Below are 68,085 nucleotides of genomic sequence, written 5' to 3'. Positions count from 1 at the left end.
CTGCTTCTTCCTCTCCCACTCCCCTGCTGTGTTCCCTCTCTCACTGGCTGTCTCTCTCTGTCAATAAATAAATAAAATCTTTAAAAAAATAAAATAAAATATGAAAAATATTTTTCTCATGAATGTATGTTTTGGAGCATTATTCATAATAGAAGAAAGTGGAAATAACCTGAATATATAACTGTGGGGAATTGGATAAGAGAATTGTAATATACCTAATCAGTGGAATATTCTGAAGCTACTAATGTTACCAGTGTAACAACGTAACTGGGGGGACACGATAGTACTTATGTAGTATTTCTGCCAAAAATACACACTCCAACAATGTTGTATCAACATAACAAGATCACAATAACCCTATTAGCACCGAATGTCAAACAGTGGTAAGGAAACAATTGGGTAAACCAAAAGTAAGGGATATTCTTCAAAACAACTGTTCTTTATTCCTCAGAGTGTCAATATTTCAAAAAAACAAAGAAAAACTGGAAATTGTTCCATATTAAAGGAAACTGAAGGGACCTGACAACCAATGCAATGCATGATCCCGGACTGGAAAAAAAAAATTCTACGAAAGTAATTATTGGAATTGGCAAAATTCAAATGTTGATTATATGTTTTCGATAAAAGTATTGAATTAACATAACATTTCCTGATTTCATTAATTGTACGGCTCTATAGGAAAATGTCTATATTTAGGAATATGCTGAACTATTTAGAGGTCATTATGTCTGCAACTTGCTCTTGAATGACTTAGAAATAATGAGAAAGAGATTGAGAGACGAGGCAACATTTTAATGATTGGTGAATTTAGAAACATTTTTGAGAGTTTACTGTTAAAACGATTCTGTAAGTTTGATTATTTTTTAAAATATGTTTAAAAATATTATCCAGTTTGTAACCGATGTTCAATATGCAATATTTGCAATAAAATACCATGAAAAAAATGCCAACTTCGAAATTGCATGTGCCCTACAATTGTAAAAGCATAAAATGTTGGCATGTTGGATATACTGGGGCGCCTGGGTGACTCAGTCGGTTGAGCATCCAACTCTAGGTTTTGGCTCAGGTTGTGATCTCAGGGTCGTGGATCCCAGGGATCCTTTTCAGCTTAAAAAACAAACAAACAAACAAACAAACAAACAAACAAACAGCTTTATTGTGGTATAGTTGACATAGAATGTAACATTGCTTTTTAGGACAAAAAATAAACAAAAGTAAGAAGCCTAAATACTTAAAATACTCAAAAGACTAGAAATACTCAAATATTTTCAGTCAAGTACCGTTGATTGCTCTGCCTTTCAAATATTACATTTATCCAATTTTTTGTAATTAACAAAACATAATATTGTCCCCTTCGCTTTTCAATTTTAACAACAGCTGCTGATATTTTCCTATAGATTGCCAAAAGTCTCTTTCAGAATGTAAAAATTAAGCTCTAATAAAATGATAAGATTGTGTTTACTCCCCTCGCCATCTTACTTTATTGTAAGATGAAATAGTTACCACATTTAACTTTCATCTGAATTAATTCTCTCAACTTAGCAGGGGTGGTTGGGAGGAAGCATATAGGAATATAAGGAAGAACTTTTAAACAAAGTGGGATTATTTTTTTGAGGTGCCATTTCCATAAATTGCCTGGCAATTAAACTAACAGTTTCAGAAGTCTGCTGAAAATGCTCTTTTGTCATTTCCCAGAAGTCAGGTTTTACAAGTGAAATATATCCAGTCTGCTAATACCCATATCTGGATCAAACCCTTCCCCCATCTTAAAACCTGATAACCTCAGGTACTGATATGATAAAGTATAGACCCTTGTTTCCTGATTTCCATTTCAGAGCTCTGATGCTCTTGGTTAACTCGTACTAAATGCATCTGCAGAGCTGGCAAAAGTTCTCCCCAGATAGCGTGAATTTAATAGTGATTTCTCATTTTTTTCAAGATACAAGTGGCTCTCTTTGAGTATAAACAACATTTTATGATTTATATTAATAAAACGATAATCATGGTTTTCCACTAGCTACTTGAAACACATAGGATCATATTGGAATGTACTAAAAAGTACATCTCATGTTTGTAAGCAACTTCCTGAATGAGGGTTGGTATCTCTCAAACTCTGAAATTAAAGAGTTTAGACACAGGTAAGTCAAAAGTTCCTAATTCACAGGTCTCTAAAGATGCAGTTGGAATAGAAAGGCATGTGGCAAGTCCTAAAGAAGGCTGATTAGCCATCCAGACAATTCCTACAGATTGACATTTCTTCAGAGAATCATTACAATCTGAGGACACAGAGAAAATCCAATCTGCAGGGGTAGCTGTTTTCCAAGCTCAGAGACCATAATTATGAAAAACTAAATAACTTAGTACTTTAAAAAAAAGGGGGGGGGAGACTCTGGGGTGCCTGACTGGCTCAGTTGCTAGAATATGTTATTCTTGCTCTCAGGGTCATGAGTTCAAGCCCCATGTTGGATATAGAGCTTACTTAAAAAAAAACTTTTTTGAAAATGGACTCAGCAATGTAACTATTATGGATCTGTATATTACTGTTTCCATATCAGCCCGACATTTGTACAAATCAATATGGGAAGATACGTTTACCATATGATTGTGAACCTGGAATCAAAGCAAGGTAAATCAGCTGTATGGTTGGTGTCCTCAAGAAACCATCTCCAATGAGGAACAGTGCTAGTGACGGATCACCAAATATTGTCATTCTAGATTTCTCTTTTATAGATAGCAAGCAGGCCATCTGCCACCCATTAATACATTTCTGTCTTTAGACAAATTCAATGCAGGCATACTCACATATGTGGCAATGAAAATTCAGTCATGCCTCCCTGGGAGTTCACTTAAATCTCTGAATTTTGGGTGTTTACAATTTTGCAGATTATTTCTAAATACTATTGACCTCCTCGCATATGTTTACGTTTTTCTTAATTTCAGTTTTAAAAGGTAAATTAAGATAAATCACTTTGGGAGCTATCTTATTGTTGCCCAACATACTACGTATATGAATTTTTCACGTACTCTTTACAGATTATTTCTTTCTCATTATTTCAGACAATGATCTCACATACTAGGTGGTCCAGTCACAATCCAGTCAATATTATGTAGTGTTAAGAGCCCTGAAAACCAGACTGTGTTTTAGGGAAAGTTATTTAACTTCAGTTTCCTTATCTATCTCAGAATGTTATTTTAAAGATTAAATGAGGTTATTACCATGGCAAGTAAACTGCATAACATCGTGCTTGACATATAATAATTTTTCTATTACTTACATTATTGGTTTTCAGTCTAGAAATTTTACGTGGTTTTTAAAATTATATTTGAATTTTCCCAAATATTTGTTTACAAATCATCAAGAAGCTAATATTTTAATAGTGGAGACAACCTACAATTAATTAAACAATGTTTAATATACTCTTGGGTGTAGAGCTAGGGTAATGAAGTGGTCTGAAGAAAAATAAAGTAAGGAGATAAAGAGTAATGAGCATGCTAACGTAGGTAGGGTGGTCAAGGAAGTCTTCCCTGAGGAGGTGGCATTAGAACAGAGACCTGGGTGAAACAAGGGAAGGAACTATGTGACTCTCTCATTCATTAGATGAATGAGTGCTTGTTAGGGTGTTTGTTAGCTGCATCCTTTTGGTTCTTAGTCACACTTCTTTATATGGGTACTGAACTATTTATATTTCTATGACTTAGGATGCCAAGCAGATTTTACAGTCCAGGAAGGAAGTGCCTGGGCTTTCCATGTGCTTTAAATATCTGCCAGTGATCACACATTTCCCATTACTGACTTAGTACTTCTTGAATGGTTTGTCAGTTCTGTAAATGTACTCAGTATTAGAAGTCCTTTGAAAAGGAACAGGCATTTGGAAGAACCTATCAGAGGAAAGTCGCTGTGGTATGGAGGAAAGAATCTTGAGTCAAGAGAACTGAGTTTGAATTCCAGCTCACCATTGGCTGTGTGGATTTGCTTATGTCCCCTAACTTTAACACATTTGTTCTTTATCTGTAAAATGGGGATGCTAATGCTTAATTCACATAATTGTTGTACAGGTCAAACAAAGTAACTGATATGAAAAATATTTGGTATGTTATAGGAAATTGATTGATAAATGTTACTTGAGTTTGAAAGCCTAGAGTATCCTTAAAGATAATGGGCTGGGGTTGATTCTCTGCATAAAAGAATACTTAAGCATATTAGACTAAACTAAAAAGTAGAAATAAGAAATTTATGTTACTACGATATCACATCATGATAATGATAGTTAACATTGAGTGCTCACTATGTTCTAAGAACTATTCTAAGAACCTTAAATGGATTAAATCATTTATTTCTCACACTAACCATACAAGTACTATTATTCTCTCTAACTCATGACAAAAATGAGGCACAAAGATGGGGTTCCTGGCTGGCTCAGTCAGCAGAGCATGCAACTCTTAATCTCAGGGTTGTGAGTTCAAGCCCCATGTTGGGTGTGGAGTCTACTTAAAAAAAAAAATTAAAAACGAGGCACAAAGAGATGAAAAATCTGCATGCAGTCAAATAGTAAGTGGTAGGATTGGGATTACAAACTGATAATTTGACACCACAGCTTGTTCTTAAACTATGCAATTGTAATTTAAAAGATTACTTACCCTGTCTGAAGCCACCACCTTAGATCTTTCTTTAAGGAACATCACTGTAGAAAGTGACAGTAACAAAAAAATAGAGCTTAAAGTATGACCAAGTTTAGAAAGAGAGTGAATAAGGTTTTGAAAAAACCCAACCTCAATCTTAGAGGTTGCTTTAGATTACATCTAAAGTTAATAGCCAACACGGTAATATTAAGGATCATTTACTTTTTTTTTTAAAGATTTTATTTATTTATTTATTTATTTATTTATTTATTTATTTAAGAGAGAGAGAGCAAGAGCAGGGGAGGGGCAGAGGGAGAAGCAGACATCCCGCTGAGCAGTGAGCCTAATGTGGGACTTGATCCCAGGACCCTGACATCATGACTTGAGCCTAAGGCAGACACTTAACCGACTGAGCCACCCAGGCATCCCAAGGATCATTTACTTTATTATGCAATTTCATATCTTCCATCTGAAGATCTACTCATTTTAAGAAAAATGGTTGCTTAATACTGGTCAGAGACTAAAAAGACTAAGAAAGGCATTTAATAAGAACAGATTGTCTAAAATTCCAAGGCCTTAAAAAAAAAATCCCAGAGGTTGTAGCAATAATATTTTTGAGCGACTGATTGTAACAGATGTGATCAGTTTGAACCATAGTTAAACAATGCCCAGCAAAACAATGACTTTGATTATCTAGAAAACCTAAATAAAATTCCAATGACAAAGAGGTAAATAAATGATAAGAACTGATGTATTCTATCAAATTATTTAAAATCTTTTACCATGAGTTAAATCTATAAAGGCTAGGAATATAACAGCTTGAGGAATATTTAGTAGGGAAAAGATCATGACTATTTATACATGCTAAATGATAACCAGTCATCCCAGGCTTACAAGTAACGGTTACCATGATACTACGCTGGGCCATTAGTTATGTATTAACTAACTTGATGAAGTAGGATAGTTTTCAATACCATATCCCATTTCATCGATCTCTTTATTGCCCTTCCTTTCCTTAAGTATAAGCATGAATATGTTAGTAACAAATGTAATTGTATATTAATAGAAAAATAAAGTGAAACATTTCTACTCTGCATAATTCAGACTGACAAAAACAATACAACCACATAAACACATAGATAAAATCTAATCACTAAATCTTTGACATGGTAGAATCTAATGGTGATATTAGGCAAAGACACATGAATGTGCCATAAAACACATGCAACAAAGTGTATACAAAATGGAGATAAATTAAGCTACAAAGAATAGGAGCAGATGTAAATATTACAGAAGTACTGGAATGACTAACAAAAGTGGGGAGTTTTTTTTTTTTTTTTTAAGATTTTATTTATGTGACAGACAGCCAGCCCGAGAGGGAACACAGCAGGGGAGTGGGAGAAGAAGAAGCAGGCTCTCAGCAGAGGAGCCCAATGTGGGACTCGATCCTGGAACTCCGAGATCACGCCCTGAGCCGAAGGCAGACGCTTAACGACTGCGCTACCCAGGCGCCCCCAAAGGGAGGAGTTTTTTAATCGAGAAAAGTTAATAAAATGGAAGCTATAATTAAAAAAAGGTATTAAGGCCATCACTGGCTTTCAGTCTCATATGGGGGCTGAATTTCCTCAATTCTTTGCTACTATATAGCAGCACTGTGAAAGCTATCTCCTCAAAGAAGATAACCAGATACTACAGAAGATATCCCTGAGATCGACTGTAATTACTTTGGATAGTTTAAGTAACAGTAGATAGTCTCTGTAAGTAGAAATCCATTTCTTTATTTATTCAGAATTCCATCAACTTTAAGCCTACTAGAGCTAACTGGAAAAAGCTTTCATTATTCACCTCTGACGTCCAGGGAAACCAAGACATATGAAAAGGCAATGGTTTTGTATATACAGCCTCAATTATGTGTTAGTCAACTCAAGCAACCATTATGTACTCAATAATAGGTATGACACAGCTCTGGACATCAGCAACACCATAGGCAGGGCAGGCACAGGCAGCCTGCTTATACTGATGTTTCTAGGGTTAACATTCTTAAGTATGGAAAATAGTAAAGATATGTCTTTCTCATTAGAACTTCATAGTAGTGGTCTGTTAGATTTACCTCCATTTGTTTTATTAGCAACCAGAGTGTGCAGAACACCACGGTCTTAAGAAATGACAAAAGAGTATCTTAGAGGAAAAGGAAATGGTAGGATGCCAGTGTGGGGATAAATTTCTGCCACTGATTGTTGTGAATATAACAATATATTCCTGAACATAAAGCCTCTATTGAAGGTAACTACTGTAATAAAGAAAAAAGTCGTCTTGACTTTAAATTTTAAATTCCTTTGTGTACATGATTAAAACACTTTAAAAAAACATTAGAGGAAGCAGTCTATCCTTAGGGAGGCACGAGGTTGCCTTATTATTAAGCACTTACAGAGTCCGATGCATTTTCAAAGCTGGTTACAATCATTACCACAGCACACCCTTGTGAGGTAAGTGTATTATCATCTGTGGTTCATAAATGAAAAAGCTGCGGCACTGAATGATTAAGTCACTCGCCCAAGGAGAATGAGTCAACGTCAAGAGTCATCGTTGACCGACCTAACTTCTGACGATCAGTCCAGGGCTTAGTCAGCGGGGCCCGGAGTGGCTTCCCTGGCTGGCACCTGGACTTAGCCTATTTCCGTTCTCGTTAAGTACAGTAGTGGAACCGAGAGGACAGAACTCTCAATAATTTTTACTTCTACTCAAGATTTAGCCCTCAGGTCTTAATCTCAGGATTCGGGACAGGAAAAGCTGTCGGGTGTACTCCCCCTCCCCCAACCTGTGGCAAGTGGGTACTGCGGGCGGTTCCGCCACCCCCTTTCGCAGTGATGGCAATGAGTGACCACCAGCGTTAGCAGAGCAGAGCCGCGGGACGAGGGAGGGTTGATTGCTTTAAACGACGACTCTCCATCGCCGCCTCTTTCTGAAAGCAAGAGAAAATGGTGGGAAGTCAAACAAAATTTAAATAAACAGACAACTTGTCCTAGGACCTCAACTAAGCAAATGAAGCCTCATTGTGCGTGCTGAGCCTACAGTTCCCAACTTTCCCGGGAAGATGGGAGGACAGGGCAACAAAGGGCGCAGCAGGCATGCCTGGCAGTAAACGCGACAGCAGCTATCCAGGCGGAAGAGCACAGGACTGAAAACCACCCTCCGCCACGCTAGGGTCCGCCGCCGAGAACCGCGCACCCTATCCACCAACCACGCGACCAGTCCTTTTTTTTTTTTTTTTAAACTTCTTTGCCCTTAAAAAAAGAGGGAGAGAGAGAGAGAAAGAGAGAGAGTGTGAGCGAGAGAGACTCCACTTCCCAGAAGCCTCTTGTCATCCACGCAGCCGCAGTCTTGCGCAGGCGCCGCCGGGCCAAACGGACACGTCCGTCACGTGGACAGTAGCCGGCCAATCCGGTTTGAATCTCATTTTTTTCCTCTCACCCCCCCTTCAGGAGCGGTTGTGCGATCAGATCGATCTAAGATGGCGACTGTGGAACCGGTGAGTATTGCCTTTGGCCCCCACCCCCACCGGTCCCCGCGCTCCGTCTCCCTTCGGACTGGGGGACCCCGCGGGACGGCGTTCCCGGCGCGCACGCTACCCCCTGCCGCCCCCTCCCCCTCTTCTTGGGCCTGACCTCTCCGTGGGCAACTGGGGGCGCCCCGGAGACTGGCCGCGGCGGCGTGTAGCGCACACGTTCTGGTGGGGGCCTGAGAGCTGGGGGAGAGGGGTGGGGGAGGGGCAGCACGGCGCCTCCTGCCTATTCCCGAGGTGGTCTGCTAGGGTGGAGGGTGATCGGAGCTCTGGGCTAGGTGTGTGGGGTTTGTGTCTTCGGGATAGAAGGGCGCAGGACTGGCTCCGAACGGGCGCCGGGATCCGCAGGGAGGGTGGGCGGCGAGCCGGCCTGGAATGAGATGGAGGAGGGAGCCCCAGGGTAGCCTTTCCGTCCCTCCTTCTCTCCCGAGCTCCAGCCTGGGGGGTTCGTGTGCGAGGCACGCGCGGGTCTTCTTTAGACCGGTGGGCCAGGGAACCGGTGGGCGCGCGTTGCCGGAGGGTGGGTTGGGCGGGAGTGGTGCCGCGGCACGCGCGGAGAAGCTTCGACCTCGCCGAGGGGAGCCGAGAGGGGCAAGCGCATGTTACTCCAGCGCGCCCGAGAGTTGCTGGGGTTGGCGGCAGGGGAGGCGAGAAAGGTTTGGGGTGGGGAGGAGAACCTCGTGTTGCGCGGTAGAGCTCTCAGAGTAGGATGAAGGGTGGTGGTGGTGAGAAAGGGGGATCACATTGTCCTCTCCCCTCCATGCTTGATACTGGGCTGTCATGGAGGAGGGAAGGGGGAGGAGCGAGGCCTACTGATCGCTGCTGCTGGTCTGGTTGCCGGCCGGACCTGCTGCATTTCACACGCGCCTGTCTTCCATTCATTCATCCTTTTCCGCGCAGTGCGCACGTCTCGAGAGAATGCGGATGGGTCTTGATCCATCTGTTCTTCCGAGCCTTTATCGTCTGAAAGATTTCTAAGACATTGTTTATTGGAAGTAGGGACTTAACTTTTAAAATTAGTTTTTATTTATTTTTTCTTTACCCGTTCTGCCGTTTTCCTTTCAGTTTAGGCACCATCTTAAACTTGGTTGAAGCAAGCCGATCCCAGAACAGTAATTTGGTAGTTACCGCCCAAAGGAGAGGATATCTTTGTCATAGTTTGGGTTTGCCGGCACTGGCTCACTGAAACTTACAGGCCTGTGTTGCTGTTTTAGGAATGTCACATCTAAGTGAAATTGTTTTAGAGGCATAATGGAGTATTTTAACAACTAGAGGACCTTTGACACTCGAACCAGTTCTAGACCTTGGTTGCCGGATATTTCTGTGTATTTTTAATGATAGTTTGTGCTTTTCATAATGACTTAACCAATTTGTTTTGACTTCTTAGAGACTCTGTTTTGACTTTTTAGAGACTTTTTGCTAGCTCAAAAATTAGTCATGGAAGGCTTATAGAATACAGAAAGATGTATTTTTCATTATATTGGTGTGAACTATCCTTACCTTGTTACCAGAATTTAAGGCACCTCTTCTCTTTGGTTACTTTTTATTGGTACCAGTTTTCATTTATGTTCTGCAAAACTGTCTCTTAATTTGCTGATACAGTTAACTGACTTTTGAACATTAATGTTACATAAATAAAAAGGTAAAGGATGACTATGAAAATACTCCCTTTTAACAAGTTCCCATGTCCACTTTTTACTGGGTCTGCTCTCCTACCTGCTTGTACCAGTATCATCAAAAAGCATTACAGCGGGTAATAGGGGCAAGGCTAAAACCTCTAAGCTGTGAAATAATTATGTATTTTGTGAAGTTTCAGTAACATTTAGGTCCTTTGGATTTTGCAAAGCTGTGCGGTTTTCTTTCAGCAGCACAGAACAGAACTACAAAGTGTTGAAGGACTGTTTTGAGTCCGTAAATATTTATAGCCTCTTGTTTAGGAGGTTATACCAAATGTTCTTTAGGATACAAAGTTATACAAAATGTGATTCTATACTTTGTTCAGTGTAAACTCTTAAGGAGCTTAATTCCCAGTGATGTGGTGGGTGATACGGTGTAGTATTCATTCTAGTGCTGACCCAGGGAAACTTGGATACTGGATTTAAATCTGGAGAGTAGGGAACCTAAAAACCTAAAGTGTGTGAAAGTGGAAGGCCAGTAGTAGTTTGAGGATGTATGTAAAATACATTGACGTGTTCATTTTTAGTGAGAATGGCAATTTTTTTGCATTTTTAATGCACCCTTTTCATAGGTTAGTCTTTTAGAATTCTTTGACGATTTTAAATACTGGGAGTTTTGTGTTAACAGCAGCTGATGAGTATTGATTGTGGTTGAGGTATTCCTGCTGAAGCCTATAGAAACCATATTTATATTTGTTCATTGCTATTTCAGCTACCTTGTGAGTTTCCTTATTGCTTTTCTGTTGGGCATAATCATAAGCACTTAAAGAGTCATGGGTTTTTCCTGCTTGTCCCACCTTTCATAGGTATTTGGGGAATTTTTATCTATGGAAATTATGTAAAACAGCAGTCATTTTCAGTTTGATATTTTATTTTTTTCAAGTATGTGTAAGCCATCAGTTACATTAAAATGTAGCTTACAGATACTAAATTTGTTGAGAAACTTGATAGGGCAAATTAAAGGGAGCATTTTACCTCTTTATAGGTAATATGGCAAAATTTTGAACATCGGGATAAACAGTGCTTTCCTGTTTTTCTCTTGGCATTTGAACTGTGTGGCTAGGTCAAAATTAGACTTTGTGGCTAGATCAAAATTAGACTTAATATTTATTAGTAGTGAAGATGGCAAGTCAGTTTCCCCAGGCCATCTTGCTTCCAGTGGCTTACGTTTCTTTGTAGCTTTATCTTCATTGTGCATTCTTCATTATTGGGCTGTTTTTTTACTTGTAGTTCTTTTTAAGGTAAGAGGTGTTTTGTTTGTTTGTTTTGTTTTTGTTTGGTTAAACTGAAGGTATACAGTTTACTTGTTTTTACATCGTATCTCTTGGATTTTTAAAACTACGTAATTGTGTAACTGGAATTGACTTGTCTAATCTAAAGTTTCCATTTTTACCCTTTAGAAACATGTTTTGTACTGCAAAGAGCTTATTAAAATAAGGCTTACGTATATATTGACAGACATGTTGTATATAATTCAATGTTTTTGGTTAATCAAAGACTGTTGATTGACAAGCAGACTTTGCAAATTAATATCATGTTTTTGCCTTAATGAAAGAACCCAGTACATGTATCAAAGTTCATTCATAAACCAAATAAATTTGGTTCTGGTGTTTTATATTTCAAATTTCACTTCATTTTATGCTTTGAATTAATATTATGCATAATTATTTGACTTAGAGAAATCCAATTTAGAAAGCAGTCCTAGTTTATACCCTGAAGTTGCAGAGAATACAGTGTTAAATGAATTAGGTAAGCTTAATCCAATTTGGACAGCAAATTCTAGGCAATATTTAAAATATGTTGTTTAATTTATATAGGGTTAAAAATGTAGTGGAGTACCTGGATGTAACAAGAAACTTGTGAAATGGTTATTCTAGCAATGGTAATTTCTACTTTTCCTTCTCTCTACTACTGGAAATTTCTTGGCCTTCTGGTACTGTGAGTTTTTCCATCTTTGTTATAGAGACTTTTTAGAGAAGTGGAAAAGAGCATGGGGTATATAATCTAATTTTAATATCTGTGTGACCTTGACTGAAATTTCTAAGTCTAGCTTTGAAAGTGGGAATAAGATGTCTTACAGTAATTTTGATTTTCAGATTCAGTATTCAGAGATAACAGTTTGTCAGTTATGAAGAGCTAGGTATACCAATAGCGCATAAATGTGTTGCATGCATTTGTATTCATGTATATGTATACTCACCTTTTCCTCTCTTTGCTAAGAAAGTCACATAGCTGCATTTTGATTATCAATCTTGTCATTGGCAAGAAATGGAAAGCTTTTGCTCTACAATCCTCAGATACTCTTCCAACTCCTATCCCTATTATAAAAATCACTAGTATTCCTTCAAAAGTTCCTGTCTGTGTCTGGAGAAAAAAGAAAGGATCACTTTTGACTTTCAGGTATCTGAGAATGTGGTCAGAAAAAAAGTTCTTCTTTCTTCCCAGTTGGAACTTTTGATACATTATTCCACAGAAACAGTAGGAAGCTGTAATTTAGTCACATTGTTCAGTAAATTTCTGTGGCATTAGGACAAATCTAACCAGCATTAAATTTCCAGGGATATGGATTTAGAGTTCTAAGCAACTGCCTTAAAAATGACCTTTGAGAGGTGCCTGTATGGCTTAGCCAGTTAAACGTCTGCCTTTGGCTCAGGTCATAGTCCTGGGGTCCTGGGATCCAGCCCAGCTTGGGGCTCCTGCCTGCTCCTCATCTTCCCTCTGCCACCCCCCCCCCCCAGTTGTGCTCTCTGGCTCTATATCTCTGTCAAATAAATAAAATCTTTTAAAAAAGTGACCTTTAAGCACAACCTATTTGTAACAGTGATTTTTAATATAGGCAGATCTTTACTTTTTAATAATTAACATATAGCACTTATGTGTGTTAGGCACACACTAAGTACTTTACATATATTAATTCATTTAATCCTACAGCAGCCCTATGAAAGTAGGTATTACTATCCTTAATTCAGACGAGGAAACCAAGGCACGAAGAGCTTAAGTAACTGTGTGACTAACTTGCTGAAGATCACACAGCTAATAAATGGTGGGGTGGAGTTCTAACTAAAGCAGCCAAATTCCAGAGTATGTGTTCTTAACCATGACACTGTCTTTCCAATAGCCATGTAATATGTTTTCCTTATGTGATTTGGGAAGATTAATTTGATAAACTGACTAGAGATTCTGCTGCAGCTCTAAAAGAAAATGTGTTTGATAACTGATAACCAAAGTACAGTAAGAAAATAGCACTGTGGTGTCTAAATTCAAGAACTAAACAAGTTGTTACACATAAGGTTATATTTTAGAAACTGGTCCAGAACATTTTGGATAGATTTCTGAAGATAGCAAATGGTCACTTCCCTTCTCCCCCTTCTCATTTGATTTTTGGACCTTGTCAAATCAAATGATTTGCCAGTTCAAATATTTTGCTAGTAAAAAAACAGTGCAGTAAGTTTTTAAAAATTTGTAATTATAGAATTTACTCATAATTACCTTTGTACTCTTAGTAATTTTGGTGAAAGGTCTAAGAGTTGAGTGGTTGTTTTGAAAACGTTTCAGTATAATATTGCTAGTCTTTTTCTTTTTCTTTTTTTTTTTTAACAGATTTATTTATTTATTTTGGAGAGCAGGTGAGAAAGAGAGCCCCGCCTGTGTGTAAGTGCATGCGCGGGAGGGGTGGAGGGAGGGAGAGAGAATCTCCAGCCGATTCCCCACTAAGTGCAGTTCCAGATGGGGCTTGATGTCCTGAGATCATGACCTGAGCCTAAATCAGGAGTCAGTTGCTTAACCAACTGAGGCACCCAGGTGCCCCTAATGTTGCTAGTCTTAAAAGCTCAATTGTTTGAGGAAGATAGTAGTAAGACCGATTCCCTGAAACTCAAGGCTTTGCAGTAATTGTTAGAGCTAAAGTGTATATTTGCATGTTTTTAGCTATGTTTTAAACTTGTTACTGTAAAATGCTGTACAGAAATTATAATCTTTCTGTGCTTATAGTGACAGCCGGTAAGATTTTTATATTTATGTGAACCACTGTTAGTGTGTTTTTTTTAAGAGTTCATTTATTTAGAGAGAGCGCAAGCGGGGAGAGGTACTGAGGTAGAGGGAGAGAGAATCTCAAGCAGACTCTGTGCTAAGCATGGGGCCTCATGGGGGGTTGATCCCAGGACCCTGAGATCATGACCTGAGCCGAAATCAAGAGTCAGACACTTAATTGACTGAGCCACCCGGGCATCCAATGTTAGTGTTCTATGAAGAATTTTTATGGGGTTTTATGTGGTTATCTTAGGGCAACAGTTTATGCAGCCACAGTCTGAACTTCCAAGTATTAACTAAGGAAAGAAAATTTAATATTTAATGGAAAGATGAAACAAACATCTTTTTCTTGTAGTTTTTTCCCCCTAATTCTCCTCATATTTTGAGATAAATAATAGGTGGGAAATTCATATTCCAAGTAATTTTTTTTTTCCTGCCAACCTTAGAACTCAAACCCAGGCTCTGGCCCCAAGCTGTGTTACTCTTCTGTTCAAAAAAAAGGAACTGAAATTCAAGACTAAAAAGTCCAACTCCTTATTTTCAGTTAAACTCTGACCTTAAGCATAAAATTGCTGCGTAGATCACCATTATGCACAAATAAATATAAGATCCTATCTTTTAAGGGGCACCTGGGTGGCTCAGTTGGTTAAGTGGCAGGCTCCTGATTTTGGCTCAGGTCATGATCTCAGGGTCCTGGGCTTAAGCCCAGGATCAAGCTCCATGCTCAGTGGGAAGTCTGCTTCTCTGTCTCTCCCTCTGCCCCTTCCCCTGTGTGTGTGCGTGCATGCTCTCTCTCTCTCAAATAAATAAATCTTTAAAAAAAAAACCAGGATGTACCAGATGATTTATGGGTTGTGGCATGGAGCAAGATGGGTTTTTCTTTTCTTTTTTTTTTTTTTTTTTTCCATTCATTTGAACTTGTATACTGTATTTTTTAAATAATGTTCAGGATTGTAAAATCTCTTGGGTTTTGGTTTATAGATAATCACCATTTAGCTTTTATGTTCTTATGACTTTTTTCTTGAATTAGTAATACATGCTCATGGGCCAAAATTCAGATGGATCCCTTTAGCAGTGAAGTCTATGGCTCTGTTGTCAGAATAATGTTTTTAAATGCATTAAGTAAAATACTTAGGATTACAAAGGAAACTATATTGAAGTACAGTAAGGATTAACTAAGTTAACATCAAACATTAAGGATGCTGCCTGGCACAGGCTCAGTCCTGTCTTTTTTTTTTTTTTTTTTCTTTTTTAAAGAATGTGGTTATTTTTTTGTGGAGGGAGGGAGGGAGGGAGGGAGTGCGCTGTAGGGAGCACATGAGCAGGAGGGCCAGAGGGAGAGGGAGAGAGAATCTCAAGCAGACTCCCTGCTGAGTGCAAAGCCTAAAATGGGCAGATCTAATGACCTGAGCTGAAACCAAGAGTTGGATGCTCAACTGACCAAGCCACTTAGGTGCCCCAGTCCTTTTTATTGTGAAAAACCTATTTCCTATCTATCTTTCCAGCTGCCTAGTTCCCTTCTCCAACACGTGCACACTGTTAACCACTGTTTTGAGGATTCTTTTAGATAAGGGCTGTCCAGCCGAATTTTTCTGTGATGGTAGAAATGTTCTGTATTTGTGCTGTTCAGTACAGTAGCCACCAGCCGCCCCCTCCCCATGGCTTTTGAGCACTTGAATTGTGACTGATTCAACCAAGGAAGTGAATTTTAAACTTCATTTAACTTTAATTTAAATGTCATTTTAATTACTTGAAATTTAATTTCATGTGTTGCTAGTGGCTACCGAATTGGACAGTGTAGCTGTGGAATCTAGACCTATCTGGTGTGAACATATGCATATTGTATTTGGCTTAACTTCGTAAGGTACAGTTGAATATAACCAGTTTGGTTGGAGAAATTATCTAATTTTATCCTAGGGAAACTTTTCTCTCTATTTTAAACTTTCAAAGGCAATTATTTGCTCTTGTATGGATAATTAAAATTGTCCTATAGCCTTTTTTGTGCTGTTTAAAAAAATTTGTGAGTAGGTAGTACTTCATGTTGTTTGAAATTCAGATTTTGTACAAAAGACTATATATAGTAAAGTCTGTGCCTCAAGCTGATCTCATTCAGGTAGATCACTTCTAGAGACAGCCAGCATTGTCACTTCTATCTTTCATAGCGATTTGTATATATACAAGGAAATAGGATATATATTCTTTTTAAAAGAGTGGTAGTCAATTGTATATACTAACCTGGCACATTATGTTTTTCACTTAATAATAGGTGTTTTAGAGCATTGCATATCAGCACATAAAGCTTTCACTTTTTTTTCTGGTAGTATGTCTTGCATGATTTGGTCTTAAACATAGTTCCATATTGTATTTCTATACATTTGGTTTATTTCCAGCCATTTGCTAATTCAGTTTATGGTGAATAGCCTTCTGCTAATAGTCCGTACATGAGGTAGTATAGCTGTAAGGTAAATGTTGGCAATACATTGAAAATTTAAAAACTACTGGTTAGATAAAACACTTTGTGACTGTAGTTGGCTATCAGGCTATAATTTTTTTTAGAACTATGCCTTTTCTAATTGTGAACAATTTATATGTAAAAAACATAAAAGATACATATGTGCATAAGTTTTAGAGTAATAAACTGATGGCTTATGTACTCATCACCCAAGACGTCATCATGTCTCATGGTGGCTTCAGCTTCCTCGAATCTCTACTGAAGTCCCACTAGGAGAAACCAGTCGGCAAGATCATGAACTTGTTTTGGGAAACATAGGACTGCACAGTTGTTACCTGGCAGGTTGTGTGGGCCAGGCAAAGAACCTTCAGTTAGGAGAGTGGTTTGTGGTAGTAAAATGCTTTGTGTGTTGTTTGAAGTGTAGGTTAAAGCTGAACTCACTTGGTGTGAAACTTAGAGCTGTTTCGGGGGAAGGGCACAAAGGAGAGAAAAGGAGCTTTGTTAAAAACGCAGGGTTAAGCTGAGTTAAATATAGATAAAAGCCTAGGCCAGACAAACACTGGCAATCAGTGATTTGTTGTGTTTTGTTTTGTTTTAAGGGTAGATAATAAGCATCTTGATCATTATAGCCATCAGTTGAAGAATGTAGCCTGAATCACATTGCTCCAATCTGAATGTTGCTCTCTATATCTGGTGCACACCTGTCTTTGACGACGCTCGTGATTCCCTCTCATCTGACTTCCTTGGTGTCCCTTGTTGTCTTATTTGGTTTCTTGTTTCGTTTCAGTAGATCGCATCTCCAGTATTTTTTGAGAAAAAAATATGTGAGAGTTAAAGATTTTGAGACCTTGCCTATTAAACAATGTCATATCTGTAGTTTGGCTGGCTGTAGAATTCTTTTCAGAATTTTTAAGTCATTATTTCAGGTCATCTTCTGTTGTGGCTATTCAAAGTCATATGTTCCGATGGCTACTTCTTTTACTTCTCTCCTCTCCTCTCTGCCCTTCTCTTTTTTTGTGTGACCAGTCTCCTGCTTCAACCCATAAATTTTTCTTGTCCCCATTTCACAATGACATTCTCCAGTGTGCGAGATACTTATTGCACTTTCTTAATGTGGCAACTCCTGTTCATCACTTTAGATTTACTTGTGATTTTCCTTTTTCTTTCCCCTCTTTGAAACAGTTATTCAGATACTACATCTCCTAGCATGGTTACCTGATTTTTTTTTTTTTTAAGTTCAAATCTTACTTTCATTTTCTGTTTTATTTTCTGGGAAATTTTATTTTCCAACCTTTTCTGTCATAATTTTAATTTCCAGATATCTTCTCTCTCTCCTCTCCTCTCTCTCTCCTCTCCTCTTCTGAATATTCACTTTATAGCTTCCTGTAATTGTGATGCAACACTTTAACCTTTTGAGGATATATATAGGTACATATTTTTGAAGGCATTTACTTTTCCCTGCCTCTTCCCTCCAAGTTGCTTATTTTCTTTTTTATTTTTGAACTCATGGCAGCAATCCTGTGAAGGATTTCCTCCCTCTGGAGGAAATTGAGGGATCTAGTTATTTTTCAAATAGCTTTCACCATATTCTCTTTAATTTACCTCTTTCTTTCACTCTCGGTTCTAAAGGTGCTGCCAGCTTTTGAGACTTTTAGGATCTAGCTGTGTATATTGATTAGTGACCAATTATCCATCTGTGTTCCAGCTCTCTTCTTTTTTTCCCTGCTCTTCTCATAGTTGTGGACTTAGAAAAAAATTCCGTTATAGTTTTAGTGGGATTTTGAGAGGGAACAAAATTAAAATCATTCATTTATTCAAACATTTGAGTACCTGTCATGTGCTAGACATTTCTGAGTGTTTAACCCAGCTCTCCTTGGAGCTTAAAGTTGCTGAATTACTGAATAGCAAAAAAAAAAAAAAAAAAAGAGAGAGAGAGAGAGAAATAACACTTAGCTGACATTTAAAAAGTAACTTGTTGCATTCTGATTATAGAACACAGTATTAGTTTTTCTGTAAGTAGGCAAAAGGTGCCAGGAATAATAAAGCTAGCAAGTAATTTGCCACTTTCATGTACCCAGGTGCCAGTGTTTAAGTGCCCCGAAATTATAAACCTAGTAAGTAATTTGCAGGATTCAAAAATGAAAGCTATACAATTCTACTGAGGAATACAGTGGAGGGCTTTAATAAACAAAGTCATAATTTGCTTTTGGGAAAGATTTGATACTGGAAAGATGTTAATTTTTCCTGAATTTAATGCTTAAATTCAATATATACTGAATCAAAATACCAAAATCTTTGTAGTGGAATGGGGAACTGAAAATAAAAGTCATCTGTAATCCCGACAACTAGGTTTTCTTTGGTAATATTTTGGTTTACTTGTTTGTGGACTCTTCTTTCTTACCTCATCTCTTCTTTGTACCCTTTTCCTTTTCCTTTTTTTTTTTTTTTTAATGATTTATTTGAGAGAGAGAGGGAGAGCGGGCATGCATGAATGGGAGGGGCAGAGGGAGGGAGAGAGAGAGAGAGAATCTCACGCAGACTCCACACTGAGCCCAGAGCCCGAAGTGGGGCTGCATCTCAGGACCCTGGGATCCTGACCTGAGCTGAAACCAAGAATTGGAGACTTAACAGACTGCGCCCCTCAGACACCTCTTTTGCTTTTAAATAAGAGTATTTTTTAGAGCAGTTTTAGATTCACTACAAAATTGAGAGGAAGGTAGAGAGGATTCTGGTATATTTCCTGTTCCTGTATGCACAGGTGCCGCCCCCCCCCCCCCCCCCCCCCGCCAATGTCAACATCCCTTACCAGAGTGGAACATTCGTTATACCAAATGAACGTACATTGACATGTCATTGTCATCTCAAGTCTCTAGTTTACATTAGGGTTCACTCTTGGTGTTGTACAGTCTTTGGGTTTTGACAAATAAATAATTACATGTGTTTACCATTGTAGTATCATACAGAAGGAGTTTCACTGCCTAAAATCCTCTGTTTTCTGCTTACTCATCCCTCCCTTCTAACCCCTGGAAACCACTATTCTTTTTACTGCCCCCATCGTTTTGCCTTTTCTAGAATGTCATATAGTTGGAATCATACAGCGTGTAGTCTTTTCAGATTGACTTGTTTCACTTGGTAATATACATTTATTGTTCCTCCGTGTCTTTTCATGGTTTGATATCTTATTTCTTTTTGTGCAGAATAATATTACATTGTATGGATATACCATAGTTCATTTAGGACTTGTTAAAAAGTGCTTTCCCTCCACCAGAAAAGTAAAGTGCTCCTTGTTTGTACAGTTCTGTGATCTACCTTTTCCCACATTAGCATTTTAAAATAATTTTCTAAGCATCACATTTAGTGCCTATATTGTGAACACCATAATATATCTTTTACATTTTGGTTGTATCTTTTGATACATGTTGACTGTACTTTTTATTTACTAACATAAAATACACAAAACTGTTAGTGTCCTGATACTTTCTTTGAAGAAATCTCTTAGAAGTATAATTATTGAGTTAAAGAATATAGCTCTTTTTTTATTTGGAAGCTTGTAGTTCATTAACTTAAGCCCAGTAAGTGGAAGGACATAACCTACTCTATAAACCTGGGGACATTTGAAACTGTGACTGTCCCTAGTTTTCCAATTTTTTAAAGAAATGTAGGTTGATTTCTTCTGGAAGATAATTTAAATATTTGAAGTATGAAAGGACAACTCTGATTTTCTTATTAAAATTATTATTTTGGGGTTCCTGGCTGGCTCAGTTGGTAAAGCATGCAACTCTTCGTCTCAGAGTCATGAGTTTGAGCCCCACATTGAGCCCCACATTGGGTGTAGAGATTACTTAAAAAAAAACCAAAACTATAGTTTATATCACAATTTTAATCTTTAACTTTTAACATTGTAGAACTTTTAAAAAGCATGTAGAATTTAGAAAGAATTCAGCTGTTAAAAAAAAGCAGGTGCTTACTTGTATAACTGGACTGTAAAGATTTCAATCGGTGTCATTAAATTTTATTTATAATTTTAAAAGGAATAAACTTAGGCAGCAGTTAAATTCTTTAAAATGTTTGCCTTTCAAATTGTAATTATGAAGTTTTAAAGAATAATTGAAATAGAAATTGCCATGCTACTGGAACTAGTGTAATTTCGTGCAGTGAAAATGCTTGTCCTAACTTCATTTTAATGTTATTTGGAGCACTCTTAAATTTGTATGAAGTTTAACTTATATAAAATTCCTTAGTTGTTATAAAATATGAGTCTTTTGGTAATCTTTGGTTTAAGTAGCATCGCCATTTAAATTTTATCATTAGCCTTGTTATCATTCTAGATCACACATGTATGTTTCTTAAGTCTCTAATACATTTTCCTTTCTGAATTTGGGATCTTCTCCTAAGCTACATAAGATGTGCGGAGTAATTCGGTTGACAGATTTCAAATGAAACAAGATGCCTACAGGTCTTTCTAGTAAAGAGTTAAAGGGATATGCATCCAAGTTTAAAAATTGTATTCCAGAACCTCAGAAATTCAAGTGTGGCCTCTAGGGATTTTTTTTTTTCAATATTAGTAAAATGTGGTTAAGTATATCTTGCTGTCTGTCCAGAAAGAACCATTTTTAGCTATAGAGCAGTAAACTTAATCAGCTCTGTTCACTGAAAAGTTTATTTGCTAGTCATTAATTTTAGTCAGGTAATTAGGTTATTGTTACTTAAGTAGATTGAACAGTTATTAACTTTGCAGTACTTATAGATATGATACAATTTGTACGGATCATCACAGCTTTTCCTTTCTGTACCTCAGCTTCCAGTATTTTTTGTTGTGTAGATGCCATTTTACATTAGTCGAAAAGAATATTTAAAAGTACTGTCTTTTGAATCAGAATTGATATATAGGGTCTCACAGTCCTTTACATGAAAAAAATTTCTCCGTTTAAGCAGTGCTTTAAGCTTAAAAGGTTTGTATTTTGCTAAATCTGCATATGTTGTTTTTATACTTCAGCGTTTTAGTTTAGAGCGTGCAGGTCACTATTTTGATTCTTTATTACAGACAAGGAAGAAGATCTGCAAAATCGACAGCCTCCACTTTTGTGATGAGTGCCAGATTAGCTGATATTACTTTAACAACCAAAACAATTGATTTAATTATTTGTGGTACTTTTCAGTGTTTACACCAATTTTTTTATTCCTTACAAGGCAAGTGGTAAGACTACTTGTTCTTAGGAACTAGTTAATTAATTATACTAATTTACATATGGAGGGTGCTGGGGGAAGTGCATTGTTTGCTAAAAAGAGACCTGGGAACTGAATGTTCGGAGACTAAAAGGAAGAGTAATGTATCTTGAAGTCTGTTCACTATCTTATATGAAATTATTTTCTCCTTCCAGTTATTTGTATCCATAAAGAGAGGATTTGTTACAATTGCTTGTATTTCTGAGATAATTGACCATATAGGCATTTAGTATGTTGTCTTACATAATAATATAAACTCACTGTAATTGATCATTGGCATTTACTTGCTTTTTTTTCCTAGTGGGATTTTGTGTATGTGTTGGGAGTGAGGTGTACCATTCATGCCTTTTTTCTGGCTTATTGGCAGTGGCATGCATTTGCAAGATAGTGAAGGTATTGAGTCTGAGGCTGTGGCACGAGACATAGTACAAACTGTAGGGTTATGCGGCTTGGAAAGAGTACCTCTATAACCTTCTATAATTTATTATTCAACTCTGGGCACTTTTGGGAGTGAACAAAGGTTCTCCTGATACACCGAAACAATAAACAGGTAAAACCAGGACATACGTTATCCTTAGCTGTGAATCCTGATAGTCTTGGATTCGAATGTAGAATACAGCTAGGCCACGTTAACTTCCACCGTTTAAATTTGAAGAGCAGAGAGCGTTGGTAGTTTCACAGTATTGTGAAGATTGAATATACTGAGATTATATGAATATTGAAATAATGTATATAAAAGTATGTAGCACATTATTTGATAGTAACTGCTTCGTAAATGTTACCTATCAAAAACTCAATTTGGATGAAGTGTGAGGGTGGGTGTTACCACTTTAAAAGTTGCAAAGCACCGTTCTTTTCTGTTCTTATTTGCTTACTCTTCTCATTACTTCATATCTTTATTTAATTTATATAGTGCCTTCAGTTTACTGAAATATTGGGTGAGTAACTTGTAGAGATAATTTTGCAACTATCTTTGCCATAATAGCATTTACATTTTTCTTTAAGGCCACAAATGGTCTTTTCTAACTCAACTGAAACACAGTGAAGCAAGGAAGGGGGTGTGTATAAGGAAGTGCTGCTGAAAATCGGATATTATTATCCATTATTCAGTGCTCTGTTGAACTTGCCTGAAATTACGTGACTGTGAATGGCAGAGCTGGGATTCCAACCTGGGTAGCCTGGCTCCAGAGTATGTGATCTAAACCAGTGTCTCTTACACTCTGGTAGAAAGTAAGGTATTTACTTATTTTTTTACTTACTTATTTTTAAAACTTTATTTTTTTAAGTAATCAGTACACCCAGTGTGGGACTTGAACTTAGAGCCCCAAGATCAAGAGTCACATGCTCTACTGACTGAGCCAGCTAGGCACCCCTTTTATTTTGTTTTTTAACAATTTCTCATGTAATGTTTTTGTAAATCATAAAAATAGGATAAAGAAAAATGAAAAAAAAATGCACAAAAATGTAAGCCTGAATTTGCTATTACTAGTTTCAGCGGGTACAAAAATACTGTCAGATTGTTAAGTTTTCTAAGTTCTTACTTGCTGTTTCTATACCTACCCCGGTTGTAGACTATAACCAGCAGAAATCTGTGGACTGCATTTTGAGTTAACTGCTTTAACCCTTATTAGTGCCAGGGGAACTATTGCTTTTTGCTTACTTCAAATTAAGATTTAGGTGATGTCCTGGGGCACCTGGGTGGCACAGCGGTTAAGCGTCTGCCTCAGGGCGTGATCCTGGCGTTACGGGATCGAGCCCCACATCAGGCTCCTCCGCTATGAGCCTGCTTCTTCCTCTCCCACTCCCCCTTGCTTGTGTTCCCTCTCTCGCTGGCTGTCTCTCTCTCTGTCGAATAAATAAATAAAATCTTAAAAAAAAAAAAAAGATTTAGGTGATGTCCTAAAGGTGTGTGTGGATGAGGGGGGACCCTGTAGTTCTTAGTAGTAATACTTGTTCAATGAAGTAACAGAGGACACTAATTGAGTGTCCTGAGGGGAAGGCTCATTGTTATTTCTAGAAGAGATAGTTTGTAAATATGTTTGAGTTGAGATTTAATGGAAAATCTTGAGTATTCACAACCATGGAAAAGCACACCATGGTTTTGGAATTTAAGCACTGTAGATTTGAACTTGCCTGGAAGGAAGAATCCAAACTTTAGTCGGATTAGGGGAATGATACTATATCTGGAAAGTATTTAGCTTTATAATATTAGGATTGTCCAACAAAGTTAATATGGTGTTTGAAACGTGCTGGTTTTTGCAGAATCTTACTGCATTCTGAGATGTAGCAACATTCAAAAGCTGCCTGAGATTGTTAGACTTGCCCCACCCTTGCTCTACCTTTTTTTTCAACTTCTCTTGTTATGACAGTTACTGAGCTCTGGGACCACTAAATTATAAGACTTCATTTTTATTTGAATCTTATAAACTCAGCAAATCCACAACCGTGTTTTATATTTTCCACTTAAACTGGTTGTCTTTTCTATTCTCTTACTTGTCATCAGTATTTAATCACTTTGATCTGTCAATGAATGGCTTCCATTGCTCACAAGATGAAAGGTGTACTTTTAGCTTGACCTTTGAGGCCTTTTGGTCTCCCTTCAGCCCACCATTTTCGTCTGTCTGTGGTTTCATGGAGCCCTCTCTTTCAGTCTCACTCCTTACCATCTTCTAGTTAAGCCCTGTACCATCTCATAGCTTTGTGCTGTCCATTCTACGCACCTGAAATAGGTTATACAAGAGTTTTTCAAGTATATTTTGTCTTTTAGGTTAAAAATGTATTTGACAACTTAGACTAAAATTAACACAGGAAACAACAGGTGTTGGTGAGGAAGTGGAGAAAGGGGAACCCTTTTGCACTGTTGGTGGGAATGAAAGCTGGTGCAACCGCTCTGGAGAACAGTATGGAGGTGCCTCAAAAAGTTAAAAACAGAACTACCCTATGATCCAGCAATTGCACTACTAGGTATTTACCCAAAAGATACAAAAATACTAATTTGAAGGGATACATGCAGCCCCATGTTTATAGCAGCATTATCAACAATAGCCAAATGATGGAAAGAGCCCAAGTGCCCGTCGACTGATAAATGGGTAAAGAAAATGTGATAAACATGCGCACACACATACACACACACACACACACACACACACACAATGCAATATTACTCAGCTATCAAAAAGAATGAAATCTTGCCATTTGCAACGACATGGATGGAGCTAAAGAGTATTATGCTAAACTAGTCAGTCGGAGAAGGACAAATACTATATGATTTCACTCATATGGGGAATTTAAGAACCAAAACAAATGAACACAGGGGTAAATAAAAGAAGCAAACCAAGACGCTGACTGTTAACTATAGACAACAAACCGGGTTACTGGAGGGGAGGTGGGTGGGTCCATGGGTTACATAGGTGATAGGGATTAAGGAGTGCATTTGTGACACAGAGAAGTGCACAGAGCACTGGGTGTTGCATGTGAGTGTTGAATCACTAACTTCTACACCTGAAACTGATATTACACTGTATGTTAACTAACTGGAATTTAAATAAAAACTTGGAAAGAAAAAAATGCATTTGATTACTTTGAGAGTACAATAATCTGTTAAATTAGCCTTTTGTGTTTTATTTGCATAATTTTTAAATTTAGAAATACTGGTAAAACATGGATATTTAAGATGTAATTCTCAATGAAATCTACTTACGGAGGAGCTTAGAGAGTAGGTAGAGGGATGTTGTGGAACTTTGCAGTAAAGAATTTTGTATTTAAAACTTGTCTGCTGTATACAAAACAACCATTAAAATGACAAGCTACAGAATACATTTTTTAGTTCTTATACAGATCGTACAATAATCTTGTTTGCTTTACTTGCTACTTTGGTGATCTTACATATTTAAAAATAGTAACTCGGTTGTTAAACATACCATGAAAACACCTGCTGTGGAGTTTTCAGGGAGAATTTTGTGAAGTTGGTGTTAACAAGTATCACGTAGTCTTCCTGTACTACCTATTTCATGGTAATCTGAAGTCTCAGATAGCTTTCCAAATAATTTTAAGAAGAGAGAAAATTCCAAGATAATTTTATTTTTAAATTCAGTTGATATTAGAAGTACTTAGTAAATTAGAACAAAAAATGGATAATTGGAGATTCGTTATAGTTAGAGGCTTATGCTCAACTGATGAGTGAACTGAAATCATTTTTGTTCCAGTTCTTTTTAAAAAATATTTCTTCTGATTTGGCACATGCTCATAAATCATTTTTTTTAAATCTTTTTTTTTGATCCAAGAATTCAGTAGAGTATGGCCATCATTCTGGACATCGTTTATCAGTGTGTATGTTGCTTACAGATTCAAAAGTTTATATAGGAATTGGACTTTCTCCATAGAGGACTACCCTCACAGAATTAGCCTGGAAGCCTTAAATAACCTCCTACATTGATAAAAACATCCTGATTATTTGAATCAAAGTTGAGAGAGGTTTTATAACAATAAAATAATAAGTTTAAAGAAATTAACAGAGAGGCATGTCTCAACAGTCTCAAACAAGTTTTTTTTTCTTTGCAATAATTTACAATATAGTTGTAAGAAACTTAAAGGGTGAGTGGTTGATAAGTTTTTGGTTTAGATTTTGGTTTCAGTTTCTGCTGATTAAGAATGAATTGGTGAGATAAGTAGATGGTCATAACAAAATATGGCCTAAATAAGAAAATGTATGCCAAGAAAATATGACTTTTCTTTTTTAATGTGCCCTTTTATATGTGGTTTTTAATATTAATGTTTTTATAAGATTTATTAGATCTTGGATTTTTGGTTTTATTAGATTTGGGTTATGTCATGTTAATGAGTATTTTCATAGAATATTTGAGTATTTTATATTCTGTCTTGGAAATAATTGGCTATTAAAACCATTGTTGCTTTACTGAAAGAGTTTGAGAATTTCTTAAGTTAAATATTTGAACATGATGGGTGCCTGGGTGGTGCAGTCGGTTGAGTGTCTGACTCTTGGTTTTGCCTTGGGTTGTGATCTTGGGATCATGAGATGGAGCCTTGCTTAAGGCTCTCTCTCCCTCTGCTCCTCCCTCCACGCAGGCATGCACTCTTTCAAATTCATAAAATCTTAAAAAAAATTTGAACATGAGACGTCAAACTGCAGATGGTGACTTAAAAGGCTAAATAAAAGAAACGTCAGTTCACTGCTTACATTTTAAGAAAAGTTTTATAAAGTCTTTAGAAAAGAGGGGGAGGATGCCTGGGTCGTTCAGTCAGTTAAGCATCTGCCTTCTGCTCAGGTCATGATCCCAGGGTCCTGAGATTGAGCCCCGAGTCAGGCTCTTGCTCCTTTGCTGCCTTCCCTCCTTGTGCTCTCTTGCTCTGTCTCTGTCTCTGTCAAATAAATAAATAAAGTTTTGGGGGGAAAATGTTTTAAATACTGAAAAGATGATTGTGTTTAATAAATATTTTTTTGGAGTGTTTTAGAGTATTTGTCTTAACATCTAGCATATTTGTATAATATTAAAAGTGAAGGCTGGATGATTTTACATTTTTAAACATCCATACACATTTATTTAAAGTTGAGTAGTTATTTTAATTTTAGTTATAAGGATAATTCAAAATTATAGATTCTTAATGTAAAGACTAAAATATCAATTAAGGTAGGACTTTTAATTCAAAAGAAACTTTTAAATTCTGGGAACTTAATATACTTTTTCCTGAGTTATTACCTGCTTTTAGTTCCTATGTGTCCAGAGATTTTTGATACCATCTAAGTCTTTCATCATTCTCCTCGTTGTGAAAAGAGTTGAGTAACCGAAAAGAAAGGAAGATCCTGAGTTAGCAGGTGACATTTTGGGTCTCGTGAAACTTGTAATCATTCATACTATAATTAATTTATTGTTTTTATGTGCTGCTGACATAAACTGTTTAAATGTTGTGAAAGTTGGTTTGTATTGAGGATTTGGAACTTATGAGTAAATTTTACTTGTCTTTTAATTTAGATTAATAAGAGAATTTATAGTACTTAACTTCTGGAGGAGGCATGTGCTGCACACCCAGCCTTACAAATTTATATATCCCCAATTGCTAGAACCATCATTATTATTTTAAACTCCATAAGATATCATTATTATTGTTCCTTTAAACTGTTTATAGTCTTTAACAAATTGATCCATCTATTTACATTTTCCAGTGCTTTTCATTCTTTTTTGCATTTTCATGTTCCTACCTGGGCTCTTTTTTTTTCCCCTTCAGCCTGAAGACTTTTCCTTTGGTGTTTGTTCCTCTTTATTTTGGACCTGTGTGTTTGTGTTGGGGTCTGTGTGCATCTGTGTATTTATCCAGTTCTGAAGGATATTTTTCCTAAGCACTGAATTCTAGGTTGACACTTTTTTCTTTCAGTGTGGAGATGTCATTCTGTTGTCTTGATGGCTTCCATAGTTTCTGTTGGAAAGTTAGCTGTTAATCTTATTATTCTTGTGAAAGGTGTGTGGGTGTGTGTATGTCCATCCATGTGTGTCCCCTTTCCTAACTGCTTTTAATGTGATTTCTTTAAGTTTTGAGTAGTTTGAATCTGATATACCCAGGTATAGTTTTGTTTGCATTTTACTGCTTGGAGTTCCTGGAGCTTTTTGAATCCGTGACTTGAGTTTCTGATGAGATTTGGTAAATTTTGGTCATTGTTGGTATATTGATTTTTGTCCCATTCTCCCACCTTGTCCTTAAACTTTTTAACCATCTTCCACAATGTTTCTCTTACCACATATTTCTCTCTCTCTCTCTCTGTATTTATTTGAATATCTTCTGTTGACCTATGTTTGAGTTCACCAATCTCACATCCTGCAGAGTTGAATGTTGTTAATCACTCAAGTGAACTCTTTTAAGCTTTACTTCTGTATTTGAGAGCGAGAGAGCATGAGCAGGGGGAGGGGCAGAGGGAGAGGGAATCTCAAGCAGACTCCACACTGGGTGTGGAGCCCCATATGGGGTTCAGATTCATGACCATGAGGTCACGACCTGAGCTGAAACACAATGGTTAACTGACTCTGCCACCCTGCTGCCCCCATTCAGTGAACTCTTAATTTCAGATATTGGGCTTGGCAATTCTATAATGTATCTTTGGTTCTTTTTAAAAATAGATTTCGGTTTTCTTTTCAAATACTCCCCTTTTTTTTCATCCTTTCCCCTATCTTTTCTTCTATTTTAGTATAATAATCTTGGTTATTATGTCTTTGCTGTTTTACAATAGTAATCATAATTATTAACTCCGTTACCTGGGTCATGTCTGGATGGCTTTCTGTGGATAGGTTAGTCTCTTGATCATTAGTGACTTTTAAAAAAATTCTTTGCAGGGGCACCTGGGTGGCCCAGTCGGTTAAGCATCTGCCTTTGGCTCAGGTCATGATGTCAGGGTCCTGGAATCAAGCCCTTTATCGGGCTCCTTGCTTATTAGCAGGAAGCCTGCTTCTCCCTCTCCCTCTGCTGCTTCCCCCCTGCTTCTGCTCTCTCACTCTCTTAAGATTTTAGTTTATTTATTTAAAATAAATAAAATCTTAAAGAATTCTTTGCATGTCTAGTAATGCTTGGTTGTTTGGTAGAGTATTGTAAATAACATTTATAGAGACACAGAATTATGTTTTCTTCTTCTGAAGAATGTAGAGTTTGGTTTTTGGAGGCACTTAATTTATAGGTAGATTACCTTGATCCTGTCAAAGACTGGTTTTAGGATTTGTTAGGCAGTCATATTTCACCTGATTCCTAGGGTATGGCCTTTCTAGGATTTCATCTGAAAGCTGCAGATTTTCACCCACCCCCTCTGGGTGGGTCTGAACCCAGTGTTCCTAAGGGTATTCAGCCTCTTGAAGTCTTGGCTCAGCTGTTCTCTGCTAGACTACCCAGAGCTGTACTGGGAACATCACAGCTTAGGAACTAGCCAAGGACCTCTGAGAGACTTTTACATAGAGTTTTGAGGCTTATACCTCTGTAGCCCACTTTTCTCTAGTACCCTGTCTCTCTAGGCCCACTTAGTCCCCATCTGTTCCCTGTTTTCTTGAGCCATTGAGACTGCCTCTGTCTGAAAACTATCATTAATTTTAAGCTAGTGGGGTAAGGAGAATGGCATTTCATAATTATCTATACGAAGATGTAAATAGACTGCAATGGAAAAGTGCTGGTAAAAAGTGGTGATTTTAGGGCATTGACTACTCTATGTAAATTTTAGGGTCTTAATGGCTTTGTAAACATTTACATTTATTACTTAAGTAATCAAGCCAGTAAGTTCCTATTGAGTGTAGCACTTTGCTCATTGGCATTAAATTGTGAGCAAAATCAAGGCCTAGCCTCTGTTATGAGCGACTTCGTAGGCTAGTAGAAATTAGCTCCTAGACATGTCATGTTATTAAGAAAAATGTATTTTGTAAAATAAATATTTACCACCTATCCACTAAGATATCTTTTAGATCCTACATCTCTGATTTGCATCATCCTATTAATGTGAGCATACATCTCTATTGTTTTGCTGGTTCAATTTAAATTTGATCCCCAGACTCTTGATGTGGTGCCCTTTTTGAAAAAAAATCAGCTTTCGTTTTAGCTTCTGGTACCTTTCCTTGGCATTCACTTTTGTTGACAATAGTTTATAATTGGGTGAAGAGCTACATGGAGCAATGTGGAGAACACAGATTATCCCCAAGCTCCTTTTTTTCCATTTTTAAAGGATTTTTTTTTAAAGATTTTATTTATTTATTTGACAGAGAAAGAGAGCACAAGCAGGGGGACTGGCAGGCAGAGGGAGAAGCAGGCTCCCCACTGAGGAGGAAGCACGATGTGGAGCTTGATCCCAGGACCCTGGGATCATGACCTGAGCCGAAGGCAGATGCTTAACTGACTGAGCCACCCAGGCGCCCCTTTTCCTTACATTTTTAGATGACAGTATTATGTCTAACCTAGAAGAAGATTTAGGTTCAAGCCAACATTGAGCTTTTTTGCCTGGTGCCATTTGAAAATGACAGAAGTTGCTGAACTTTTTTTTTTTTTTTAAGATTTTATTTATTTATTCGACAGAGATAGAGACAGCCAGCGAGAGAGGGAACACAAGCAGGGGGAGTGGGAGAGGAAGAAGCAGGCTCCTAGCGGAGGAGCCTGATGTGGGGCTCGATCCCATAATGCCGGGACCACGCCCTGAGCCGAAGGCAGACGCTTAACTGCTGTGCCATCCAGGCGCCCCCAGTTGCTGAACTTCTAAGATACCATATAATAGTGTGACAGGAAGGAAGGACCTGTGTAGTATTGGCTTGATCAGTTTATGAAGCTTTCTTTTGTCTTTGTAATATAGTTGTTATACTCTCTAAACTTTAGTCATACTTCTGCCACCCTCCAAGCCATACATAGTACTTTAATGGTATGTTAGGAAAAACAGCTGATTTTTCTTAACTTTGTTGCATTGTGTCCAACGATCTTTCTGATACCAAAATGTGTGACAGGTAACTATATAGTATTGTTACCGTATTTTTATTGAGAACCTTTTGCTCTTAGTGAAGAGATGCTAGAATGGAGAATCTGGTAGTTTTCTTAGTGCTTGGTCTGTGGTCTATTTTATGAAATGCTTTTATAATTCTTCTTAAAGAATATTGGCAGTATTTGATTTAGAGTATTGTTATAGTTATGTTAATAAATTTAAAATAATGTTTTGTTATTTTCCATTAGGAAACCACCCCTACTCCTAATCCCCCGCCTACAGAAGAAGAGAAAACAGAATCTAATCAGGAGGTTGCTAACCCAGAACACTATATTAAACATCCTTTACAGAACAGGTAAGCCCTCTGACACACAGATTCTTCTGACTTGAGGTGAATGGTAAAATAGGATAGGTTTGGGGGGAACAATTAGGTGAGACTAGTTTTAGTTACATTAGGTTGAGGATTACATTTCATTTGGATAACCTGTTTCTAGCAAGTAGTTTTATATGTGAGTCTTGAGCTCAGAAAAGAGAACTGGTTGAGACATTGGGTTTGAAATTCATCAGTAATAGGTGATAAGTGATACTATAGTAGTAAATGAATTCTCTTTAAAGTGAACTTGACTCAAGACAGGCTTGGGATACCAGCTTATAAGGGATTTTTTTTTGGAGGGATAATGTCTATGAAGGGTTTAGACATATAAACTGTATAAATTAGGACAAAGTGGTGGTCAGGGAAACAAAATGATTTGTTTTAAGGACAGGTGGTCAATAGCATATGTTTCACAAAAAGGTCAAATATCCATTGGATTTAACAGTTTTAAAAACACTCAAATGGCCATTGGATTGAATGATAAAGTCCTTGCTAATGTAGGAGAAAGTTTAGTAGAATGTAGCTGATGGAAAAAGATTGGAGTAGTTTGTATAGTGAATACAAATGTATTACAGAGCAAGAATAAGCAACTTGAAGTAGGGCTGTGAAGGAGAAAAAGCTGGGGAATGTGAAGTCTGGAGGTTGGTTGGTTTCTTTTTAAGACAAGTTAGGAGAGGAAGAGGACAGGTTAAGATGAATTGAGTTTCAGGGTGCCTAGCTGGCTCAATTGGTAGAACATGCAACTGTTGATCTCAGGGGTCGTGAGTTCAAGCTCCATGTTGGGTGTGGGGCCTACTTAAAAAAAAATTGAGTTAAGTTTCATAGTTATAGTGTAGTAGTTGAGTAGTAGCTCATTATATAGTTTTCCCAGTTCCACCCCACCCCTTCCCAGTATGTTTGTGTTTTTATGGTTTATATGATGAAAATTAACATGAATGCTCTCAGAGCTGATGGTGGGAAGAAAAAGGCAATGCGGAAATATGTAAGAATCTGGAAGAAAGTAAATCAGAATTTGAGGATGTTTAAGTATTTCAGTTCCTTTCATCCCCCACCCCAAGACTTTTTTACCCTCTCTCCTTTAAAAATCCCATAATGTATGTTTCACAGGCATCCCTTGTTTTATTGCATTTTGCAGATACGTCATTTTTTAAAAATTGAAGGTTCGTGGTGATCTTGCTTTGAGCAAGTCTGTTGGTACCATTTTTCCAACAGCATCTGCTTATTTTGTGTTTCTGTAACAAATTTGGCAATTCTTGCAATATCTCAAACTTTTTCATTATGTTTGTTATAGTGATCTGAAATCTGTGATCTTTGATGTAACTATTATAATTGTTTTGGGGCACCGTGAACTGTGCCCATATAAGACGACAAACTTAATAAATATTGTGTGTTGTTCTAATTGCTTTATTCACTAGTTGTTCCCCGTCTCTCTCCCTTTCATTGGGTCTCTCTGTTCCCTGAGATACAACAATATTGAAATAAGGCCAGTTAATAACCCTGTAGGGACCTGTAAATGTTCAAGTGAAAGAGTCTATACATCTCACTTTAAATCAAAAACTAGAAATGATTAAGCTTAGTGAGGAAGGCATGTTGAAAGCCAAGATGGGCCAAAAACTAAGCCTCTTGCACTAACAGCCAACTTGTGAATGCAAAGGAAAAGTTGTTGAAAGAAATTAAAAGTGCTACTCCAGTAAGCACATGAATAATAAGAAGGTGAAACAGCCTTACTGCTACTCTGGAGAAAGCTTAAGTGGTCTGGATAGAAGATCAGACTGGCCACAACATTCCCTTAAGCCAAAACCTAATCCAGAGGAAGGACCTAATTCTCTTCAGTCCTGTGAAGGCTGAGAGAGATGAGATGAGGAAGCTGCAGAAGAAAAATTTAAAGCTGACACAGGTTTGGTTCGTGAGGTTTAAGGAAAGAAGCTGTCTCTGTAACATCAAAGTACAGGGTGAAGCAACAAGAGCTGTTGTAGAGGCTACAGCAAGTTATCCGGAAGATTTAGCCAAGATCATTCTGAAGCTGCCTACACTGAGCAGTTGGTTTTCAATGTAGATGAAGCAGCCTTCTAGTGGAAGAAGGTGCCATCTGGATGGACTTGCATGGCTAGAGAGGAGAAGTTCATGCCTGGCTTCCAAGGACAGGCTGACTCCTGTTAGGCTCTAATATAGCTGGTGACTTTAGGTTGAAGCCAACGCTTATTTACCATCCTGAAAACCCTAGGGTCCTAAAGAATTATGCTTAATCTAATCTCCTGTGCTTTATAAATGAAACAGTAAAGTCTGGATAACAGTACTTCTGTTTACAAAATGGTTTACTGAATATTTTAAGCCTACTGTTCAAACCTGCTCAGAACAAAAAATTCTTTTCAAAATACTACCGCTCATTGAACAATGTACTTGGTCACCCAAGAGTTCTGATGTACAAGATGCATGTTGTTTTCATGCCTGCTAATACATCTGTTTTGCAGTTTATCCAACATCTGGATAAAGGAGTAGTTTTGCCTTGAAGTATTACTATTTAAGGAATACATTTTGTAAGACTGTTGTAGCTGCCATAGATAGGGGATTCCTCTGATAGATCTGGACAAAGTACACTGAAGACCATCTGGAAAGGATTCACCATTCCAAGATGCCAGTAAAAACATTTGTAATTTATGGGTAGAGGTCAAAATATCAGTATGGACAGGTGTTTGGAAGAAGTTGATTCCAGCCCTTCTGGATGATTTTGAGGGCTTCAAGACTTTGGTGGAGGAAGTAACTGCAGATGTGGTAAAAATAGCAAAGAACTAGAATTAAAGTTGAAGCCTGAAGATGTGACTGAATTGCTACAACTCATAATAAAACTTGAATGGATGAGGAGCTGCTTGTTACGGATGAGCAAAGAAAATGGTTTCTTGAGATGGAACCTACTCCTGGTGAAGATGCTGTGAAGATTGTTGAAATGACAGCAAAGGATTTAGAATATTACATAAAGTTAGTTGATAAAGCAGCAGCAAAGTTTGAGAGGATTGACTCCAATTTTGCAAGAAGCTCTGCAGATAAAATATCCAAACAGCGTTGCGTGCTACAGATAAATCCTTTGTGAAAGGAAGAGTCAATTAATGTGGCAGACTTCACAGTTCTCTGTCTTACCGCAGCTCTCCCACCCTTCAGTATCCACCCCCTGATCAGTCAGCAGCCAGCATCATCAGAACAGGACCTTCCACCAGCAAAAGGATTGTGACTCACTAAAAGCTTAGATGGTGATTTTTAGCTATAAAGTATTTTTAAATTAAGGTATATACATGAGTTTTTTAGACAATGATGTTGCACCCTTACTAGAGTAAGTATATTGTAAACATAACTTTTATGTGCATTGGGAAACCAAAAACTTCAATAGCCTGACTGACTTTTTTGTAATACTTGCTTTATTATGGTGGTTTGGAGCTGCATCTGCAATATCTCTGAAGTGTACCTATCATTTCACTTATCCAAGAAGTACATTTTCCTTTTATGGCCTGAATATTTTTTTTTATCATTTCTTCATTGCCATGGTATACTTATTGAAATAAAAGTCCAGACATGCTTTATGTGTTTTTTCATAAGAGACCTGTGGTTCAGCATATCCTGTAGTGAGGAAGAAATTAATTCTCTACACAGTGGAGCTTGTCAGCTAATGAGTGAGCCATCAAAGGTTAAATAGTCCATAAAGGGTAAAATCCTTCCTCAGGAAAGCATTGTACCAAAATTGAACAGTTGATTAGTGGCAATTTCATATAATTGAACATGAGAGTAGCACCAAAACCCTTAAGGTATTTTTTTAATCTTTTTTTTTTTAATTTATTCATTTTAGAGAGAGAGCGTGCATGCACAAGTAGTGGAAGGGGCGGAGGGAGAGACTCTGAAGCAGACTCCCCACTAAAAGTTGGAAGCTCAGCCGACTGAGCCACCCTACTTAGGCGCCCCTATTTTTTTTCATGTTTTTAGTGTTATCTTACAAAAAGCTAACTATGTATGCCTTCTGTCTGTGAACCCAGTTTTTGGTATTACTATTGTTGGGAGCAAGGCATATATCCTTCACAGCTTGAACAAAATTTGAGAAGAGCCTGAAAAATGTCATTAGTAGATAAACTGATTAACTCTAAAATGAAGTCTCTGAGGATTTCAATTTCTCTGTGAATTCTACTTCAATAATAATATCATTATGTAAAATAATATCATTTAGAAAAATATTCCAAGACGTTTTATGTTCAGAGTTTTGTAGTTTCCTGTTTATTTACTTTTTGCAAATATTGCGTAATTTATTATGCATTATTAAAAGATGTATAATAATTACAAGAGTAGATCATCAGGGTACAAGTATATAAAGTAAAAGTTCTCTGTTTTCCTCAGATATTCTCCTTCCCAATTTACTTTTCTTCACTCTTTGGAGTATTCAGTATTAAATTTGGATTGTAGTCTTCCAGAGCTTTTCAGTGTGCATATCTATCTTTTTTTTTTTTTTTTTATACTGGTGACAGTACTGTTGACATTTTTGTTTGTGCAGACTTTGCCTCGTTATTGTAAACTGCTTTAATGAATAGTCATGTATTTTGTCAGGCTTATATTAATGGGTATATAGACTTTTTTCTTCCCCGTTTACAGTGTTGTAGTGTATGCATTCCTGTATGTTTTTTGTGCACTTGTGTGAATATATTTATAGGATAAAATTTTAGATTTTTAAAAATAGATTTTATTTGAGAGAAAGAACAGTGGGAAGGAGCAGAGGGAGAGGGAGAAGCAGGTTCCCTGCTGAGGAGGGAGCCTGATGTGGGGCTTAGTCCCAGGACCCCGAGATCATGACCAAAGCCAAAGGCAGACGCTTAACTGACTGAGCCACCCAGGAGGCCCAAAATTTCAGATTTCTTAGGTGAAAGACTATGCTTTAACAACCTTAATAGATAATTGTCAAATTATCCTCCTTTATCAGCTTAGGCTCTTAGCAGTTTGAGAGTTCCTGGTTTCTACATCTTTGCAAATCGGTTGGTCCTAGTTTGATTTTTTAAAAACAATGTCTTCTCGTTTTAAATTTGCATTTCTTTTATTGATGTTGCAAAGCTGTTTCATATATATTGAACAGTTTTGTTTTTATCTGTGGACAGTCTACTCAGTTCTTTTGTCTAGGGGTGAGGAGTAGGTAGGTATTGTTTAAAGTTTATTTCCACGGTGCCTGGATGGCTCAGTTGGTTAAGCGTCCCTCTCCTGATTTCTACCCAGGTCATGATCTCAGGGTTGTGAGATCAAGCCCTGCATTGGGCTCTGTGCTCAGCGGGGAGTCTGCTTGAGATCCCCCCCCCCCGTCTTTCTAAAATAAATAAATCTTAAAAAAAAAAAAGTTTATTTCCAAACATTGTAATTAGGGATGCTAACTTACCCATGTAGAACATTAGGTTGAAAATGAATTTTTCAAGTCATTTGTCTTTTAACATTGTCTGTGGGATTATGTTTTTACAGGTTTTTTATTTTTATGTAGTCCAGTATCACCTTTCCTTCATGGCATCTGGGTTTCATGCTCATCTTAGGAATAACTATCCACATAATTATTCTACTTAATAGCCGCGTAGTGGTCTATTTTATGGATGTGTATTTTACTAAGTCAGCAGTTCTCAAATTTTTGATCTCATGACCTTTTTATTGAGGACCCCAGAGAGCTTTGGTTATGTAGATTTTTATCTATTTCCATTTAGTATATTAGAAAATAAACCTGAGAAAATGTAAAATTATATATTCATTTAGAAAATCCATTGCATCTTAACATAAATATTTTTTATGAAAAAATACTCAATATAGTGGGAAGAACAGCATTTTTGCATTTTTATAAATCTCTTTTAAGTGCCTGACTTAACAGAAATTAGTGGTATGTATTTCATAGCTGCTTCTGCATTCAGTCTGTGAAGGAGATAAGTTGTTTCATAGGAAGTATAAGAATGTATGACCTCATACAAGTACATGGTTGGAAAAGGAGGATTTTTAATAGCCTTGTAAGTTAATTATAGATATTCTCCTTTGATAATAGTTTTTTTTATATGTCAGCTGCAATGTAGAATCTGAAACCATATCCAAGAACCTTTCCTCCTCTGTTACATTAATATCTCTTGGCCTATCTTGCACTTGGCATGGATCTTTTACCCATGCATGATTTTGCAACACCAGTGGTCATTTGGAAAACATTGATTCAGTGAGTTCTGCAGATCTTCTGGATATTGATACTTCTTATTATACAGTATGAAATCAGTAACATTCATTAATATCACTACTAAACTCTTCAGAAATATCTTTAAGTTTTAGTAAATTTGTCACAGTGGCACATGCAGGCTTTCCAAAATTCTGATTTTCTCTTGAAAGCTCACATCAGGCATACTCTGTTCATTTTCAAGGAATAACCATGGTTTGTCTGTCAGTCGTGGTTAAAATGGAGTTCTCTGAAAAAAATGGCTAGGTCACTTCACAGTTCAATTCCTCAGCATTGATTTTACTTTGGTATGCAGAAATGTTTTTTTGTTTTTGATTTTTTGCAGAATATGAAAAAGATATACATAGATTGAAATTTAATGAAACCAATAATTATTGCTTCATCAGTGGCATTTTTAATTGCAACTGATGTTGTTTCTGTGAGAGGTGAAGATAAAGGATACAGTGACTGCTGGTACAGTTTGGTGCCATTGTATGGAACTTGCTGAGACATCAGCAGATTTATCCCACCATTGCTTTTGCACCATTACTACAAATGTCAATACATTGAAAAATAAAATAATGTCTTAGCATTATTATGAAAGTAGTTCTTATCAGAGCTCCTGAAAGGGTCCTGGAGTCCCCTAAGCTTTTGCAAACCACATTTTGATAACTAGATTTAAGTGATCTCTTGTTGAAAGCACATAGGATGTTTCCAAATTTTCCAACATTAAGAACATTCTTGTACAAACATTTTTACCTAATCATCTAATTATTTTCTTAGGATAAATTTTTATATGTTCAATAGCTGGATGCAGTAAAAAAAGGAAAAAAAATTATTACCATTTTTATTTGAGGTATAATTGACATATAACATTAGTTTTAGATGTGAAACGTGACTCAGTATTTGTGTATGTCGTGAAATGATCACTATACTAAGTGTACTTAATACCTACCACCATGTATAGTTACAAAGGTTTTTTTTCCTTGTAATAATTTAAGATTTACTCTCTTAGCAACTTTCATATACATAATACATTATCGTTAACTGTAGTCACCATGTTGTATATTGTTAATGACTTATTTATAACTGGAAGTTTGTACCTTTTGACCCTCTTCACCCCTTTTCACCCAACAGCTACCTCTGGCAACCTCCAGTCTGTTTTCTGTGTTTATGACCTTGGTTTTTTAGTTTGTTTTTGTTTTAAGATTCCCCATATAAATGAGAACATACGGTATTTGTCTTTCTTTGACTTATGGCAGTTAGCATATGCCCTCAAGGTCCATCCAATGTCTAAAGTGACAGATTTCTTCTCTTTTTTTGTGGGTGAATAATATTCCATTGTCTACATACAACATTTTCTTTATCCATTCATTCATTGAGGGTCACTGAGGTTACCTGTTTCCACATCTTGGCTATTGTAAATAATGCTGCATGAACATGAGGGTGGTGCATAGATCTTTTTGAGTGAGTGTGTTCATTTTCTTCAGGTAAATACCCAGAAGTAGGATTGCTGGACGATATGGTACTATTTTTAATTTTTCGAGGAAAGATTTAATTAATTTTGGAAGACCAGAGTATAGTACTTGACCTTATTACATGTGTGTTTAATAATTTCTATACTTTTGCTTTTTTCTTTTTTGTCCTTGATAGTGTCTTGGCAAATTCACATTATAAAGTGGATGTTGAAATGCATCTCATTTTTATGTCAGATTATTCAAGCATTAATCATGAGTTATGAAATGTATATATCCATTTGGAAACCTATCTTCAGACATTATTCTCAATGAGAAAATGAAATTTCCCTTTTGAGTTACCTTTGGTATTGTAATCCAGTTAATATAATTGTACCGAAGATGTTATCTTGGGATATTTAAGATAACTTTGATGTGACATGAGTTTATCTTCCAGGTATTAGAATAAAACCTTTTTTAACAGTTACATATAAATATGTAGAAACTGGTATACATTATTTCAGAACACATCTGTGATACCTTTACTGAACGAATCCCTTTATTTTGTTATTTTCCCATTTGTTGTGTGCTTGAGTAAACAGATAATTGCATTTCATAGTCGTCGTTCCCTCCCCCCCCCCCTTTTTAGGAGTCTCTTATTTCCCACTCTTGGCGAATACCTTTTCATTTCTCTGAAAATTCAGCTCTCTTGCTCCCTGCTTTCTTTTCTGGTTAAGTGCTTCTGCTGTTTTTCTTAAGTAACTGCTTGACTATCTCTATCATAGCACGTTAGCACACTATAATTGTCTCTCTGTTACATTTCTGTGAATTACTTTGAGGGATGAGCCTCAGTGGGTTTCTAAAGTATAGCAGAGAATCTTTTAAGAAGTAGGTACAAAATACATACTTTTTTTTTTTTTAAGATTTTATTTATTTATTTAACAGAGATAGAGACAGCCAGCGAGAGAGGGAACACAAGCAGGGGGAGTGGGAGAGGAAGAAGCAGGCTCCCAGCGGAGGAGCCTGATATGGGGCTCGATCCCAGAACGCCGGGATCACGCCCTGAGCCGAAGGCAGACACTTAAGGACTGTGCCACCCAGGCGCCCCAGAATACATACTTTTTAAATGAAAGAGCGAGAACTACTCATTATTTGCCACTGTAAAAGCATCTACCATTTAAAATTATTTTTGAATTAAAATGAATTTTTAATTGTAAAATATACCATAAAATTTACCATTTTAGCTATTTTTTAACTGTATGGTTCAGTAGTGTTAAGTACATCCATACTGTTGTGCAACCAGTCTCCAGAACTCTTTTCATCTTGCAAAACTAAAACTCTGTACCCATTAAACAGTTGTCCATTCCGTTTCCTTCTAGCCCCCGCCATTTTACTCTCTGTCTCTATGAATTTGGTTACTTTCGATACCTCATATAAGTAGAATTGTACTGTTTGTCTTTTTTGATTGGCTTATTTCACTTAACATAATGTCCTTAAGGTTCATCCTCAGACTTTCTTTTTTAAGTCTGACATATATCCCACTGTATGTTTAAAGCACATTTTGTTTATCTTTTCATCTGTCAGTGGACACTTGGGCTGCTTCCTCCCTCTGGCTGTTGTGAAGAATGCGCTAGGAATGTGAATATATAAACTACCGTGTTTGACACTGACTTTTTACTTTTAGATGGGCACTCTGGTTTTTTAAAAATGATAAAAGCAAAACTTGGCAAGCAAACCTTCGGCTGATCTCTAAGTTTGATACTGTTGAAGACTTTTGGGCGTAAGTAACCATTTTAGGATGTTTGTTTTATTAATTGTGTAATTTTTCATTTTAAGTCACATTCACAAAATGAAGGATAAGGTAAACAATAAATGTTCATCTATAGACCTACCTTTTTGTCTATCTCCTCACAACTGTTTGAATTGGTGATTATATCTCATCATTTAGAAAGCTTCAGTCTTGTCATCCTTTAGCCCTAGCCCTGTGTATATTCTCTATTCCTTGTCCCCTAGGAGATCCTTCCCTTGAGAGTCCTTTGTTGCTTCTAGAACTTTTGACAGTTTGTTGGAACCTATCCCCTTTCTTGGTTGCCTAGATACATTTGCCCCATATTCCAGAACTCTGTTAGTTTCCCATTTGTGCAAATTCTTTTTTGTATAATACCTGGGATTTCCCGTGAGAGGGATCCTGAGATTTTTCAAAGGCTGAAAGGTTTGTCCAAGTATCTGTGATGGTAGTTGATCAACTTCAAGAAGAATAGTTGAAATATCTTGGAGATTTTGTTTCAGATTTAGCAAAACATTAAGATTTGGGGGTCAAAACTTTGCTTGATTTCAACGTAAAACTTAAAATTGTAAAGTCTTTTCAAGAAGTTTTGTGGTGTTCTCTAAAAGCAAAGTTAATTTAGTATGTAATTTATTTGAAAAATAATTTTCATTTCAAAGATAAAACTTGTTAAAACATTTTAAGAGGTGTAAATTAATTAGCAGTTATCTAAAAACTCTTACTTTGTACATCATCTAAAAATTCTAATTTGTAAATCTAGTTTATTTTTGGATCCTATGTATGTTGAATCAGTGATGCAACTCTTGTGTATTAACATAACCCCCTGAGTGTAGTTTGCCCACACAAAAAAACAGATTGTCAGAAGATTCATATATGTATACTTCCTCCAGGGCAGAAACAGTATTCTTCTGTATCTGCAGTGCTTTGCCCATAATAGGCATTTAGTATGCATTCGAATCATTGAAAAAAAAATCATAGAATAATTAGAGAAAACTCTTAAATTTTGAGCTGTGCACTTTAAAGAGTGGTCACTTTATACTGAAATCATCTTTTTTTTTTTAAGTAATGGAACTATATTTAAATCCCCAGTAATTCATAGGTTTAGTTGTCTAGTTAAACCAATGTTACTGTGTTTTATCTTTCATCAAAACATAAGTGATTTTCTTCTTTGATTCTATTTATTTGAGTCCTCTAAACCAAAAAGTCTCTAGTCTCCTCTGGAGGAGGAAGAGCAACAGTCTTGAACCATTCCCCCCACTGAAGCAGATCCGCATTTACCTGGTTGGTTTGGCTTTTCAGTGTACATAATTGGGTTTCTAAGTGGGCCTCTAATTAGAGCATGGCCCCATACTTTAGTTACGTGTAAGCAGTGTCGTTGCGAGTGGACTTTTACACTTAGACATATGAAGGAATTCTTTAGCTTTCTGTAAATACCTAAGCACTTCTTAATTTCTCACTTTTTTTCCTGGCAGATTTAGTGGTAGACAGCTGTTGACCCCTTTGGGATTTATCCATCTTGTCTGTAGTGCTCTGATTCTGTTTAAGTGTATCATTACAAATTCTCATTACTATAAACTTAAAAGAGACCTTAGAACATCATGAAGGAGAAAGGAGACGGCATAAAGAAGCATTGGTCATTTCTACCTTGAATGCCATTGAAGAAAGCACTTCCACCCTGTCCATTAATTACCTAAAGTGGTGGTGCTAATTCTATAGTTACTGTTACTCTCCAGGCCTCTTTTGTTGCCTAGTGGAAGCTGCCAGTGATAAGGTAGTTTGGGAAGAGTGACCATTGAGTAACTCTACAGATCTTTGTCAGCCTTAGGCTGCCTTTCCCCAGATTGGATTTGTATGTTATCCTGTGGAATGTGATCCAAAGGATGCCAGAATCTTTGTTAAAACTCTACTTGAAATATTTCTAGACTGGGTTAAAATAGCATCAAGAGAATCTGACTAAGGAAAATAGCATTGTCCATGGTCTGCAGATGTAGTAAAGATCATGTTTCGGCATCTAATATTGGAGACAGGCAAAGCATTCTTATTCTGTTGCCAATTTTATAATAATTTTGCGGGAAGAAACTTTAGGAGATCAAATGAGTTAGCCTTCTACCTTCAGGGTAGTGAATATCTAAGTCATCTCAAGTGTTACTCTGTTACGTTGATATTTGAGGAAAAGTTCAGAGATACAGATTCCAGCGTTCTACCCTATATTAAAGGGATTATTAAAATCACAAGGAGTAGGGCCTGGGTGGTTTTGTTTGCTTGTTTGTTCGTTTTTTCCAAAGCTTTCCAAACGATGGAAACTGACTAGTAATGACTGCAGTATTTGATACCCATTGGTCTGTTCTAGAATACCTCCAAGGATAATAGTGTTGTCTTCTTTTAGTCATGCAGTCCTGATAGTCAGGAACTTTGTCTTGCTTTCCCTTGATTTGTTTATTTGTGTATTTAAAACTGCTCCTGAGCCTCATGAATTCTTTCAGGTACTTAAAAGCTGCCTCATACTCCTATTCTTTGTTTCATATATATATATATACATACGTATGCACTGAGTTAGCTAATATATCAAAATACACTTTTGTCAGAATAAAGTCATTACAATTATTTTCTTGAAAATCATCAACTGCTGATTCTTGAACTGACCATCATTAAGATACCTGTTTGGTCCATTAGAGAAATTGACTTGGTAGAATAACAAGTAAACGTAAACTTTTATCTTTTTATTTTTATCATATCCTCTAAATGATTACATGTTCTATGTTTATAATTGTCCTTTTTTTTTTTTTTTAACCTAGTCTGTACAACCACATCCAGTTGTCTAGTAACTTAATGCCTGGCTGTGACTACTCACTTTTTAAGGTACGCTTAAACTGGTGATTTCATATATTTATTATAAGACGGAACCGTTCAGTTACTCATTAAGAAAGCTTGTCAGAAACTTAGGAATAGTCAGTTCTCTGAGGTTTGGGGAATAATTAGACTAGTTTTACTGGGCTTTAGCATAAACAAATTTTGCCCTATTGCTGTAAATAATTGAAATCGAGAGTCTTATTCTATGGGCACACACTGTGATTGATTTTTGAAGAGAGCTTTAGTCATCCAGTCCAGTGTCTCTTATACATTTGAGTAGACTGAAGTCTAGAGTTTGTCAGGAATTCTTAACCAGGGATGATTGGTCTTTGGGATATTTATATTTTTAAGTGGGTTTTGTCAAGTGGTAGGGGGTGGAGCATTCATTAACTCTGAAATTGCATAATTTTTGCATATATTTTCTAGATATAGAAATGTATGTAGCTTCTCAGGGGTATCTTTTTCTCAGTGTTTAAGAACCTCAAATTAAAAGAAACCCAGGGTCTGAGAGCTAATAAGTATCTGTGTCAGGACTCTAATTCTGCAGTCCCATGTCTCTGGCTTTAAGTCCTGCCTGCTTTTTCCCCCACTACATCAATAACAGCTCTATGGAGAAAAAAGTAAAAAGTTGACAGAGTTTGCTTCCTCATTCTAGTGATCTCCTCAATTAAAGTAACAATTTTTTCTAATATTGTTACCTACTAACCTTATAGGATGGTATTGAGCCTATGTGGGAAGATGAAAAAAACAAACGAGGAGGACGATGGCTAATTACATTGAACAAGCAGCAGAGACGAAGTGACCTGGATCGCTTTTGGCTAGAGACAGTAAGGTTTTAAAATTATAAAACAGTTTTGGAATACTAAAACTTAATTTGGATTACATTTTACATCGGTTACTTAATTGAAGAGATAAGGATGCCCACCCTATAAAATCGAAGCCAGCAATTAATTTTGTTCTATATGTGAATACTGTATATTTTACATACTGGTACAGTGAAAACCCCATACCATTTCACAAATCAGATATAAAGTGATTGGCAGTTGACTCTCACCTTCCGTAGTAAGCTCATCCTGGTCGTTTCATTAGCTTTAAAATTATAGAACCTCACATTTTGTATGATACAAGTTTTTACAGCCCTCTTAGAGTATAACTTTGTGTACTAAATTCTTTAGATCAGTGGAGCAAACAGTGAAATTGTAGCTTGATCTTATTTACCTTATATATTGTGATATAACCTGGAACTTTTGACTTTATAAGACATATATTAAATATGAGATAATTGCCATTTTCTCTAGTGAGAAGTTCTAAACTCCAGGCTATCAGAAGTAAGGATAATAGTCTCTTTTGGATTCTTAGCGCTTGTCCCAGTGTCTCATTTATAGTTAGCACTAAGTTAAGCAGTTAGTATTTGAATGAATGTTTATTTGTTTTTTTTTTTTTTTAATGAAGAGACTTAATTTTGCTTTTGGGGGAGATTGTCAGTAAATCCATTTTAGAATTCCACTTTAAAAAGTCATTTCAGTTTTGTAAGATGACAAAAGTTCTGGAGATGGATGGTTGTGATAGCTATACAATGTTGTCAGTATACCTAATGCCACTGAATCATACCCTTAAAAATGGTTAAAGTGATTTAATGTCATGTGTCATCTATACTCAAATTAAAAAATTTTTTTAAATGGTCAAAATGGGTAAATTTTATATGTATTTTCCACAATAAAAAAAAAATGTGTGTTCATGAAAAACAGCAAGAACAAGAGGCAGCATGAGCAACTATTCAGTTATTCCATTAATATTTGTTTGCTGGCAAGTAGAAGCAGCAGCAGAGCAAATGAATATTAAGCTAATTTGCCTTTTATATTTGCTCTGTCATCAGTTGCCCCATTTGCTAAAAAAGTTTAAACCACTGTTAATGTTCTTGATATTAAACAAAGAAACAAATGAATTTTAAAAAGTCAGGACAAAGAACTATATACACTCAAAAAGTCAACTTTTGATTTAAAAACTGTTTGAGTTTTGTATATATACAAATATAAGAGACATTTGTAGTTCAGTAAGCAGTGTATAATTTATTTCATGTAATTTTGATTGAATTTTTTTTTAAAGCTGCTGTGCCTTATTGGAGAATCTTTTGATGACTACAGTGATGATGTATGTGGAGCCGTTGTTAATGTTAGAGCTAAAGGTGATAAGATAGCAATATGGACTACTGAATGTGAAAACAGAGAGGCTGTTACACATATAGGGTAAGTTTTGCTGTTTATGTCCTTTAAAATATTAAAATAACTAAAAGCAGAAGTAGTTATTTATAGTTTTAAAAATACCTGGATTTGTAGATCATTATTTTCCTTGTAATATTTTCATGAAAACTTATAATTTTAAACTGCTCTGTTGGTTTTCGTTTTCTTGTTCATTTTTTTTTTAATTTCTGTGAAATTTCTTTTTCCTCACAATGGGGTATATAATCAATCACCAGAGCACTCTATTTTGGCATGTAGCATTTTTTTCATTTATCGTATGACAATATTTAGTCTTTTTTCTACTTTAAAATCATAACATTAATATTGTAATACTCAAGTAATTTAGTGAGTATATGTGTATTCTGTGCATGTGTGTATACTGTACATAAAATTTTCAGTGATTTAAGTGATAGTATCTTAGTTCTGTCCATATTTTTAAAACCCACATGTGTATGTTTTTAATTTCTTCATATGTGAATATTATTCCTTGCAAAAATTGCCACCCCATCCCAAACATTGGTCATTGTTAACTGGGATCTTTTTTTTTAAAATTATATTTGAATTAGTAAAATTTGACTTTGAATTTTATGTTAAAATTAAGTATTGGTTATAGGTCACAAAATGTTTCGTTAGCCCTTTGTGATTTTTTTTCAAACATTATGAATTCTCTGGATTAAAAGATATGGAGATTTTCCAGGTTTCATTCTACAGAGGTTTTCTCTAAAAGAGAAGTTGACTGTTGGCTTGTCGTCATATTCTTAATATTTCTGTCAGCATCAAAACTTATTAGTTGTGGGGATTTCGTATTTGAAAATAGCTTAAAAATAAGTATGAATTTCTTTCCTCTGAAAATCTTGTATGTGTTAGTATAATTTGAAATCTTTGTGAAATATTTGACTTCAGTTTTTCAAGGGAGTTGGTTTTTTTTTTTCCCCTTACCCCTTCCAAGTTACATGGCTCAGTGCTCTGGCTTTCTGGCATTTTTAATGATTAAGTATAATGGAAGGGAATACATTGTATCTAATATAAATCTGATAATAGTTATAATTTTAGTTATAAAATTATTTTTAGAAATTTTATTTGGAGGAAGGTAGTAGAATATTCTGGAAGGTGGAGTATGGATAAAGCTGTCCTAGTATCATATTGGAGAATTTAGCTCCAATATGTATAAATACATATCTCTTTACTCCGATGTTTATTTTTGAAGTGTTGCTATTTTTTCTTGGGAATAAATGTCCGAATTCCTAACTTTACCTGTGATGCTTTCTATGATCTGGCCCCAGTTCTACTTTGTCACCCTTTTTGCTCATACTCCCTTTCCTTATGGGCTGTAGCCGCACAGCCTTATTTTGTTCCCCAGCCTTCAGATGTGCTTCTTTCTCTCAGCATTTTACTTTTAACCTCATGACTTCTAAAGGGGAGATTTCTCTAATTTCACAGACAAGATTAGGTCATCCTTGTTATACAATATCACAGCCCCTATACTTACCCACTTTGGCACTCATCATAGTTTGTTCTTAAAATAGAGTCACATGTTATTTGAAAATTAGGTTACAGAGTTAGTATATAAGGCAGAAATCATGTATGTTCTAAATTACCCTGAAAATATCATAAAGTAGGTATGTAAATGTAATTTGCAGTAATATATGATATTTATTATGGTTTATATGTAAAATATAATCGTAGCATTTTATATCAGAGAATTAAAGTAGACATGTAGGCAGTTAATTTTGTATAAATGAGTTATGCATGTGATACAGCTTCACTGTATGTATTTGTGATTATTTGTAATTATTTTTTTTTTTTTTAAGATTTTATTTATTTATCTGACAGAGATAGAGACAGCCAGCGAGAGGGGGAACACAAGCAGGGGGAGTGGGAGAGAAAGAAGCAGGCTCATAGCAGAGGAGCCTGATGTGGGGCTCGATCCCGTAACGCCAGGATCACGCCCTGAGCCGAAGGCAGACACTTAACCGCTGTGCCACCCAGGCGCCCCTATTTGTTTGTAATTAAATCAGATACTGTCATCACCCAAGGACTGTCCAGGCTTTGCTTATTATTGATTTATTAGGAATAACACAGTATCTGATAACATAGGAGAGTCTCAAATATCGGTTGATTAACCGAGATTATTGTGAAAATAGTAAATTTCGCTAAAAGGAAAAGGGTGTGCAGTTTCCTATATCATGCCCTGGACTTTTTTTTTAATGTAAAGAATGGTGATATCAGATTTCGTGCGTGCAAATAAAAATTAATGGCTGCTGTTTTTCTTTCTCTTCTTCTAGGAGGGTATACAAGGAAAGGTTAGGACTTCCTCCAAAGATAGTGATTGGTTATCAGTCCCATGCAGACACAGCTACTAAGAGCGGCTCCACCACTAAAAATAGGTTTGTTGTTTAAGAAGACACCTTCTGAGTATTCTCATAGGAGACTGCGTCAAGCAATCGAGATTTGGGAGCTGAACCAAAGCCTCTTCAAAAGCAGAGTGGACTGCATTTAAATTTGATTTCCATCTAAATGTTGCTAAGATATAAGAGAAGTCTCATTCGCCTTTGTCTTGTACTTCTGTGTTCATATTTTTTTTTTTTTTTAATTTTGGCTAGAGTGTCCACTATCCCAATCAAAGAATTACAGTACACATCATCCCCAGAATCCATAAATGTGTTCCTGGCCCACTCTGTAATAGCTTAGTAGAATTACCATTACAAACACATTTTACCCATCCACAATATTCAAAAAAGAACTTGCATTTCTATACCTTAACAGGAAAAAAATTCTGTTTATGTTCCATTGTATGCAGGAGCATATTTTGCTGGTTTGAAAGAGTATGATGCATACAGTTTTCTAGCAATTTTCTTTGTTTCTTTTTACAGCATTGTCTTTGCTGTACTCTTGCTGATGGCTGCTAGATTTTAATTTATTGTTTCCCTACTTGATAACATTAGTGATTCTGATTTCAGTTTTTCATTTGTTTTGCTTTTGTTTTTTCCTCATGTAACATTGGTGAAGGATCCAGGAATATGACACAAAGGCGGAATAAACATTAATTTTGTGCATTCTTTGGTAATTTTTTTGTTTTTTTGTAACTACAAAGCTTTGCTACAAATTTATGCATTTCATTCAAATCAGTGATCTATGTTTGTGTGATTTCCTAAACATAATTGTGGATTATAAAAAATGTAACATCATAATTACATTCCTAATTAGAATTAGTATGTCTGTTTTTGTATCTTTATGCTGTATTTTAACACTTTGTATTACTTAGGTTGTTTTGCTTTGGTTAAAAAATGGCTCAAGTAGAAAAGCGGTCCCATTCATATTAAGACAGTGTACAAAACTGTAAATAAACTGTGTACAGTGAATTGTCTTTTAGACAACTAGATTTGTCCTTTTATTTCTCCAAGGAATTGTACCTCTTATTGCCAGGCAGTCTCTATTGTGTCTTCTTGTAGTGTCTTCCACGTGAACAGCATAAGTTTGGAGCACTAGTTTGATTATTATGCTTATTACAATTTTTAATAAATTGAATAGGTAGCATCATATATATGGAATTAAATTGATGTGGTTATCTTTGTTTTTTATACAGGAAGGCACAGTCCTTCGGTCTTAGGTAAATAATGTACTCTTAATGTGTTAAAACTCAAGAGAATTGTTACCTTGGTGCATTACATTTGACTGGTAGGAATGGTAGTTGTAAAACTTGGTTGCTGAATTGAGATGTTCTTTTGTTAAGTGTCAGCATGATAGCATAGGGGAAGAGTACAGGTGGTGGGGGCATATACATTAGGAATTTTGTTAGTGTTGCTGTCTAAATAGAATGGAATAAATAGGTATGACGACTTATATTTATATTGGTAAATTGGTGTAGTATGGTTTTATGTAAATTTGAAAACTTGATCTCTTTCTAGGCATTTGAAAGCACATGTGAAAATCTTTGTATATAATAGATAATTGTGTATTTCAGATGAGATGAAATGAAATATGGCTATTATAGACAAAAGGGTAAGCTGAACTTAGGATGAAAATCATTAGGTAAGAGGAAAATTTGTCTTAAAATGGTGATTATGAATTAATTTAAAAACTGATAAGTTTGACAAAAATCCTATATAAAGTAAACATGAAATTAATAGTATTGATTTCATTGAAGAATTCTAAAACAGTTTAAAGGGTACCAGAGTCTACCATCTGAGTACTCTCAATACCACAAACACCTTCAGTATTCTAGAAATACTGAGTCTTTTGTGTTTATAATCTCATTAGACTGTACCTAATATTTGCTGCTTAAGCTTGGGTGACTGGATAAGGTGATTTATTGTTGATATGTGTAGTTGTGATGGTGGTGGTGGTGGTGTGTTGGCAGTGGGTGGGATTAGAGTATATCTGTTAAGATCAGTGCTCTAGTTCCTTAATTCTAAGACCTAGTCCATTTTAAGAAGCATCAGCTTTCAGGAGTAGAGGAGGAATAATGAAATTAAATGTATACATTTCTAAATTTTTTTAAAAACCTGATTTATAATATGCATTTGATCATCCTTATTATTACCATTTTAGAATCATAATCAGTTTTATTTTAAGTCTTTTCCCAGTGGGTGGGGAGAATGATAAATTACTGAGTCACTTTTGGCAGATGCCACATAAGTATTACGGTGACTTGCAACTTTTCATAACTTCATTAGCATCTTCTCTAAATATAAGATTAGACTGTACATGATTTTCTATCTTTTTTCTCCCTGTCCAATAGGAGATTATAAATAAATATATTTTCATAATAGAGAATTAAACTCTTTTAACAGAAGAATTGTAATTAATTGTAGGGATGTGACATATTTAACCAATTTAATTGTTAATCCAGTTCTAGAGAAGGATTTGAGACATACTGTGTAAGAATTAAATAATTACAATACTTATATAGTACTTATTATGTGCCAGGCAGTGTTCCCAGCACTTTACATGCACTTTAACCTGCACAATTATCCTTTGATGTAGGTGCTGTTATCCCCATTTTATAGATGAAACAGAAGCAATGAGGATATAAGTCACTTTATAGCTTGTAAGCTGCAAAATGAATTTGGTTCCAGAGACCCTATAAATCACATTATATTCTCAATAGTGTAGAGCCTATCTTAACAGGCTATAGTAAATCACATCAGATTGTAGTCATTTTATAGGCCAGGCATTTTACTTTCATTTTCCTACCTTTGGTAATGGAATTTAAAATAGGCTCCCTAGGCTCACCCTGTTAGTCAACTAATCATTTGGGGGAGTTTGAGAACACGGAGACAAAGATAACAGGAGTTTACAGATACATGAGCTATATAGTTACATAAGTTAAGCAAATATTTTCATATACAACTTTAAGTGTCTATACCCTGTTATCTTCTAAACTAAATAAAGCAAAATTTTCAAGTTGATAGGAGTCAACATTCTTAAGTTCTGTAGCATTTTAAAGGATAATTTTAATTTTCTAAGGTAGTATGATAATGGAGTGTTTTACATTTTAAAATTAAAACAAGTTAGTGGCAAGTCTTTGTGCCACATTTTATCTCTAGTTGTTATGGATTGTCTTTATTATTTACTGCGGGGGAAAACAACTAAATTTTCTCAGAGTCAGACTAGACAAATGTGAGATTTTAGGTGAGATTGACATTAGGAAACAAAATCCTAGGTCATTGTTATCCAGTGTCTCTGTGGACCAGTGTAGAAATTGAGAATGTCTCATTCTACAGCAGTTTGATATTACTGTCACTTTAAAGTATATGATCATTTTTCTAGTAAGTAATTTTTGAAAACATATTTTATAAAAGTATGCTTTTGACAGTGCAATTTAGGCGTTAAAACTGGTCCTTCACATATAATTTGAGAAACACTGCTCTTAGGTGGTTTTCCTCAGGAGTCAAGGCCAGCTCATTTGCCCATCCTTCCCTGAAACAACTAGGTTTGTTATTTCTCTGTGCCTCATCTCCTCACAGCTATTGGACTTGGTGTCAGAATTTCAGTCCTAATCTGTAACATCATTAAATAATACTGGGTGGTACAGTGCTTACTATGAATTCCAAAGTAGACATCAGGCAGCCTTCCTAGTACTTTAAGTAGTTTAGACTTTAATGTTGCTGTCACTATTCCATTGCTAGAAGCCAGAAATGAAATTGCAGGCATGCAGTCACATGTGGTACTATGTTGTTGTTGTTGTTTTAATTTTTTTTTTAATTGAGGAACCAGTTTTCACGTTTTGATGTTGTCCCGTTTTCTTTTAATTCAGAACTTGTATGCCTCATAGTTTCACAGAGGTTCTGTTCCTACCTTTCCTACCCCCCAAAAAAAATATGTATTCAGTACTTCTATTTATTATGTTCTAGGTAATGGGCATACAGCAGAAAACAGAGTGAACTGGCCCCCTGCTGTAAACTTTTAAAAGCAGACCTGTCTTAAAAATAAATCTCTCCATAAAGTTCTACCAACAGTTTTTGTGATTGAGATAGAACTCCTTGTGTCTCTATTACGGAATTGGTAGTCTGGAGATACATATAAAATGAGGTTGTTTAACACTGAGTAAACAGGTCACACTATATAGGAAGACTGGACTAAACCCTCACACTTGCAAGATGTAATTTTTACTTTATATTACTGAAGTCTGTAAAATTGTCAATAGAAATTTGGTAGTTCTTTTTTGGTTTTTTTTGGTTTTGTGATTGTACTTTTTAAAAATTACAGCTTTGATTTAACATACTGAGTATGGTGAAGCATTTTAAATGTGATTGTGTCTACATTGATGTGGTTTTATAGGCAGCAGTCCTCTAGCTACCTTCCCAAAATACCGATAGTGTTTTTTCCTTTAATATTTGACTAAACATAATGCATGCTTATTTTATTTTCACTACAGAAAGGTAGAAGGTGAAAATTTCCTGATTCGTTCAGTCCCACTGTTTTTCAAGGTACCACTCACATCTATCATAAATGTCTGAATTTTCTGTGCACACGCCAGATACATGTGTGTGCATGTGTGGGTAACTTTTCTATGGACACAGATCATTTTGCTGGCGTTTTCTCATTTAATAATTTTGGACATTTTGACCTGTCATTGTGCACATAGGACATTATTTTTGTTCATTGTGTAGTGATCCAGTGTATGAATGTATGCCTTATTGGAGGACTGCCTGCCTGCTTTCCTTGTCATTTTTGCCTTTATAGTCCCCAGTGTAAATTGTAGTCTTATCTTTGTATACTGGAGTTTTTTGGTATGTGTAAAGGAAATAGTTTTCTATTCTTTAGCAGTGACACTTTTTCTCTACCCCTTCCCCATCCAGACTGTTCGAAGACACATACATGAATCATCTTCAATTTTGTAACTGTTTCCTACAGTGCTTCTTTGCAAGTTTTGCAGTTTTGTGCCTTGTGATATTTTTTGATTGGTTTTTAATTGCTTTACTTCTAATGAGCCAACATTGTTATAAATACAAGTCATAAATAGTTTCTTTGCTATTTAAGATAAGCAGTAAGACCTGTCGTTACTTTAGGCCTGTAAACATTGAAAAAGCTTGAATCAAATACATTGATATTGGACCCTGTTTTATTTTTAAGCAGTGTAATGAATTTAACTTCATAATTTTTAAAAAGAGAGCATTTCCCAGACACATCTATATATTGTCAAAACCATTTCCCTTGGCATTTGGTTTTGTTTTTAAGCGTATTCTGTTTTTGCTTTATTTTTGTTTTCAACCTTTGACTCAATTTTGTGTAAATAGTTTCTGTAAAATGCCTGTGGATTTTGTTTTTGTATAGGATACTCTATAAAATATGTGGGGTGTAGGATTTTGTTCCAATTTGACCCTGCTTTGCGTTGTCTCATGTCAAGGCCTTAAGCGTATTACATACACATTGGGGGCTTTTCTGTGTTCTGCCTCTGCCTTCCAGATAAATGACCATGGTTAAATATTGCAGCATCCTGCACTTCCTCAAGCGTAAGGGATTTGTAATTGAGCCAGAATGACATTTAAGGGAATCCGAGTTTTCATTTCACATGCTTTTTCTACTTTCAGGAAACCATTATTACCTCCTCCTCGTGCTTTTTATAAAGCGCTGTTCTTCATTAAGTTTCTATCTTTAAATATTCATATTTTCCATTTCTGCTATTCTTAGGTTATCCATTCTGTCACTTTATTTGTGACAGTGACTTCCAAATATTTGGCCTTATCTATGACCTTCCTCTTGTGCTTCAGATTTGTTTCTCGCTGACCGTTGTATCTCTTACGTCAGGGGTTAGCAAACTACCAACTCATAGGCTACATTTGATCAGCATTCTGTTCTGTAAAGTTTTTTTTTTTTTTTTAAGATTTTATTTATTTATTCGACAGAGATAGAGACAGCCAGCGAGAGAGGGAACACAAGCAGGGGGAGTGGGAGAGGAAGAAGCAGGCTCAGAGCAGAGGAGCCTGATGTGGGGCTCGATCCCATAACGCCGGGATCACGCCCTGAGCCGAAGGCAGACGCTTAACCGCTGCGCCACCCAGGCGCCCCTGTTGTGTAAAGTTTTATTAAAACAGCCTCATCCATTTATTTACATATGTCTTTGGCTGTTTTGTGCTACAGTGGCAGAGTTGGCTAGTTGTGATAGAGACTGTGGCCTGCAAAGCCTAAGATACTTAACTATCTGACCCTTAATAGAAAAAGGGCTGATCCTTTTTTTTTTTAAGTATGATCCTTACTCTAAATGTTTTGTAGCGATGGTGTTACTGGCAAAAGCCAAATATCTTACCCTCTTCCCATTTTTTTTTTCACTTCTAGCATACCCCTAACCCCATTCCCACATGATGGCTTTATTATCAATACAGTCATTTAAGTATGATGTGCATTGTTATTTTTTCCTTTCACCTTTCACTGACACAGTATCTTTGAGTCCACCACAGTTTCTCCTAATTGTCCCTTTTAGTGTCTGGGTTTTTATGCTAAAAGACATCCCCAACTGAATTCCTTCCTTTTTGCTCATGTCCTCAAATGCTTATTGTTTTATCTGCATGTTAAGATTTCTTTTACTGCTCTTTTGAAAGCAAAGTAACCAGCGTTTTCACAAACTGGAAAATACTGGAGCTTATGTACTTGTAACCAAAGTGATAGTTGGTGTTTTTAATTATAAAAACGATTGCAAAATGGCTTTTGAATTATCCCGGAAAGCTTGTACTCACTCTGTAGGACTCTTACTAATATATTTACTGTATTACGTAAAGCAGCATGTGGTATGCGTTTATTTGTTCCTTGTTTTGTTATAGGGAGTAGAAAAATGAAGAAAGAGGGGAAATGTGAGAAAAGATTAAGCCAGAAGTAATGTTAGCATGAAAAATGCATTCATTCCATGAAGTCGATCTAGTAACGAAATAAAAGGGAGAAGCAAGTAATTCAGAGAATGCTTAGGCAATTCTGAAATGCTTAGTCAACTGCCATCTGTGGCCACAATTTTTGCTGTAAGTAGTCTAACAGGCTATGTCAAAGGAAGACAGGATCCAGTCGATATTCCATAAAAAGATCAAAGGAAAAAACAGCGACCTGCTCCAGAAAAGCACACACACATGATTTGGAGTCTTGACAGCCTGAGTTCAGATTCTAGTTCTGCCATCTATTAGATATACGAACTTAGTCAAATTCATTGAGCTCTCTAAGTCAATTTTCTCATCTGTGAAACGAGTGATACATCAGAGGGCAGTTGTGAGACTTAATTGAGGTTGTGTGTACAGAGTATAGTGCAGTGCCTGATCTGCTGTGAATGTGTAATGAATATTAATCATCTTCATGGGTCTTCGTAAAACACTGTAGTGTACTAGAACACCTGTACTAATGTGTACATAATGCAGTGCCCGACATTCTATAGTAATTCTTTTACGGGGTTTTAGAAAATGTCAGTGTAAGCTGATGAAGTGATGCATAAATTTAACTGGGTAGGGAGTTCAACTACCTTTTGAGATCCAAGTTTATAATCCAGTCCGGTACATAGAGTCTCAGGGTATGATGTAATAGTTCCTAATCTAACAGTTTTTGATGGAGCGGAGTTGTGTGTTATCCCCTCCAGGGTGGCTATGCATATGTATCAAATTGTATGTAGTATTTGGGAGTTCTGTTGACTTCCTAAAGCCACTCCATGGATTAATTAGCCTGAAAGTCCTTGTATCACCAAATTAAGGGCTTCTGATCTAGGGGGATGGTAATGTGCATAAATCTTCAAATCAGTAGTTCTTAAATCTGTCAGACATAGCACTCCGTATGTAAAAGGAAATGTATCATTGCACATTCTTACCCTGAAGTGTGAAATTCATGGGTGATATAACTTGCTTATCCACATTTTAAAGAAAAATTAACAAATAACCTAACTAGAGAATAATAGAGATAATAATAGAATAATAAGAGAAGGGAAATTAGAGGGAAGTAGTTTTTAGTAAAATTATTTTAGCTCAAGTATAACTACATAACGAAGTCTGATAATTGAACTTCTACCTAGTATCAGTAGGAATGTGACAGTCCTGAATGTAAGCTATTAAGTTACTCTGAAATGGTGAACAATATTCAGTAAATTCTGGACTAAAATTGTCTTTTTTCAATTTACATATGGTATTTCTAGAAAATTCAGATTATGTTAAGATTGTGCAAAAATTGGTTAGATGACATTATATAATATAGTTAAATTCAGAATTTCAATTCAAAATCTATTACAAATAGATTTTTTAAAAGGTTATGTGAATGTCTGGTAGGATGTTTGAATGTTGTTCAAGATACTAGTCCTTAGGTGTGTAGATCTGTTTATGTATTGTTTTATCTGTAATGCCAGCATTACTGCACCTGTAATTGCTACAACCAAAGTATCCCATCAGTTTCCACTGGTATGGTAGTGCTCAGTGGTACTGGGCCCTTGACAACCAGTCCTTTAGAGTGTTTTCATTCTGCACACGAATCAGCTGGTCGTTCTGTTCATTATACCTGGAATCAAACCTATAATTGTGCATTACTAAGAAGTTTCCAAGTGATTCGGATGATTATTGTGATCCATGGACTATACTTGAAGGCATAAAGCTGTATATCTGCACTGTCCAAAAGGGTACGTTTTTCTTTCATTGCAAAAAGTTCTCTTAGGGAGCTGTGGCAAATACTGTTTCTCAAGTGATCTTTCGATAGGTTTCGAATAACAGTTTTACTTTTGGACATTTATCTGAGGAACTAGTATGTTTGTGATCATACGCTTTAGGAGCAGTGTTTGGAATAAGATTGCCATTCTTTTTGTGAACGTTGAACTTGGTAAAGACGTGAACCTGAATGGAATGTCACCAAATCTGCAGAGATGGATCTAGATTGTACTGAAGGAGTTCTGAAGCATAAAACAGCATTTTTCAAAATCTTTCTTACTACAACCTACAGTAAGAAATACACTTTATATTGTGACTCAGTTTATCCCAAAACAAAAGTTTCACTAAGCTGTACTCAACTTTACCATAAGGGACCCATTCTAAGATTTTTCTATGCTAGTCTCTCTTTTTTTTTATGTTGGTCTTGATCTTTGTCTAGTCACAATCTGCAGTTTGAAAAATACCATAGGAAATATCCCTGTTATATTAAAATTATAAAGCAGGTTTGTTTTGTTTTAAGCTTTATTTATCTGAGAGAGGGAGAGTCCCAAGCTGACTCCATGCTGAGCACAGAGCCCTACTCAGGGCTCAATCTCATGACCCTGAAATCACAATCTGAGCTGAACTCAAGTGTCCAATGCTTAACTGACTGCACGACCCTAAAATTATAAAGCAGTTTATACCATTTGGCCACATTGACCATGGAATATTATTTATAAAGCCTTCATTGTTTGTTTATACTTGGTTAGCTCGACTTTTTTTTTTTTTTTTTTTTTTTTTTTAGTTTTATTTACGTAATCTCTACACCCAATGTGGGGCTGGAATTTAGAACCCTGAGATCAAGAGTTGCATGTACTTCTGAGTGAGCCAGCCAGGTGCCCCTGGTTTAACTTTTTAAAAATTGAAGTAAAATTAGTATATAATATTAGTTTGAAGTGTTTGACATAATTCAGTATTTGTATACAGTACAAGGTGACCACCACAGTAAGTCTAGTTACCATCGTCACCATACAGTTGGCTTCTTCACTCATTTCGCTCACCCCCCAATCTTTGTTCCTCTGATAGCAATCAGTCTGTTCTCTGTATCAGAGTTAGTTTGTCTTTTAAATTCCACATGTAAGTGAAATCATATGTTGTCTTTCTCCGGCTTCTTTCACTTAGCCTAATATGTTTAAGGTCCATCCATGTCTCAAATGGCGAGATGTCTTTTTTTTTTTTTTTTTTAATGCCTCAGTAGTATTGCATTGTATGTGTATACCACATTTTAATTCATGCATCCATTGATGGACTCTTAGGTTGTTTTCGTGTCTTGGCTATTGTAAATAATGCTGCAATGAACATAATGGGGTGCATATATCTTTTTGAATTAATGTTTTTGTTTTCTTTGGATAAATACCCAGAAGTGGGATAAGTGGATCATGTGGTAGTTCTATTTTTAATTTATTGAGGAACCTCCATACTGTTTTCCATAGTGGCTGTACCAACTTATATTCCCACCAGCAGTGCACAAGGGACCCTTTTTCTCTACATCCTCACCAACACTTGTTATTTCTTATCTTTTTGATACAAGGCATTCTAACTGATGTGAAATGATGTCTCATTGTGATTTTGTTTTTCATTTCCCCGATAATGATGTTGAACATCTTTGATGTGTCTGTTGGCCATCTGTATGTCTTCTTTGGAAAAAATGTGTATTTGGACTCTGCCCATTTTTTAGTAGGATTGTTTTAGGATTTTTTTTTGCTATTAAGTTCTGAGTTCTTTTAACTTTTAATTAGACTCTAACATAAATACAAAATATATTCCTAGGTAAATGAGTGGGCACCGTTAAGTCTTAATCAGTTGAAATAGTTATAACATTGTAAGAACTGATAATGCTGGGTTAATTTTTTTATTTTATTTATTTTTTTGGAGAGAGTGCAGGTAGGTTGGCGGGAAGGGGACAAGGGCAGAGGGAGAGAGAATCTCAAGCAGGCTCCACGCCCAGTGAGGAATGTAAAGCAGGGCTTGATCTCACAACCCTGAAATCATGACCTGAGCTGATCAAGAGTTGGATGCTTGGGGCGCCTGGGTGGCACAGCAGTTAAGCGTCTGCCTTCGGCTCAGGACGTGATCCCGGCGTTATGGGATCGAGCCCCACGTCAGGCTCCTCTGCTATGAGCCTGCTTCTTCCTCTCCCACTCCCCCTGCTTGTGTTCCCTCTCTCGCTGGCTGTCTCTATCTCTGTCAAATAAATAAATAAAATCTTTAAAAAAAAGAGTTGGATGCTTAACTAGCTGAGCCACTCAGATGCCCCAGTAATGCTGGTTTATATAGGTAGTCTGCGGAATGGTTTTTTTTGGGGGGGGAGCAATAATTGTATTGCAAGCTGGCCTATTTAAGGTCACAGTTATGACAGTAAACCTGGATCATCTGCAGTAACCTGAATACTTTGTATAACGAAAGAGCCTATATTTATCATCTAAGTGTGGTATCAACTTACTAAGTTAAAAATTAAAAAGAAGGTGCAGGGAATATGCACATTAACTTTATCCCACTGGAATTCTGATCTATTAAAGATGTTTCTTAGTACTTAATCTCCCACAAGTATTAATGAGCAGGCTCAGTATGTAGTCATTCAACAAATATTGAGGGCCTATTATATGCCAGGCATTGCTAAGTCTTGAATAGACAATGATGAACAAAAGAGGATATGGTTCCCCCCACCATGATGATTATAATTTAAATTTACATAATGTAAATGAAAATACATTTATTAAATGGTTACTATATGCCAGGGTAGTTTATACTAACAACAAAGCAGAACAAAAATCTCTCACTTAATCTTTTTCTAATTTGTAGACATGTTCATTTTCCCTTTGTGAAAGTTTTTGCCTTATCAATTCAATGCAAAGTTATGTGATGCTAACAGATGAAATTTCATTGTTAATTGTATGCTTTATGGTACAGAGACACGGCTAATGTTTCTCCATTGCAGTAGATAATCATTGATATTACTTACCCTGAACCCCCCTCCTCTACTCCCTACTTCCTGAAGTTCTTACGGCTTTAGTGTAGGTTAGAATCTTAAATAGGTTGTTTATTCCAGAGCAATAATTAGTTACCTATGTGTGAACTCCAGAAAATATTTTTAAAATTTTTCATCTTGGCATAATGTCAGAGTTACAGAAAAATTGTAATAATACAAAGAATTTCTATATACCTTCACCCAGATTCATCAATATTAGCATTTTACCACATTTACTTTATTCTAAAAGTTTTTTTCTGAACCTCTTGAGAATAGCTGATATCCTCCTTTGCCCTAAATACTTCAGTGTGTTTCTTAAACTATTTACTGCGTATTTCCTAAAACCAGGACATTTTCTTAACCTAAGCATAATGCAATGATCAAAATCAGGAAATTAGCATTGATACAATGGTATAATCTATAGATATTATTCAGGTACTATCTGTCCCAATAATTTCCATGATAGCAACTGAAAACCAGTTTATGTTGCATTCAGGTGTCATATCCCTTTAGTCTCCTTTAATCTGGAACAGGTTCTCAGCCCTCCTTTGGCTTAATGACAGTAACATCTTTGAAGAGAAGATGCCAGCTCTTTTGTAGTATATTTCTCAGTTTGGGTTTGAATAATGTTGCCTCGTGATTAGGATGAGATTATGACTTTTGACCAGTATACGACAGAAGTTATGTGCTTTTCTCAGGGCGTCCTACCAGGAACACAGGATGCCAATTTGTTCCATTACTGGTGATATTAATTTTGATCACTTCAGTAAGGTAATTTCTGTGAGTTTCTCCATTGTAAACTTAACTAATTTTCCCTTTGTAGTTAATAAGTATCTCATTGTGGAACTTTCTGGTTCTTCACAAATTTTACCCACAAAGTTTTAGTACCCAGCTATGGTCTTGTCTTCAGTTATGATGATTGACAAATGGTAATTTTTCTACTTCATCATCCTCCTATGTTTATTAGTTGGTTTCCTGTTGTTAGAGCTTTCTCTTATTTAAGTGCAGACTCATGGTTTCTGTTTGATAATAATCCTTTATCATCATTTTGGTGTTCATATTGCCCCAGATTTGGCCAGTGGGAGCTCCTTCAACCTGGCTCCTTGTCCTTTTGACATGTTCTTATCATTCTTTGAGTGGAATTTACTTTTGGGTACAAAAGAATGTTCGAGACTTTTCTTGACTCATGTACTTTCTCTACTTCAGCTCTGAAATTGGTGATTTCTCCATGGAGCCCTGATCCTTCAGTGGAGAATGGAATTTATAACCGAGGTCTGGACATTTAATATACTCATTGGTACCAAGGTGTCATTGCTTAAAAGTTCTCACAGTAGACAAAGCTAGGAAATAAAAGTATGTGTGTATTTACGTCGTGTCTTTCTATAATCACACACACACACACACACCTTAAATCAATGAGTTTACACTGATATTTCTAATTCCAGCCCAACACCACATGGGGTCTTTGTATTGTCTCTCTTCATATGTGTGATTCTTTTCTGTGTGCAGTGAGAAAACAAGACATCATCCCCAATATATTTACTTATTTGTTCAATCCTGGAATAGAAAATAGTTTCATAATTGCTAGCCTTTGTCTTTACAAAAAAGAAAAAAGAAATCTAAGAATTCAAGATAGTTCATTTGACCTTTTGATGTAGGGCATTTAGTTCAAACACTGTGTTCAAAACTTCAGTTCTCCCTCCTACCCATCCCTTTCTTCAGCGTGGCTATGTTATCATTTGAAATGCCATTTTGTTCGTTGGTTTCTGGTTGTGCTCCATTTTAGGCTCCCTTGCCCCATCACTTCTTGTTTCTCTCTTGTCCCTTCCCTTGCTTTTTCCTTTCCCTCCTTTTTTCTTCCTCCCCTCTCCCCCTTCCCTTCTTTCCTTTTGTCTTCCTTGAATGTGTAATACATTAACATGATTCCAAAAGGCAGAATGGTTTATGAAGGTGTACTCAGAAAAATGACATCCTCCTCTTCCCCCTCATTCTTTTGTCCTTTCTACCCCATTTCAACCCACCTCCTGTGGGTAACTAAATTCATGATTCTCTGTGTTACGTTTCCTTTATTTTTGCACAAAGGAGTAGGTACCTATATATTTTACGTCCTCTTATTTCTCACACAAAGGGTGATATACTACAGATATCTTTTGTACTTTGCTTATTTCACCTGACAGTTTATCCTGGAAATTGTTTCACATCAATTCATGGCGATCTTATTCTTACGGCCACAGAGTACTCTCCTCTGTCCCGTAGCCTATTCAGCCGCTGTCCTACATGTGACTGTGTGTGTTCCGATACATGCGGTTACAAGCAAGGCTGCAGTGAATGTTCTTTTGCAGTTCAATCTTTACGGATCTTCAGGTTAAACTCCTAGAAACAGGATTGTTTGATTAAAAGATAAGTATGTGGTTTTTGTTGGTTCCTTAAAGTTTGCGTCAACGTACATTGCAGCCGGCGGTATGTGAGAGTGCCTGTTTTCCCATGACTTCACCAACTGAGCATGTTGTTAATATTTGAATATTTGCCAGTGGAAAGTGGAGAAATGGTGTTTTGGTATAGTTTTAATGTTGTTTTACTTTGAGCGATGTTGGATATATTTCAAGGGCTGAGTTTGTGTGTTTTTGAAAATTGTTCTTGTCTTTTATTTACAATTTTTCTGGTATTTTTAACAGCCCCTCAGGTAGTCACCAGGTAATCAACTGTGCAGCCAGGACTGAAAATTCCTGCTCTGTTCTTATAAAACTTCTCCACTTTTGCTACATTTATACTCCTTTCCCCAGATGTGAGAGTGTGTGTGTGTGTGTGTGTGTGCGCGCGCGCGTGAGTGCGCGGTGCGGACCCGCACGCACATGCATGGGTACCCTAGAATCAATAAGGATAGTGTGGGAACTGGTGGTTGGGGTTCCTGGTTCCAGTTGTTCCTGAAGCCCATATATTTCCTTGCTCTTTCTATTTGTTGTCCAATAATTTCTGCATCAGTGTTCAAATTAATCCCCTTGCCTTTTACTTAAGTTCATTGGATTTCAGTTGCTACCAGAATAGCCTAGAAAACCATTTTGTTCTTTTTTTACAATAATTTTTCATATTCTGTGGAGGAATATTCATCTGTTGGTCAGTTTTGTTGTCTTTTTCTTTTTCTTTCTTTAAAGATTTATTATTTATTTGAGAGAGCATGGGGTGGGGCGCAGAGGGAGAGGGAAAAGCAGATTCCTCACTGAGTGGGGAGCTTGATGAGCTTAACTGGGTTCAATTCCAGGACCCAGGGATCATGACCTGAGCTAAAGGGAGACACTTAGTGGACTGAGCCCCCCAGGCGCCATTGTTTTATTTCTGATAGTATCTTTGATGTGTCCATTTAAAAAAGTTACTTAGTAAATTACAAAATTTAACTGCACTTTACTGGTATTTCTCACATTTCTCATATTTTCTGTTGCTGGGCCTTTTTGATACTGTCTAAGCTTTTCACTCCCCTTTGTGACAACCCTCATTTTAGTTCTTGTGCTGGTTGTTGTAAAGAACGCCATGCATTTTAGGGTGCAAGTGCCTTTTTTCTCGTGCTCTTTGAGATCTGCCACCGCTGGACTGTTTGTGTTCACGTCTGTGCGGTCTCAGGCACTTTTGGCAGTACTTATCTATGTTTTGGTGTCTGCGGGTTATACTTTTCCTATGTTTCATTGGGAGAGGCCACAAGGTTTCCTTTCTCCCTATATTCTTATTTTTGTACAATTTCCAAGAAGAGAAGGGAAAGATGCTGGTTTCTAGCTGTTTTGCATAAGAAGTCCTTATTCTTCTTCATTGTTGTTTCATTATGATTATGGGAAGGAAGGGAGGTAAATTTATCCTCAGCCTATTATTTTCTATTGGAAACCAGATTTTGGTCATTTTTAACCTTTTCTGAGATAATCTGTCTTTTTTCATTTTTATTTTTTTTAAGTAATCTCTACACCCAACGTGGGGCTTGAACTCACAACCCCAAGGTAAAGAGGAGCATGCTGTACTGACTGAGCCAGCCAGGCGCCTCATCTGTCTTCAATACAGAAGATCAGCTTATTCGTATAATTAATGTGTTTGAGGACAGTCATCTCTTTAGTTTTTCTTTCTTTTTTTTTTTTTTTAAAGATTTTTTTATTTATGTGACAGAGAGACAGCCAGCGAGAGAGGGAACACAGCAGGGGGAGAGGGAGAGGAAGAAGCAGGCTCATAGCGGAGCAGCCCGATATGGGACTCGATCCCGGTATGCCGGGATCACGCCCTGAGCCGAAGGCAGACGCTTTAACGACTGCGCTACCCAGGTCCCCCCTCTTTAGTTTTTCTTAAATGCTTGATTGCTCCTTTTTTCAGTGTATTGGTTTAAACTATTTTCTTTGCTTTTGTCTTCCTAAAAGGTGTATTTTATTTTTGGTTCTTGTAGTGGATATTTTAAGTTTTCAAAGCATTCTTTAGCTTGTGTTCTTTGTTAGTATTAACCATTCCATGACATAATATTTTTAGCCCTTTTGTTTAAGAAAATACTTCAATTCTTAAAATTCTCAGGGTTTTTTTGTACTGTTTTATGGACACATTTACAGTGTTAAAAGTTATCTCTAGTTTTTATTTACTATCTGACCCTGAAGTCATCATTTTTTGAAATAATGAAATCAGCTTCATTATTTTGGTCTGATATTTGCTCATCAAAAATTCAAACAATTTATAAAAGTATGAGGACTACCGTTAATATTTTGGCATCACATTTTCATGCGTTCACAATATCCACATAAACCCCGGGCTAGTTTAGATGCTGAGCTATAATTGACCCAAATATTTGATGAAAAGCAATATCAACAATAGAGGGTTATTAATTAAATACCTAACATAATAAGGCTATCAGGTGACAGTTTATAGGGTTTACAGCAGCTTAGCAAAGTTAGGGCTTTGGATTGGCTTCTCTTGATTTTCTTGGCTTTCCTCTCTTAGTCACAAGATGGCTCTCACAGTTCCAGCATGGCTTCCGCAGATGATTGTGTTCAAAAGCAGGAAGCAAGGAAATAAGCTACTTTTCCTTGTGTCTCTTTTTTAAGGAAAAAAGAAATCTTTCCTAGAAGACCCTAGCAAGTGTTTACTTTCCATTCGTCAGGTTACATGGTTATGCCTCAGCTGCAAGTGAGTCTGGTGAAGAGTGCTTCTGGCATGTTCTGTTTATAGATCAACAGGTAGACTTTGATAGCAAAGAAGAATGGTAGGGAATGACTGTTAGACAACCTACAGTGTTTGTCACGTGTGCAATAGTACACAGTGGTGACGTATATTGTGTTTATTTTGGTGTGGACAATTTTTAAAAGTGAATTCTTTTTTTTCTTACCGTATCCAAACCCATATACCTATTACTACAAATCTATTAGCTCATATTTCACTATGTTTATAAATGCACCCAGGTGTAGAGTGGAGGTTTAGTCATTGTTTTCTAAAGTGGGCTCACGTTATATACATTTATCTGAATCTTCCTTTTCTTGCTTACTGTATAGTACAAATACTCCTAAGTCGATAGGCATAGGTCTAATTTCAGTTAATTTTTTTTGAGAGAGAGAGAGAGAGAGTGTGTGTGTGTGTGTGTGTGTGTGTGTGCTGGTGGGGGGAGGGGCAGAGGGCGAGAGAGAGAATCCTAAACAGGCTCCATACCCAGTGTCGAGCCCCATGTGGGGCTTGATCTCACGACCCTGAGATCATGACCTGAGCCAAAATCAAAAGTTGGATGCTTAATTGACTGAGCCACCCAGGTGCCCCTAATTTCAGTTATTTTAAACCCTGGATAATCTGTGCTGTATCCCTAACACATTTTATTCAACCATATCCTTATTGGTGAACGTTCATGCATGTTACTAGGTTTTTCCTCTGCAGGTATTGCTATTAAACACATCTTTCCTGTGCTTATATTTTGGAGCTTTATTTAGATTATGAGGATGGTGAATCCATTGCTGTGTTGAAGGGAATGTTGTTATACAGAAATTCAGAAATGCTATTATAAATTCACATATCCTCCACAAGTGTAGAAGAGTTTCAATTTATTTGTACTTTTACTAGTGGTAGGTGTTTGCTCATTGTACGTTTGTTCATTCAGTCAGCAAATACTTATTTCAGCCATGTCTCTGGCACTATTCCAGGCACTACGGCGAAAAAGTTCTGCCCTCATGGAGTTTACAATCTATTGAGGAAGACAGACAATAAACACGTAATGAATGCAATCTAATAAAATGAATATTGTACGCATACAATAAGGCAGTCATTACACTAGATAACTGCTAAGTGCTATAAAGGGAAATAAAGTAGGATAAGCAGGCAGAGCATTGTGGGAGATGATCTCTTAGGGAGATGAGGGAAAATTTCTGAACAGTTGGTTTTTGGGCAAACACATGATTTAAGTGCAGGAGCCAGCCATAGTAATATCTAAGGAGGGAATATTTCAGGCAGATGGGACAGTGTTTTTGTTTGAAGATCACTAGCTGGACAGTGTAGCTGGGGCAGAATGATAGGGGAAGAAAAGAAAGAAATGATGTCAGAAGGGGTGGTCTAGGGCTAGGTTACAATTACCTTGTCAGCCATGGTAAGAAATTTGGTAAAGTGCTGAGACTCTTAATTCTTGATAATCCGATGGATGTAAAGTGATAATGTCATTGGTACTTCATTTTTCTCTGTAGTGTTTTGAAAATATTTTCATATATGTGTTTGGATTTACTCTCCTACCTCTTACTTTTTACTCTTCTGCATATTTATACCCTTAGTCCATGTTTCTGTCAAGTTGCTCTTTACTGTTGTTTTCTAAGAGTTATTTGTTTCACATTATACATACTTGTGCAAGTATATCATTTAATAACCTGAGTTATGTTTTCTCATCCACAAATTGAATTTTTTTGAAGTCAGACCTATTTACATATGCTGTTAGTGCTATAGATTTATGACCATTGTATTCTGCACGAATTGCTACTTTCTATATAATGCCTCTTTATTTTGCTATGGCTTTTAAAATTATATTGAGCACTGGCTGATATTAGCAGAAAGAAAAGGTCTTGCCACTTACCAGCTTGTGGTTTTGGGCAAATTTTTCAATCTCTCTGTACTTCTATTCCTCATCTGTAAACCAGGGATTATAACAGCATCTAACTCATGGGGTTATGAAGATTAAATGAGTTAGTATTTCTAAAGTACTTAGAACAGTGCCTGGCATACTACGGATTATATAAGTTTCTGTTACCTAGCCATGATATCCTTGCTGAGTGAAGACAATAGTCCCAGATAGGGAAATATTCAGAGACTATACCAGCCACCTACACCATCTTAGCAAAATACTCAAGAAAGTACTCAAACTTGATTTAGAAAGAAGCTAGACTGATTTTACCTTGTACTGTTAGAGATAAAAAGTCCAGTACTGATCTTTTTTGGGAGGGGGAGTGAGCAGGGAGAAAGGAAATGATTCTTGTTCTGTTTTTTTCTTTTAGTCCAGAAGGCTGGATGATTTTATCTTTGAAATAGAGAGTTTTATAAAGCTAATCAGGTATGTCTGTTTTCCCAAACAGTCCCAGCTGGGCTCCTAACCTCTTCAATCTGCAGACTTGCACATTTTCTTTCATTAATTTGTTTCATTATTACCTTTCCAACATCTGTGTTTTATTAACTTCTCCTGGAGCCCCCGTGATTTTTTATGGGAGATGCCTTTGGATCTGTCCAGGTCAGTTGTCATCTTTTCTCTCAAGTCACATTCTTTTGCATGCCTGCTGACTGTTTTGAGATAGGCCTCCTAACTTGACCTTTAATTAATTGAAGGTCTAAATAGTGCACTTCCTGTTTTATCTACTGAATTTAAAATTTTTTAATCCATGCTTTGTGGTTTGTAGTCAGATTTCCTTAAACACGCTGATTGTATACATTTAAGGTGACTTTACCCTTCAGGAGGTAATCTCAGGTCTGGGTGTTTTGCGTGCTCTTTCTCACCCTGGCTGCTAGGCTAGGGGCTGTGCTGTTGGCCTTTGCCTCCACAGGGCTCCACCTGTGCTCGGGGCTCAAGTCCTGCTAGTGGTGTACCTCCCGTGTAACTCC

At 36.5% G+C, this 68,085-nt stretch overlaps 1 protein-coding gene across 1 annotated transcript; it reads left to right on the top strand.

Moving 5' to 3' along the window:
• The first annotated feature begins 7,998 nt into the window (after positions 1-7,998).
• EIF4E (eukaryotic translation initiation factor 4E) lies at positions 7,999-49,278 on the top strand. The gene is made up of 7 exons (XM_026509681.4): positions 7,999-8,149; positions 31,259-31,365; positions 40,715-40,810; positions 43,612-43,675; positions 44,380-44,493; positions 45,773-45,912; positions 48,192-49,278. The coding sequence occupies exons 1-7, from the start codon at positions 8,132-8,134 to the stop codon at positions 48,304-48,306; spliced, it is 654 nt and encodes a 217-aa protein (XP_026365466.1). The 5' UTR covers positions 7,999-8,131; the 3' UTR covers positions 48,307-49,278.
• The last annotated feature ends 18,807 nt before the right edge of the window (positions 49,279-68,085 follow it).

The sequence above is a fragment of the Ursus arctos genome, unplaced genomic scaffold (assembly GCF_023065955.2).
Source record: "Ursus arctos isolate Adak ecotype North America unplaced genomic scaffold, UrsArc2.0 scaffold_9, whole genome shotgun sequence".
Taxonomy (NCBI): domain Eukaryota; kingdom Metazoa; phylum Chordata; class Mammalia; order Carnivora; family Ursidae; genus Ursus; species Ursus arctos.
Note: the sequence above shows the minus strand (reverse complement) of the source record. Positions and strands in the feature narration are given on the sequence as shown.

Bases quoted from the DNA above. Each gene is read 5' to 3' on its own strand.
- EIF4E (XM_026509681.4), top strand. The intron at 31,366-40,714 runs GTAAGCCCTCTG...TTTTACTTTTAG, and splicing joins AAACATCCTTTACAGAACAG to ATGGGCACTCTGGTTTTTTA. The intron at 43,676-44,379 runs GTACGCTTAAAC...CTAACCTTATAG, and splicing joins GTGACTACTCACTTTTTAAG to GATGGTATTGAGCCTATGTG.